This window comes from Hydractinia symbiolongicarpus, chromosome 3 (assembly GCF_029227915.1).
Source record: "Hydractinia symbiolongicarpus strain clone_291-10 chromosome 3, HSymV2.1, whole genome shotgun sequence".
Taxonomy (NCBI): domain Eukaryota; kingdom Metazoa; phylum Cnidaria; class Hydrozoa; order Anthoathecata; family Hydractiniidae; genus Hydractinia; species Hydractinia symbiolongicarpus.
Genome location: NC_079877.1, coordinates 6,051,806 through 6,123,894, shown reverse-complemented (window position 1 = coordinate 6,123,894; position 72,089 = coordinate 6,051,806). Strand labels below are relative to the sequence as shown.

The following is a 72,089-nucleotide window of genomic DNA, read 5'->3' as shown; positions in this document are numbered from 1 at the left end:
TGGTGAAAAGATAATTTAAAAAATCGTTTTGGAAATGAGTTTACTCACTGGGTACTTTCCTTGTATACTTTTGACTATACGGCCGAGTCCGGGATTTACGGGAAATCGCGGGTTTTCGTTTGCCGGCGATTAAACTTCGTTTATTCAGCGTCTCATCAAAAATGAAAACATTTTTGAAAACTATAAGCCTCATGCGTTTTAGTGGTGAAAAAATAATTTAAAAAATCGTTCGGGAAGTGAGTTTACACCCTGGGTACTCTCTTTGTATACTTTTGACTATACGGGCCGAGTCCGGAATTTACGGGAAATTGCAGGTTTTCGGTTGCCGGCGATTAAACTTCTTTATTTAGCGTCTCATCAAAAATGAAAACATTTTTTAAAATTACAAGTCTCAAGTGTTTTAGTGGTGAAAAGATAATTTAAAAAATCGTTTTGGAAATGAGTTTACTCACAGGGTACTTTCTTTGTATACATTCGACTATACGGGCCAAGCCCGGGATTTACGGGAAATCGCGGGTTTTCGTTTGCCGGCGATTAAACCACTTTCATTAAGCGTCTCATCAAAAATGAAAACATTTCTGAAAACTTCAAGTCTCATGCGTTTTAGTGGTGAAAAAATAATTTAAAAATTCGTTCGGGAAATGAGTTTACTCACTGGGTACTTTCCTTGTATACTTTTGACTATACGGCCGAGTCCGGGATTTACGGGAAATCGCGGGTTTTCGTTTGCCGGCGATTAAACTTCTTTTATTCAGCGTCTCATCAAAAATGAAAACATTTTTGAAAACTACAAGTCTCATGCGTTTTAGTGGTGAAAAAATAATTTAAAAAATCGTTCGGGAAGTGAGTTTACACCCTGGGTACTCTCTTTGTATACTTTTGACTATACGGGACGAGTCCGGGATTTACGGAAAATCGCAGGTTTTCGTTTGCCGGCGATTAAACTTCTTTTATTCAGCGTCTCATCAAAAATGAAAACATTCTTGAAAACTACAAGTCTCATGCGTTTTAGTGGTGAAAAAATAATTTAAAAAATCGTTCGGGAAGTGAGTTTACACCCTGGGTACTCTCTTTGTATACTTTTGACTATACGGGCCGAGTCCGGGATTTACGGAAAATCGCAGGTTTTCGTTTGCCGGCGATTAAACTTCTTTTATTCAGCGTCTCATCAAAAATGAAAACATTTTTAAAAACTACAAGTCTCATGCGTTTTAGTGGCGAAAAAATAATTTAAAAAATCGTTCGGGAAGTGAGTTTACACCCTGGGTACTCTCTTTGTATACTTTTGACTATACGGGCCGAGTCCGGGATTTACGGAAAATCGCAGGTTTTCGTTTGCCGGCGATTAAACTTCTTTTATTCAGCGTCTCATCAAAAATGAAAACATTCTTGAAAACTACAAGTCTCATGCGTTTTAGTGGTGAAAAAATAATTTAAAAAATCGTTCGGGAAGTGAGTTTACACCCTGGGTACTCTCTTTGTATACTTTTGACTATACGGGCCGCGTCCGGGATTTACGGAAAATCGCAGGTTTTCGTTTGCCGGCGATTAAACTTCTTTTATTCAGCGTCTCATCAAAAATGAAAACATTTTTGAAAACTACAAGTCTCATGCGTTTTAGTGGTGAAAAAATAATTTAAAAATTCGTTAGGGAAATGATTTACTCACTGGGTACTTTTACTTGTATACTTTTGACTATACGGGCCGAGACCGGGATTTACGGGAAATCGCGGGTTTTCGTTTGCTGGCGATTAAACTTCTTTTATTTAGCGTCTCATCAAAAATGAAAACATTTTTAAAAACTACAAGTCTCATGCGTTTTAGTGGCGAAAAAATAATTTAAAAAATCGTTCGGGAAGTGAGTTTACACCCTGGGTACTCTCTTTGTATACTTTTGACTATACGGGCCGAGTCCAGGATTTACGGGAAATGGCGGGTTTTCGTTTGCCGGCGATTAAACTTCTTTTATTTAGCGTCTCATCAAAAATGAAAACATTTTTGAAAACTACAAGTCTCATGCGTTTTAGTGGTGAAAAAATAATTTAAAAAATCGTTCGGGAAATGAGTTTACTCCCTGGGTACTTTCTTTGTATACTTTTGACTATACGGGTCGAGTCCAGGATTTACGGGAAATGGCGGGTTATCGTTTGCCGGCGATTAAACTTCTTTTGTTTAGCGTCTCATCAAAAATGAAAACATTTTTGAAAACTACAAGTCTCAAGCGTTTTAGTGGTGAAAAGATAATTTAAAAAATCGTTTTGGAAATGAGTTTACTCACAGGGTACTTTCTTTGTATACATTCGACTATACGGGCCAAGCCCGGGATTTACGGGAAATCGCTGGTTTTCGTTTGCCGGCGATTAAACCACTTTCATTAAGCGTCTCATCAAAAATGAAAACATTTCTGAAAACTACAAGTCTCATGCGTTTTAGTGGTGAAAAAATAATTTAAAAATTCGTTCGGGAAATGAGTTTACTCACTGGGTACTTTCCTTGTATACTTTTGACTATACGGGCCGAGTCCGGGATTTACGGGAAATCGCGGGTTTTCGTTTGCCGGCGATTAAACCACTTTCATTAAGCGTCTCATCAAAAATGAAAACATTTCTGAAAACTACAAGTCTCATGCGTTTTAGTGGTGAAAAAATAATTTAAAAATTCGTTCGGAAAATGAGTTTACTCACTGGGTACTTTTCTTGTATACTTTTGACTATACGGGCCGAGTCCAGGATTTACGGGAAATCGCGGGTTTTCGTTTGCCGGCGATTAAACTTCTTTTATTCAGCGTCTCATCAAAAATGAAAACATTTTTAAAAACTACAAGTCTCATGGGCTTTAGTGGTGAAATAATAATTTAAAAAATCGTTTGGGAAATGAGTTTACTCCCTGGGTACTTTCTTTGTATACATTCGACTATACGGGCCAAACCCGGGATTTACAATAAATCGCGGGTTTTCGTTTACCGGCGATTAAACCTCTTTCATTAAGCGTCTCATCAAAAATGAAAACATTTTTGAAAACTACAAGTCTCATGCGTTTTAGTGGTGAAAAAAAAATTTAAAAAATCGTTCGGGAAATGAGTTTACTTCCTGGGTACTTTCTTTGTATACATTCGACTATACGGGCCAAGCCCGGGATTTACGGGAAATCGCGGGATTTCGTTTGCCGGCGATTAAACCTCTTTTATTAAGCGTCTCATCAAAAATGAAAACATTTTTAAAAACTACAAGTCTCATGGGCTTTAGTGGTGAAATAATAATTTAAAAAATCGTTCGGGAAATGAGTTTACACCCCGGGTACTTTCTTTGTACACTTTTGACTATACGGGCCGAGTCCGGAATTTACGGGAAATTGCAGGTTTTCGGTTGCCGGCGATTAAACTTCTTTCATTTAGCGTCTCATCAAAAATGAAAACATTTTTGAAAATTACAAGTCTCAAGCGTTTTAGTGGTGAAAAGATAATTTAAAAAATCGTTTTTGAAATGAGTTTACTCACAGGGTACTTTCTTTGTATACATTCGACTATACGGGCCAAGCCCGGGATTTACGGGAAATCGCGGGTTTTCGTTTGCCGGCGATTAAACCACTTTCATTAAGCGTCTCATCAAAAATGAAAACATTTCTGAAAACTACAAGTCTCATGCGTTTTAGTGGTGAAAAAATAATTTAAAAATTCGTTCGGGAAATGAGTTTACTCACTGGGTACTTTCCTTGTATACTTTTGACTATACGGGCCGAGTCCGGGATTTACGGGAAATCGCGGGTTTTCGTTTGCCGGCGATTAAACCACTTTCATTAAGCGTCTCATCAAAAATGAAAACATTTCTGAAAACTGCAAGTCTCATGCGTTTTAGTGGCGAAAAAATAATTTAAAAATTCGTTGGGGAAATGAGTTTACTCACTGGGTACTTTCCTTGTATACTTTTGACTATACGGCCGAGTCCGGGATTTACGGGAAATCGCGGGTTTTCGTTTGCCGGCGATTAAACTTCTTTTATTCAGCGTCTCATCAAAAATGAAAACATTTTTGAAAACTACAAGTCTCATGCGTTTTAGTGGTGAAAAAATAATTTAAAAAATCGTTCGGGAAGTGAGTTTACACCCTGGGTACTCTCTTTGTATACTTTTGACTATACGGGCCGAGTCCGGGATTTACGGAAAATCGCAGGTTTTCGTTTGCCGGCGATTAAACTTCTTTTATTCAGCGTCTCATCAAAAATGAAAACATTCTTGAGAACTACAAGTCTCATGCGTTTTAGTGGTGAAAAAAAAATTTAAAAAATCGTTCGGGAAATGAGTTTACTTCCTGGGTACTTTCTTTGTATACATTCGACTATACGGGCCAAGCCCGGGATTTACGGGAAATCGCGGGATTTCGTTTGCCGGCGATTAAACCTCTTTTATTAAGCGTCTCATCAAAAATGAAAACATTTTTAAAAACTACAAGTCTCATGGGCTTTAGTGGTGAAATAATAATTTAAAAAATCGTTCGGGAAATGAGTTTACACCCCGGGTACTTTCTTTGTACACTTTTGACTATACGGGCCGAGTCCGGAATTTACGGGAAATTGCAGGTTTTCGGTTGCCGGCGATTAAACTTCTTTTATTTAGCGTCTCATCAAAAATGAAAACATTTTTGAAAATTACAAGTCTCAAGCGTTTTAGTGGTGAAAAGATAATTTAAAAAATCGTTTTGGAAATGAGTTTACTCACAGGGTACTTTCTTTGTATACATTCGACTATACGGGCCAAGCCCGGGATTTACGGGAAATCGCGGGTTTTCGTTTGCCGGCGATTAAACCACTTTCATTAAGCGTCTCATCAAAAATGAAAACATTTCTGAAAACTACAAGTCTCATGCGTTTTAGTGGTGAAAAAATAATTTAAAAATTCGTTCGGGAAATGAGTTTACTCACTGGGTACTTTCCTTGTATACTTTTGACTATACGGGCCGAGTCCGGGATTTACGGGAAATCGCGGGTTTTCGTTTGCCGGCGATTAAACCACTTTCATTAAGCGTCTCAGCAAAAATGAAAACATTTCTGAAAACTGCAAGTCTCATGCGTTTTAGTGGCGAAAAAATAATTTAAAAATTCGTTGGGGAAATGAGTTTACTCACTGGGTACTTTCCTTGTATACTTTTGACTATACGGCCGAGTCCGGGATTTACGGGAAATCGCGGGTTTTCGTTTGCCGGCGATTAAACTTCTTTTATTCAGCGTCTCATCAAAAATGAAAACATTTTTGAAAACTACAAGTCTCATGCGTTTTAGTGGTGAAAAAATAATTTAAAAAATCGTTCGGGAAGTGAGTTTACACCCTGGGTACTCTCTTTGTATACTTTTGACTATACGGGCCGAGTCCGGGATTTACGGAAAATCGCAGGTTTTCGTTTGCCGGCGATTAAACTTCTTTTATTCAGCGTCTCATCAAAAATGAAAACATTCTTGAGAACTACAAGTCTCATGCGTTTTAGTGGTGAAAAAATAATTTAAAAAATCGTTCGGGAAGTGAGTTTACACCCTGGGTACTCTCTTTGTATACTTTTGACTATACGGGCCGAGTCCGGGATTTACGGAAAATCGCAGGTTTTCGTTTGCCGGCAATTAAACTTCTTTTATTCAGCGTCTCATCAAAAAGGAAAACATTTTTAAAAACTACAAGTCTCATGCGTTTTAGTAGCGAAAAAATAATTTAAAAAATCGTTCGGGAAGTGAGTTTACACCCTGGGTACTCTCTTTGTATACTTTTGACTATACGGGCCGCGTCCGGGATTTACGGAAAATCGCAGGTTTTCGTTTGTCGGCGATTAAACTTCTTTTATTCAGCGTCTCATCAAAAATGAAAACTTTTTTGAAAACTACAAGTCTCATGCGTTTTAGTGGTGAAAAAATAATTTAAAAATTCGTTAGGGAAATGATTTACTCACTGGGTACTTTCCTTGTATAATTTTGACTATACGGGCCGAGACCGGGATTTACGGGAAATCGCGGGTTTTCGTTTGCTGGCGATTAAACTTCTTTTATTTAGCGTCTCATCAAAAATGAAAATATTTTTGAAAACTACAAGTCTCAAGCGTTTTAGTGGTGAAAAGATAATTTAAAAAATCGTTTTGGAAATGAGTTTACTAACAGGGTACTTTCTTTGTATACATTCGACTATACGGGCCAACCCCGGATTTACAGGAAATCGCGGGTTTTCGTTGGCCGGCGATTAAACAACTTTCATTAAGCGTCTCATCAAAAATGAAAACATTTCTGAAAACCACAAGTCTCATGCGTTTTAGTGGTGAAAAAATAATTTAAAAAATCGTTCGGGAAATGAGTTTACTTCCTGGGTACTTTCTTTGTATACATTCGACTATACGTGCCAAGCCCGGGATTTACGGGAAATGGCGGGTTTTAGTTTGCCGGCGATTAAACTGCTTTTATTCAGCGTCTCATCAAAAATGAAAACATTCTTGAAAACTACAAGTCTCATGCGTTTTAGTGGTGAAAAAATAATTTAAAAAATCGTTCGGGAAATGAGTTTACTCCCTGGGTACTTTCTTTGTATACTTTTGACTATACGGGCCGAGTCCGGGATTTACGGAAAATCGCAGGTTTTCGTTTGCCGGCGATTAAACTTCTCTTATTGAGCGTCTCATCAAAAATGAAAACATTCTTGAAAACTACAAGTCTCATGCGTTTTAGTGGTGAAAAATTAATTTAAAAAATCGTTCGGGAAGTGAGTTTACACCCTGGGTACTCTCTTTGTATACTTTTGACTATACGGGCCGAGTCCGGGATTTACGGAAAATCGCAGGTTTTCGTTTGCCGGCGATTAAACGTCTTTTATACAGCGTCTCATCAAAAATGAAAACATTTTTAAAAACTACAAGTCTCATGAGTTTTAGTGGCGAAAAAATAATTTAAAAAATCGTATGGGAAGTGAGTTTACACCCTGGGTACTCTCTTTGTATACTTTTGACTATACGGGCCGAGTCCGGGATTTACGGAAAATCGCAGGTTTTCGTTTGCCGGCGATTAAACTTCTTTTATTCAGCGTCTCATCAAAAATGAAAACATTCTTGAAAACTACAAGTCTCATGCGTTTTAGTGGTGAAAAAATAATTTAAAAAATCGTTCGGGAAGTGAGTTTACACCCTGGGTACTCTCTTTGTATACTTTTGACTATACGGGCCGAGTCCGGGATTTACGGAAAATCGCAGGTTTTCGTTTGCCGGCGATTAAACTTCTTTTATTCAGCGTCTCATCAAAAATGAAAACATTTTTGAAAACTACAAGTCTCATGCGTTTTAGTGGTGAAAAAATAATTTAAAAATTCGTTAGGGAAATGATTTACTCACTGGGTACTTTCCTTGTATACTTTTGACTATACGGGCCGAGACCGGGATTTACGGGAAATGGCGGGTTTTCGTTTGCCGGCGATTAAGCTTCTTTTATTTAGCGTCTCATCAAAAATCAAAACATTTTTGAAAACTACAAGTCTCAAGCGTTTTAGTGGTGAAAAGATAATTTAAAAAATCGTTTTGGAAATGAGTTTACTCACAGGGTACTTTCTTTGTATACATTCGACTATACGGGCCAAGCCCGGGATTTACGGGAAATCGCGGGTTTTCGTTTGCCGGCGATTAAACAACTTTCATTAAGCGTCTCATCAAAAATGAAAACATTTCTGAAAACTACAAGTCTCATGCGTTTTAGTGGTGAAAAAATAATTTAAAAAATCGTTCGAGAAATGAGTTTACTTCCTGGGTACTTTCTTTGTATACATTCGACTATACGGCCAAGCCAGGGATTTACGGGAAATCGCGGGACTTCGTTTGCAGCGATTAAACCTCTTTTATTAAGCGTCTCATCAAAAATGAAAACATTTTTAAAAACTACATGTCTCATGGGGTTTAGTGGTGAAATAATAATTTAAAAAATCGTTTGGGAAATGAGTTTACTCCCTGGGTACTTTCTTTGTATACTTTTGACTATACGGGCCGAGTCCGGGATTTACGGGAAATCGCAGGTTTTCGTTTGCAGGCGATTAAACTTCTTTTATTCAGCGTCTCATCAAAAATGAAAACATTTTTAAAAACTACAAGTCTCATGAGTTTTAGTGGTGAAAAAATAATTTAAAAAATCGTTCGGGAAGTGAGTTTACACCCTGGGTACTCTCTTTGTATACTTTTGACTATACGGGCCGAGTCCGGGATTTACGGAAAATCGCAGGTTTTCGTTTGCCGGCGATTAAACTTCTTTTATTCAGCGTCTCATCAAAAATGAAAACATTCTTGAAAACTACAAGTCTCATGCGTTTTAGTGGTGAAAAAATAATTTAAAAAATCGTTCGGGAAGTGAGTTTACACCCTGGGTACTCTCTTTGTATACTTTTGACTATACGGGCCGAGTCCGGGATTTACGGAAAATCGCAGGTTTTCGTTTGCCGGCGATTAAACTTCTTTTATTCAGCGTCTCATCAAAAATGAAAACATTTTTGAAAACTACAAGTCTCATGCGTTTTAGTGGTGAAAAAATAATTTAAAAATTCGTTAGGGAAATGATTTACTCACTGGGTACTTTCCTTGTATACTTTTGACTATACGGGCCGAGACCGGGATTTACGGGAAATGGCGGGTTTTCGTTTGCCGGCGATTAAGCTTCTTTTATTTAGCGTCTCATCAAAAATGAAAACATTTTTGAAAACTACAAGTCTCAAGCGTTTTAGTGGTGAAAAGATAATTTAAAAAATCGTTTTGGAAATGAGTTTACTCACAGGGTACTTTCTTTGTATACATTCGACTATACGGGCCAAGCCCGGGATTTACGGGAAATCGCGGGTTTTCGTTTGCCGGCGATTAAACAACTTTCATTAAGCGTCTCATCAAAAATGAAAACATTTCTGAAAACTACAAGTCTCATGCGTTTTAGTGGTGAAAAAATAATTTAAAAAATCGTTCGGGAAATGAGTTTACTTCCTGGGTACTTTCTTTGTATACATTCGACTATACGGCCAAGCCAGGGATTTACGGGAAATCGCGGGACTTCGTTTGCAGCGATTAAACCTCTTTTATTAAGCGTCTCATCAAAAATGAAAACATTTTTAAAAACTACATGTCTCATGGGGTTTAGTGGTGAAATAATAATTTAAAAAATCGTTTGGGAAATGAGTTTACTCCCTGGGTACTTTCTTTGTATACTTTTGACTATACGGGCCGAGTCCGGGATTTACGGGAAATCGCAGGTTTTCGTTTGCAGGCGATTAAACTTCTTTTATTCAGCGTCTCATCAAAAATGAAAACATTTTTAAAAACTACAAGTCTCATGGGCTTTAGTGGTAAAATATAAATTTGAAAAATCGTTCGGGAAGTGAGTTTACACCCTGGGTACTCTCTTTGTATACTTTTGACTATACGGGCCGAGTCCGGGATTTACGGAAAATCGCAGGTTTTCGTTTGCCGGCGATTAAACTTCTTTTATTCAGCGTCTCATCAAAAATGAAAAAAATTCTTGAAAACTACAAGTCTCATGCGTTTTAGTGGTGAAAAAATAATTTAAAAAATCGTTCGGGAAGTGAGTTTACACCCTGGGTACTCTCTTTGTATACTTTTGACTATACGGGCCGCGTCCGGGATTTACGGAAAATCGCAGGTTTTCGTTTGTCGGCGATTAAACTTCTTTTATTCAGCGTCTCATCAAAAATGAAAACATTTTTGAAAACTACAAGTCTCATGCGTTTTAGTGGTGAAAAAATAATTTAAAAATTCGTTAGGGAAATGATTTACTCACTGGGTACTTTCCTTGTATACTTTTGACTATACGGGCCGAGACCGGGATTTACGGGAAATCGCGGGTTTTCGTTTGCTGGCGATTAAACTTCTTTTATTTAGCGTCTCATCAAAAATGAAAACATTTTTGAAAACTACAAGTCTCAAGCGTTTTAGTGGTGAAAAGATAATTTAAAAAATCGTTTTGGAAATGAGTTTACTCACAGGGTACTTTCTTTGTATACATTCGACTATACGGGCCAACCCCGGGATTTACAGGAAATCGCGGGTTTTCGTTTGCCGGCGATTAAACAACTTTCATTAAGCGTCTCATCAAAAATGAAAACATTTCTGAAAACTACAAGTCTCATGCGTTTTAGTGGTGAAAAAATAATTTAAAAAATCGTTCGGGAAATGAGTTTACTTCCTGGGTACTTCCTTTGTATACATTCGACTATACGGCCAAGCCAGGGATTTACGGGAAATCGCGGGACTTCGTTTGCAGCGATTAAACCTCTTTTATTAAGCGTCTCATCAAAAATGAAAACATTTTTAAAAACTACAAGTCTCATGTGTTTTAGTGGCGAAAAAATAATTTAAAAAATCGTTCGGGAAGTGAGTTTACACCCTGGGTACTCTCTTTGTATACTTTTGACTATACGGGCCGAGTCCGGGATTTACGGAAAATCGCAGGTTTTCGTTTGCCGGCGATTAAACTTCTCTTATTGAGCGTCTCATCAAAAATGAAAACATTCTTGAAAACTACAAGTCTCATGCGTTTTAGTGGTGAAAAAATAATTTAAAAAATCGTTCGGGAAGTGAGTTTACACCCTGGGTACTCTCTTTGTATACTTTTGACTATACGGGCCGAGTCCGGGATTTACGGAAAATCGCAGGTTTTCGTTTGCCGGCGATTAAACGTCTTTTATACAGCGTCTCATCAAAAATGAAAACATTTTTAAAAACTACAAGTCTCATGCGTTTTAGTGGCGAAAAAATAATTTAAAAAATCGTTCGGGAAGTGAGTTTACACCCTGGGTACTCTCTTTGTATACTTTTGACTATACGGGCCGAGTCCGGGATTTACGGAAAATCGCAGGTTTTCGTTTGCCGGCGATTAAACTTCTTTTATTCAGCGTCTCATCAAAAATGAAAACATTCTTGAAAACTACAAGTCTCATGCGTTTTAGTGGTGAAAAAATAATTTAAAAAATCGTTCGGGAAGTGAGTTTACACCCTGGGTACTCTCTTTGTATACTTTTGACTATACGGGCCGAGTCCGGGATTTACGGAAAATCGCAGGTTTTCGTTTGCCGGCGATTAAACTTCTTTTATTCAGCGTCTCATCAAAAATGAAAACATTTTTGAAAACTACAAGTCTCATGCGTTTTAGTGGTGAAAAAATAATTTAAAAATTCGTTAGGGAAATGATTTACTCACTGGGTACTTTCCTTGTATACTTTTGACTATACGGGCCGAGACCGGGATTTACGGGAAATGGCGGGTTTTCGTTTGCCGGCGATTAAGCTTCTTTTATTTAGCGTCTCATCAAAAATGAAAACATTTTTGAAAACTACAAGTCTCAAGCGTTTTAGTGGTGAAAAGATAATTTAAAAAATCGTTTTGGAAATGAGTTTACTCACAGGGTACTTTCTTTGTATACATTCGACTATACGGGCCAAGCCCGGGATTTACGGGAAATCGCGGGTTTTCGTTTGCCGGCGATTAAACTTCTTTTATTCAGCGTCTCATCAAAAATGAAAACATTCTTGAAAACTACAAGTCTCATGCGTTTTAGTGGTGAAAAAATTATTTAAAAAATCGTTCGGGAAGTGAGTTTACACCCTGGGTACTCTCTTTGTATACTTTTGACTATACGGGCCGAGACCGGGATTTACGGGAAATGGCGGGTTTTCGTTTGCCGGCGATTAAGCTTCTTTTATTTAGCGTCTCATCAAAAATGAAAACATTTTTGAAAACTACAAGTCTCAAGCGTTTTAGTGGTGAAAAGATAATTTAAAAAATCGTTTTGGAAATGAGTTTACTCACAGGGTACTTTCTTTGTATACATTCGACTATACGGGCCAAGCCCGGGATTTACGGGAAATCGCGGGTTTTCGTTTGCCGGCGATTAAACAACTTTCATTAAGCGTCTCATCAAAAATGAAAACATTTCTGAAAACTACAAGTCTCATGCGTTTTAGTGGTGAAAAAATAATTTAAAAAATCGTTCGGGAAATGAGTTTACTTCCTGGGTACTTTCTTTGTATACATTCGACTATACGGCCAAGCCAGGGATTTACGGGAAATCGCGGGACTTCGTTTGCAGCGATTAAACCTCTTTTATTAAGCGTCTCATCAAAAATGAAAACATTTTTTAAAACTACATGTCTCATGGGGTTTAGTGGTGAAATAATAATTTAAAAAATCGTTCGGGAAATGAGTTTACACCCTGGGTACTTTCTTTGTATACTTTTGACTATACGGGCCGAGTCCGGAATTTACGGGAAATTGCAGGTTTTCGTTTGCCGGCGATTAAACTTCTTTTATTCAGCGTCTCATCAAAAATGAAAACATTTTTGAAAACTACAAGTCTCATGCGTTTTAATGGTGAAAAAATAATTTAAAAAATCGTTAGGGAAATGAGTTTACTCACAGGGTACTTTCTTTGTATACATTCGACTATACGGGCCAAGCCCGGGATTTACGGGAAATCGCGGGTTTTCGTTTGCAGCGATTAAACCTCTTTTATCAAGCGTCTCATCTAAAATGAAAACACTTTTAAAAACTACAAGTCTCATGGGCTTTAGTGGTGAAATAATAATTTAAAAAATCGTTCGGGAAATGAGTTTACACCCCGGGTACTTTCTTTGTATACTTTTGACTATACGGGCCGAGTCCGGAATTTACGGGAAATCGCAGGTTTTCGTTTGCCGGCGATTAAACTTCTTTTATTCAGCGTCTCATCCAAAATGAAAACATTTTTGAAAACTACAAGTCTCATGCGTTTTAGTGGTGAAAAAATAATTTAAAAAATCGTTCGGGAAATGAGTTTACTCCCTGGGTACTTTCTTTGTATACTTTTGACTATACGGGTCGAGTCCGGGATTTACGGGAAGTCGCGGGTTTTCGTTCGCCGGCGATTATTCTTCTTTTATTCAGCGTCTCATCAAAAATGAAAATATTTTTAAATACTACAAGTCTCATGGGCTTTAGTGGTGAAATAATAATTTAAAAAATCGTTCGGGAAATGAGTTTACACCCTGTGTAGTTTCTTTGTATACTTTTGACTATGCGGGCCGAGTCCGGGGTTTACGGGAAATGGCGGGTTTTCGTTTGCCGGCGATTAAACTTCTTTTATTTAGCGTCTCATCAAAAATGAAAACATTTTTGAAAACTACAAGTCTCAAGCGTTTTAGTGGTGAAAAGATAATTTAAAAAATCGTTTTGGAAATGAGTTTACTCACAGGGTACTTTCTTTGTATACATTCGACTATACGGGCCGAGCCCGGGATTTACAGGAAATCGCGGGTTTTCGTTTGCCGGCGATTAAACCACTTTCATTAAGCGTCTCATCAAAAATGAAAACATTTCTGAAAACTACAAGTCTCATGCGTTTTAGTGGTGAAAAAATAATTCAAAAATTCGTTCGGGAAATGAGTTTACTCACTGGGTACTTTCCTTGTATACTTTTGACTATACGGGCCGAGTCCGGGATTTACGGGAAATCGCGGGTTTTCGTTTGCCGGCGATTAAACCACTTTCATTAAGCGTCTCATCAAAAATGAAAACATTTCTGAAAACTACAAGTCTCATGCGTTTTAGTGGTGAAAAAATAATTTTAAAAATCGTTCGGGAAGTGAGTTTACACCCTGGGTACTCTCTTTGTATACTTTTGACTATACCGGCCGAGTCCGGGATTTACGGGAAATCGCAGGTTTTCGTTTGCAGGCGATTAAACTTCTTTTATTCAGCGTCTCATCAAAAATGAAAACATTTTTGAAAACTACAAGTCTCATGCGTTTTAGTGGTGAAAAAATAATTTAAAAAATCGTTCGGGAAGTGAGTTTACACCCTGGGTACTCTCTTTGTATACTTTTGACTATACGCGCCGAGTCCGGGATTTACGGAAAATCGCAGGTTTTCGTTTGCCGGCGATTAAACTTCTTTTATTCAGCGTCTCATCAAAAATGAAAACATTTCTGAAAACTACAAGTCTCATGCGTTTTAGTGGTGAAAAAATAATTTAAAAAATCGTTCGGGAAATGAGTTTACTTCCTGGGTACTTTCTTTGTATACATTCGACTATACGGCCAAGCCAGGGATTTACGGGAAATCGCGGGACTTCGTTTGCAGCGATTAAACCTCTTTTATTAAGCGTCTCATCAAAAATGAAAACATTTTTAAAAACTACAAGTCTCATGGGCTTTAGTGGTGAAATAATAATTTAAAAAAACGTTCGGGAAATGAGTTTACACCCCGGGTACTTTCTTTGTATACTTTTGACTATACGGGCCGAGTCCGGAATTTACGGGAAATCGCAGGTGTTCGTTTGCCGGCGATTAAACTTCTTTTATTCAGCGTCTCATCAAAAATGAAAACATTTTTGAAAACTACAAGTCTCATGCGCTTTAGTGGTGAAAAAATAATTTAAAAAATCGTTCGGGAAGTGAGTTTACACCCTGGGTACTCTCTTTGTATACTTTTGACTATACGGGCCGCGTCCGAGATTTACGGAAAATCGCAGGTTTTCGTTTGCCGGCGATTAAACTTCTTTTATTCAGCGTCTCATCAAAAATGAAAACATTTTTGAAAATTACAAGTCTCATGCGTTTTAGTGGTGAAAAAATAATTTAAAAATTCGTTAGGGAAATGATTTACTCACTGGGTACTTTCCTTGTATACTTTTAACTATACGGGCCGAAACCGGGATTTACGGGAAATCGCGGGTTTTCGTTTGCTGGCGATTAAACTTCTTTTATTTAGCGTCTCATCAAAAATGAAAACATTTTTGAAAACTACAAGTCTCAAGCGTTTTAGTCGTGAAAAGATAATTTAAAAAATCGTTTTGGAAATGAGTTTACTCACAGGGTACTTTCTTTGTATACATTCGACTATACGGGCCAACCCCGAGATTTACAGGAAATCGCGGGTTTTCGTTTGCCGGCGATTAAACGACTTTCATTAAGCGTCTCATCAAAAATGAAAACATTTCTGAAAACTACAAGTCTCATGCGTTTTAGTGGTGAAAAAATAATTTAAAAAATCGTTCGGGAAATGAGTTTACTTCCTGGGTACTTTCTTTGTATACATTCGACTATACGGCCAAGCCAGGGATTTACGGGAAATCGCGGGACTTCGTTTGCAGCAATTAAACCTCTTTTATTAAGCGTCTCATCAAAAATGAAAACATTTTTAAAAACTACAAGTCTCATGCGTTTTAGTGGCGAAAAAATAATTTAAAAAATCGTTCGGGAAGTGAGTTTACACCCTGGGTACTCTCTTTGTATACTTTTGACTATACGCGCCGAGTCCGGGATTTACGGAAAATCGCAGGTTTTCGTTTGCCGGCGATTAAACTTCTTTTATTCAGCGTCTCATCAAAAATGAAAACATTTCTGAAAACTACAAGTCTCATGCGTTTTAGTGGTGAAAAAATAATTTAAAAAATCGTTCGGGAAATGAGTTTACTTCCTGGGTACTTTCTTTGTATACATTCGACTATACGGCCAAGCCAGGGATTTACGGGAAATCGCGGGACTTCGTTTGCAGCGATTAAACCTCTTTTATTAAGCGTCTCATCAAAAATGAAAACATTTTTAAAAACTACAAGTCTCATGGGCTTTAGTGGTGAAATAATAATTTAAAAAAACGTTCGGGAAATGAGTTTACACCCCGGGTACTTTCTTTGTATACTTTTGACTATACGGGCCGAGTCCGGAATTTACGGGAAATCGCAGGTGTTCGTTTGCCGGCGATTAAACTTCTTTTATTCAGCGTCTCATCAAAAATGAAAACATTTTTGAAAACTACAAGTCTCATGCGCTTTAGTGGTGAAAAAATAATTTAAAAAATCGTTCGGGAAGTGAGTTTACACCCTGGGTACTCTCTTTGTATACTTTTGACTATACGGGCCGCGTCCGAGATTTACGGAAAATCGCAGGTTTTCGTTTGCCGGCGATTAAACTTCTTTTATTCAGCGTCTCATCAAAAATGAAAACATTTTTGAAAATTACAAGTCTCATGCGTTTTAGTGGTGAAAAAATAATTTAAAAATTCGTTAGGGAAATGATTTACTCACTGGGTACTTTCCTTGTATACTTTTAACTATACGGGCCGAGACCGGGATTTACGGGAAATCGCGGGTTTTCGTTTGCTGGCGATTAAACTTCTTTTATTTAGCGTCTCATCAAAAATGAAAACATTTTTGAAAACTACAAGTCTCAAGCGTTTTAGTCGTGAAAAGATAATTTAAAAAATCGTTTTGGAAATGAGTTTACTCACAGGGTACTTTCTTTGTATACATTCGACTATACGGGCCAACCCCGAGATTTACAGGAAATCGCGGGTTTTCGTTTGCCGGCGATTAAACGACTTTCATTAAGCGTCTCATCAAAAATGAAAACATTTCTGAAAACTACAAGTCTCATGCGTTTTAGTGGTGAAAAAATAATTTAAAAAATCGTTCGGGAAATGAGTTTACTTCCTGGGTACTTTCTTTGTATACATTCGACTATACAGCCAAGCCAGGGATTTACGGGAAATCGCGGGACTTCGTTTGCAGCAATTAAACCTCTTTTATTAAGCGTCTCATCAAAAATGAAAACATTTTTAAAAACTACAAGTCTCATGCGTTTTAGTGGCGAAAAAATAATTTAAAAAATCGTTCGGGAAGTGAGTTTACACCCTGGGTACTCTCTTTGTATACTTTTGACTATACGGGCCGAGTCCGGGATTTACGGAAAATCGCAGGTTTTCGTTTGCCGGCGATTAAACTTCTTTTATTCAGATTCTCATTAAAAATGAAAACATTTTTGAAAACTACAAGTCTCATGCGTTTTAGTGGTGAAAAAAGAATTTAAAAAATCGTTCGGGAAATGAGTTTACTTCCTGGGTACTTTCTTTGTATACATTCGACTATACGGCCAAGCCCGGGATTTACGGGAAATCGCGGGACTTCGTTTGCAGCGATTAAACCTCTTTTATTAAGCGTCTCATCAAAAATGAAAACATTTTTAAAAACTACAAGTCTCATGGGCTTTAGTGGTGAAATAATAATTTAAAAAATCGTTTGGGAAATGAGTTTACACCCCGGGTACTTTCTTTGTATACTTTTGACTATACGGGCCGAGTCCGGAATTTACGGGAAATCGCAGGTTTTCGTTTGCCGGCGATTAAACTTCTTTTATTCAGCGTCTCATCAAAAATGAAAACATTTTTGAAAACTACAAGTCTCATGCGTTTTAGTGGTGAAAAAATAATTTAAAAAATCGTCGGGAAATGAGTTTACTCCCTGGGTACTTTCTTTGTATACTTTTGACTATACGGGTCGAGTCCAGGATTTACGGGAAATGGCGGGTTTTCGTTTGCCGGCGATTAAACTTCTTTTATTTAGCGTCTCATCAAAAATGAAAACATTTTTGAAAACTACAAGTCTCAAGCGTTTTAGTGGTGAAAAGATAATTTAAAAAATCGTTTTGGAAATGAGTTTACTCACAGGGTACTTTCTTTGTATACATTCGACTATACGGGCCAAGCCCGGGATTTACGGGAAATCGCTGGTTTTCGTTTGCCGGCGATTAAACCACTTTCATTAGGCGTCTCATCAAAAATGAAAACATTTCTGAAAACTACAAGTCTCATGCGTTTTAGTGGTGAAAAAATAATTTAAAAATTCGTTCGGGAAATGAGTTTACTCACTGGGTACTTTCCTTGTATACTTTTGACTATACGGGCCGAGTCCGGGATTTACGGGAAATCGCGGGTTTTCGTTTGCCGGCGATTAAACCACTTTCATTAGGCGTCTCATCAAAAATGAAAACATTTCTGAAAACTACAAGTCTCATGCGTTTTAGTGGTGAAAAAATAATTTAAAAATTTGTTCGGGAAATGAGTTTACTCACTGGGTACTTTTCTTGTATACTTTTGACTATACGGGCCGAGTCCAGGATTTACGGGAAATCGCAAGTTTTCGTTTGCCGGCGATTAAACTTCTTTTATTCAGCGTCTCATCAAAAATGAAAACATTTTTAAAAACTACAAGTCTCATGGGCTTTAGTGGTGAAATAATAATTTAAAAAATCGTTTGGGAAATGAGTTTACTCCCTGGGTACTTTCTTTGTATACATTCGACTATACGGGCCAAGCCCGGGATTTACGGGAAATCGCGGGTTTTCGTTTGCCGGCGATTAAACCTCTTTCATTAAGCGTCTCATCAAAAATGAAAACATTTTTGAAAACTACAAGTCTCATGCGTTTTAGTGGTGAAAAAAAAATTTAAAAAATCGTTCGGGAAATGAGTTTACTTCCTGGGTAATTTCTTTGTATACATTTGACTATACGGGCCAAGCCCGGGATTTACGGGAAATCGCGGGATTTCGTTTGCCGCCGATTAAACCTCTTTTATTAAGCGTCTCATCAAAAATGAAAACATTTTTAAAAACTACAAGTCTCATGGGCTTTAGTGGTGAAATAATAATTTAAAAAATCGTTCGGGAAATGAGTTTACACCCCGGGTACTTTCTTTGTACACTTTTGACTATACGGGCCGAGTCCGGAATTTACGGGAAATCGCGGGTTTTCGTTTGCCGGCGATTAAACCTCTTTTATTTAGCGTCTCATCAAAAATGAAAACATTTCTGAAAACTACAAGTCTCATGCGTTTTAGTGGTGAAAAGATAATTTAAAAAATCGTTTTGGAAATGAGTTTACTCACTGGGTACTTTCCTTGTATACTTTTGACTATACGGGCCGAGTCCGGGATTTACGGGAAATCGCGGGTTTTCGTTTGCCGGCGATTAAACCACTTTCATTAAGCGTCTCATCAAAAATGAAAACATTTCTGAAAACTACAAGTCTCATGCGTTTTAGTGGTGAAAAAATAATTTAAAAATTCGTTGGGAAAATGAGTTTACTCACTGGGTACTTTCCTTGTATACTTTTGACTATACGGCCGAGTCCGGGATTTACGGGAAATCGCGGGTTTTCGTTTGCCGGCGATTAAACTTCTTTTATTCAGCGTCTCATCAAAAATGAAAACATTTTTGAAAACTACAAGTCTTATGCGTTTTGGTGGTGAAAAAATAATTTAAAAAATCGTTCGGGAAGTGAGTTTACACCCTGGGTACTCTCTTTGTATACTTTTGACTATACGGGCCGAGTCCGGGATTTACGGAAAATCGCAGGTTTTCGTTTGCCGGCGATTAAACTTCTTTTATTCAGCGTCTCATCAAAAAAGAAAACATTCTTGAAAACTACAAGTCTCATGCGTTTTAGTGGTGAAAAAATAATTTAAAAAATCGTTCGGGAAGTGAGTTTACACCCTGGGTACTCTCTTTGTATACTTTTGACTATACGGGCCGAGTCCGGGATTTACGGAAAATCGCAGGTTTTCGTTTGCCGGCGATTAAACTTCTTTTATTCAGCGTCTCCTCAAAAATGAAAACATTTTTAAAAACTACAAGTCTCATGCGTTTTAGTGGCGAAAAAATAATTTAAAAAATCGTTCGGGAAGTGAGTTTACACCCTGGGTACTCTCTTTGTATACTTTTGACTATACGGGCCGAGTCCGGGATTTACGGAAAATCGCAGGTTTTCGTTTGCCGGCGATTAAACTTCTTTTATTCAGCGTCTCATCAAAAATGAAAACATTTTTAAAAACTACAAGTCTCATGGGCTTTAGTGGTGAAATAATAATTTAAAAAATCGTTCGGGAAATGAGTTTACACCCCGGGTACTTTCTTTGTACACTTTTGACTATACGGGCCGAGTCCGGAATTTACGGGAAATCGCGGGTTTTCGTTTGCCGGCGATTAAACCTCTTTTATTTAGCGTCTCATCAAAAATGAAAACATTTCTGAAAACTACAAGTCTCATGCGTTTTAGTGGTGAAAAGATAATTTAAAAAATCGTTTTGGAAATGAGTTTACTCACTGGGTACTTTCCTTGTATACTTTTGACTATACGGGCCGAGTCCGGGATTTACGGGAAATCGCGGGTTTTCGTTTGCCGGCGATTAAATCACTTTCATTAAGCGTCTCATCAAAAATGAAAACATTTCTGAAAACTACAAGTCTCATGGGCTTTAGTGGTGAAATAATAATTTAAAAAATCGTTCGGGAAATGAGTTTACACCCCGGGTACTTTCTTTGTACACTTTTGACTATACGGGCCGAGTCCGGAATTTACGGGAAATCGCGGGTTTTCGTTTGCCGGCGATTAAACCTCTTTTATTTAGCGTCTCATCAAAAATGAAAACATTTCTGAAAACTACAAGTCTCATGCGTTTTAGTGGTGAAAAGATAATTTAAAAAATCGTTTTGGAAATGAGTTTACTCACTGGGTACTTTCCTTGTATACTTTTGACTATACGGGCCGAGTCCGGGATTTACGGGAAATCGCGGGTTTTCGTTTGCCGGCGATTAAACCACTTTCATTAAGCGTCTCATCAAAAATGAAAACATTTCTGAAAACTACAAGTCTCATGCGTTTTAGTGGTGAAAAAATAATTTAAAAATTCGTTGGGAAAATGAGTTTACTCACTGGGTACTTTCCTTGTATACTTTTGACTATACGGCCGAGTCCGGGATTTACGGGAAATCGCGGGTTTTCGTTTGCCGGCGATTAAACTTCTTTTATTCAGCGTCTCATCAAAAATGAAAACATTTTTGAAAACTACAAGTCTTATGCGTTTTGGTGGTGAAAAAATAATTTAAAAAATCGTTCGGGAAGTGAGTTTACACCCTGGGTACTCTCTTTGTATACTTTTGACTATACGGGCCGAGTCCGGGATTTACGGAAAATCGCAGGTTTTCGTTTGCCGGCGATTAAACTTCTTTTATTCAGCGTCTCATCAAAAAAGAAAACATTCTTGAAAACTACAAGTCTCATGCGTTTTAGTGGTGAAAAAATAATTTAAAAAATCGTTCGGGAAGTGAGTTTACACCCTGGGTACTCTCTTTGTATACTTTTGACTATACGGGCCGAGTCCGGGATTTACGGAAAATCGCAGGTTTTCGTTTGCCGGCGATTAAACTTCTTTTATTCAGCGTCTCCTCAAAAATGAAAACATTTTTAAAAACTACAAGTCTCATGCGTTTTAGTGGCGAAAAAATAATTTAAAAAATCGTTCGGGAAGTGAGTTTACACCCTGGGTACTCTCTTTGTATACTTTTGACTATACGGGCCGAGTCCGGGATTTACGGAAAATCGCAGGTTTTCGTTTGCCGGCGATTAAACTTCTTTTATTCAGCGTCTCATCAAAAATGAAAACATTTTTAAAAACTACAAGTCTCATGGGCTTTAGTGGTGAAATAATAATTTAAAAAATCGTTCGGGAAATGAGTTTACACCCCGGGTACTTTCTTTGTACACTTTTGACTATACGGGCCGAGTCCGGAATTTACGGGAAATCGCGGGTTTTCGTTTGCCGGCGATTAAACCTCTTTTATTTAGCGTCTCATCAAAAATGAAAAAATTTCTGAAAACTACAAGTCTCATGCGTTTTAGTGGTGAAAAGATAATTTAAAAAATCGTTTTGGAAATGAGTTTACTCACTGGGTACTTTCCTTGTATACTTTTGACTATACGGGCCGAGTCCGGGATTTACGGGAAATCGCGGGTTTTCGTTTGCCGGCGATTAAATCACTTTCATTAAGCGTCTCATCAAAAATGAAAACATTTCTGAAAACTACAAGTCTCATGCGTTTTAGTGGTGAAAAAATAATTTAAAAATTCGTTGGGAAAATGAGTTTACTCAATGGGTACTTTCCTTGTATACTTTTGACTATACGGCCGAGTCCGGGATTTACGGGAAATCGCGGGTTTTCGTTTGCCGGCGATTAAACTTCTTTTATTCAGCGTCTCATCAAAAATGAAAACATTTTTGAAAACTACAAGTCTCATGCGTTTTGGTGGTGAAAAAATAATTTAAAAAATCGTTCGGGAAGTGAGTTTACACCCTGGGTACTCTCTTTGTATACTTTTGACTATACGGGCCGAGTCCGGGATTTACGGAAAATCGCAGGTTTTCGTTTGCCGGCGATTAAACTTCTTTTATTCAGCGTCTCATCAAAAAAGAAAACATTCTTGAAAACTACAAGTCTCATGCGTTTTAGTGGTGAAAAAATAATTTAAAAAATCGTTCGGGAAGTGAGTTTACACCCTGGGTACTCTCTTTGTATACTTTTGACTATACGGGCCGAGTCCGGGATTTACGGAAAATCGCAGGTTTTCGTTTGCCGGCGATTAAACTTCTTTTATTCAGCGTCTCCTCAAAAATGAAAACATTTTTAAAAACTACAAGTCTCATGCGTTTTAGTGGCGAAAAAATAATTTAAAAAATCGTTCGGGAAGTGAGTTTACACCCTGGGTACTCTCTTTGTATACTTTTGACTATACGGGCCGAGTCCGGGATTTACGGAAAACCGCAGGTTTTCGTTTGCCGGCGATTAAACTTCTTTTATTCAGCGTCTCATCAAAAATGAAAACATTCTTGAAAACTACAAGTCTCATGCGTTTTAGTGGTGAAAAAATAATTTAAAAAATCGTTCGGGAAGTTAGTTTACACCCTGGGTACTCTCTTTGTATACTTTTGACTATACGGGCAGCGTCCGGGATTTACGGAAAATCGCAGGTTTTCGTTTGTCGGCGATTAAACTTCTTTTATTCAGCGTCTCATCAAAAATGAAAACATTTTTGAAAACTACAAGTCTCATGCGTTTTAGTGGTGAAAAAATAATTTAAAAATTCGTTAGGGAAATGATTTACTCACTGGGTACTTTCCTTGTATACTTTTGACTATACGGGCCGAGACCGGGATTTACGGGAAATCGCGGGTTTTTGTTTGCTGGCGATTAAACTTCTTTTATTTAGCGTCTCATCAAAAATGAAAACATTTTTGAAAACTACAAGTCTCAAGCGTTTTAGTGGTGAAAAGATAATTTAAAAAATCGTTTTGGAAATGAGCTTACTTCCTGGGTAATTTCTTTGTATACATTCGACTATACGGGCCAAGCCCGGGATTTACGGGAAATCGCGGGATTTCGTTTGCCGGCGATTAAACTTCTTTTATTCAGCGTCTCATCAAAAATGAAAACATTTTTGAAAACTACAAGTCTCATGCGTTTTAGTGGTGAAAAAATAATTTAAAAAATCGTTCGGGAAGTGAGTTTACACCCTGGGTACTCTCTTTGTATACTTTTGACTATACGGGCCGGGTCCGGGATTTACGGAAAATCGCAGGTTTTCGTTTGCCGGCGATTAAACTTCTTTTATTCAGCGTCTCATCAAAAATGAAAACATTCTTGAAAACTACAAGTCTCATGCGTTTTAGTGGTGAAAAAGTAATTTAAAAAATCGTTCGGGAAGTGAGTTTACACCCTGGGTACTCTCTTTGTATACTTTTCACTATACGGGCCGAGTCCGGGATTTACGGAAAATCGCAGGTTATCGTTTGCCGGCGATTAAACTTCTTTTATTCAGCGTCTCATCAAAAATGAAAACATTTTTAAAAACTACAAGTCTCATGCGTTTTAGTGGCGAAAAAATAATTTAAAAAATCGTTCGGGAAGTGTGTTTACACCCTGGGTACTCTCTTTGTATACTTTTGACTATACGGGCCGAGTCCGGGATTTACGGAAAATCGCAGGTTTTCGTTTGCCGGCGATTAAACTTCTTTTATTCAGCGTCTCATCAAAAATGAAAACATTCTTGAAAACTACAAGTCTCATGCGTTTTAGTGGTGAAAAAATAATTTAAAAAATCGTTCGGGAAGTGAGTTTACACCCTGGGTACTCTCTTTGTATACTTTTGACTATACGGGCAGCGTCCGGGATTTACGGAAAATCGCAGGTTTTCGTTTGTCGGCGATTAAACTTCTTTTATTCAGCGTCTCATCAAAAATGAAAACATTTTTGAAAACTACAAGTCACATGCGTTTTAGTGGTGAAAAATAATTTAAAAATTCGTTAGGGAAATGATTTACTCACTGGGTACTTTCCTTGTATACTTTTGACTATACGGGCCGAGACCGGGATTTACGGGAAATCGCGGGTTTTCGTTTGCTGGCGATTAAACTTCTTTTATTTAGCGTCTCATCAAAAATGAAAACATTTTTGAAAACTACAAGTCTCAAGCGTTTTAGTGGTGAAAAGATAATTTAAAAAATCGTTTTGGAAATGAGTTTACTTCCTGGGTACTTTCTTTGTATACATTCGACTATACGGGCCAAGCCCGGGATTTACGGGAAATCGCGGGATTTCGTTTGCCGGCGATGAAACCCCCTTTTATTAAGCGTCTCATCAAAAATGAAAACATTTTTAAAAACTACAAGTCTCATGGGCTTTAGTGGTGAAATAATAATTTAAAAAATCGGTCGGGAAATGAGTTTACACCCCGGGTACTTTCTTTGTACACTTTTGACTATACGGGCCGAGTCCGGAATTTACGGGAAATTGCAGGTTTTCGGTTGACGGCGATTAAACTTCTTTTATTTAGCGTCTCATCAAAAATGAAAACATTTTTGAAAATTACAAGTCTCAAGCGTTTTAGTGGTGAAAAGATAATTTAAAAAATCGTTTTGGAAATGAGTTTACTCACAGGGTACTTTCTTTGTATACATTCGACTATACGGGCCAAGCCCGGGATTTACGGGAAATCGCAGGTTTTCGTTTGCCGGCGATTAAACCACTTTCATTAAGCGTCTCATCAAAAATGAAAACATTTCTGAAAACTACAAGTCTCATGCGTTTTAGTGGTGAAAAAATAATTTAAAAATTCGTTCGGGAAATGAGTTTACTCACTGGGTACTTTCCTTGTATACTTTTGACTATACGGGCCGAGTCCGGGATTTACGGGAAATCGCAGGTTTTCGTTTGCCGGCGATTAAACCACTTTCATTAAGCGTCTCATCAAAAATGAAAACATTTCTGAAAACTACAAGTCTCATGCGTTTTAGTGGTGAAAAAATAATTTAAAAATTCGTTGGGGAAATGAGTTTACTCACTGGGTACTTTCCTTTTATACTTTTGACTATACGGCCGAGTCCGGGATTTACGGGAAATCGCGGGTTTTCGTTTGCCGGCGATTAAACTTCTTTTATTCAGCGTCTCATCAAAAATGAAAACATTTTTGAAAACTACAAGTCTCATGCGTTTTAGTGGTGAAAAAATAATTTAAAAAATCGTTCGGAAAGTGAGTTTACACCCTGGGTACTCTCTTTGTATACTTTTGACTATACGGGCCGAGTCCGGGATTTACGGAAAATCGCAGGTTTTCGTTTTCCGGCGATTAAACTTCTTTTATTCAGCGTTTCATCAAAAATGAAAACATTCTTGAAAACTACAAGTCTCATGCGTTTTAGTGGTGAAAAAATAATTTAAAAAATCGTTCGGGAAGTGAGTTTACACCCTGGGTACTCTCTTTGTATACTTTTGACTATACGGGCCGAGTCCGGGATTTACGGAAAATCGCAGGTTTTCGTTTGCCGGCGATTAAACTTCTTTTATTCAGCGTCTCATCAAAAATGAAAACATTTTTAAAAACTACAAGTCTCATGCGTTTTAGTGGCGAAAAAATAATTTAAAAAATCGTTCGGGAAGTGAGTTTACACCCTGGGTACTCTCTTTGTATACTTTTGACTATACGGGCCGAGTCCGGGATTTACGGAAAATCGCAGGTTTTCGTTTGCCGGCGATTAAACTTCTTTTATTCAACGTCTCATCAAAAATGAAAACATTCTTGAAAACTACAAGTCTCATGCGTTTTAGTGGTGAAAAAATAATTTAAAAAATCGTTCGGGAAGTGAGTTTACACCCTGGGTACTCTCTTTGTATACTTTTGACTATACGGGCCGCGTCCGGGATTTACGGAAAATCGCAGGTTTTCGTTTGTCGGCGATTAAACTTCTTTTATTCAGCGTCTCATCAAAAATGAAAACATTTTTGAAAACTGCAAGTCTCATGCGTTTTAGTGGTGAAAAAATAATTTAAAAATTTGTTAGGGAAATGATTTACTCACTGGGTACTTTCCTTGTATACTTTTTACTATACGGGCCGAGACCGGGATTTACGGGAAATCGCGGGTTTTCGTTTGCTGGCGATTAAACTTCTTTTATTTAGCGTCTCATCAAAAATGAAAACATTTCTGAAAACTACAAGTCTCATGCGTTTTAGTGGTGAAAAAATAATTTAAAAATTCGTTGGGGAAATGAGTTTACTCACTGGGTACTTTCCTTTTATACTTTTGACTATACGGCCGAGTCCGGGATTTACGGGAAATCGCGGGTTTTCGTTTGCCGGCGATTAAACTTCTTTTATTCAGCGTCTCATCAAAAATGAAAACATTTTTGAAAACTACAAGTCTCATGCGTTTTAGTGGTGAAAAAATAATTTAAAAAATCGTTCGGAAAGTGAGTTTACACCCTGGGTACTCTCTTTGTATACTTTTGACTATACGGGCCGAGTCCGGGATTTACGGAAAATCGCAGGTTTTCGTTTTCCGGCGATTAAACTTCTTTTATTCAGCGTTTCATCAAAAATGAAAACATTCTTGAAAACTACAAGTCTCATGCGTTTTAGTGGTGAAAAAATAATTTAAAAAATCGTTCGGGAAGTGAGTTTACACCCTGGGTACTCTCTTTGTATACTTTTGACTATACGGGCCGAGTCCGGGATTTACGGAAAATCGCAGGTTTTCGTTTGCCGGCGATTAAACTTCTTTTATTCAGCGTCTCATCAAAAATGAAAACATTTTTAAAAACTACAAGTCTCATGCGTTTTAGTGGCGAAAAAATAATTTAAAAAATCGTTCGGGAAGTGAGTTTACACCCTGGGTACTCTCTTTGTATACTTTTGACTATACGGGCCGAGTCCGGGATTTACGGAAAATCGCAGGTTTTCGTTTGCCGGCGATTAAACTTCTTTTATTCAGCGTCTCATCAAAAATGAAAACATTCTTGAAAACTACAAGTCTCATGCGTTTTAGTGGTGAAAAAATAATTTAAAAAATCGTTCGGGAAGTGAGTTTACACCCTGGGTACTTTCCTTGTATACTTTTTACTATACGGGCCGAGACCGGGATTTACGGGAAATCGCGGGTTTTCGTTTGCTGGCGATTAAACTTCTTTTATTTAGCGTCTCATCAAAAATGAAAACATTTTTGAAAACTACAAGTCTCAAGCGTTTTAGTGGTGAAAAGATAATTTAAAAAGTCGTTTTGGAAATGAGTTTACTCACAGGGTACTTTCTTTGTATACATTCGACTATACGGGCCAACCCCGGGATTTACAGGAAATCGCGGGTTTTCGTTTGCCGGCGATTAAACAACTTTCATTAAGCGTCTCATCAAAAATGAAAACATTTCTGAAAACTACAAGTCTCATGCGTTTTAGTGGTGAAAAAATAATTTAAAAAATCGTTCGGGAAATGAGTTTACTTCCTGGGTACTTTCTTTGTATACATTCGACTATACGGCCAAGCCAGGGATTTACGGGAAATCGCGGGACTTCGTTTGCAGCGATTAAACCTCTTTTATTAAGCTTCTCATCAAAAATGAAAACATTTTTAAAAACTACAAGTCTCATGCGTTTTAGTGGCGAAAAAATAATTTAAAAAATCGTTCGGGAAGTGAGTTTACACCCTGGGTACTCTCTTTGTATACTTTTGACTATACGGACCGAGTCCGGGATTTACGGAAAATCGCAGGTTTTCGTTTGCCGGCGATTAAACTTCTCTTATTCAGCGTCTCATCAAAAATGAAAACATTCTTGAAAACTACAAGTCTCATGCGTTTAAGTGGTGAAAAAATAATTTAAAAAATCGTTCGGGAAGTGAGTTTACACCCTGGGTACTCTCTTTGTATACTTTTGACTATACGGGCCGAGTCCGGGATTTACGGAAAATCGCAGGTTTTCGTTTGCCGGCGATTAAACTTCTTTTATACAGCGTCTCATCAAAAATGAAAACATTTTTAAAAACTACAAGTCTCATGCGTTTTAGTGGCGAAAAAATAATTTAAAAAATCGTTCGGGAAGTGAGTTTACACCCTGGGTACTCTCTTTGTATACTTTTGACTATACCGGCCAAATCCGGGATTTACGGAAAATCGCAGGTTTTCGTTTGCCGGCGATTAAACTTCTTTTATTCAGCGTCTCATCAAAAATGAAAACATTCTTGAAAACTACAAGTCTCATGCGTTTTAGTGGTGAAAAAATAATTTAAAAAATCGTTCGGGAAGTGAGTTTACACCCTGGGTACTCTCTTTGTATACTTTTGACTATACGGGCCGAGTCCGGGATTTACGGAAAATCGCAGGTTTTCGTTTGCCGGCGATTAAACTTCTTTTATTCAGCGTCTCATCAAAAATGAAAACATTTTTGAAAACTACAAGTCTCATGCGTTTTAGTGGTGAAAAAATAATTTAAAAATTCGTTAGGGAAATGATTTACTCACTGGGTACTTTCCTTGTATACTTTTGACTATACGGGCCGAGACCGGGATTTACGGGAAATGGCGGGTTTTCGTTTGCCGGCGATTAAGCTTCTTTTATTTAGCGTCTCATCAAAAATGAAAACATTTTTAAAAACTACAAGTCTCATGCGTTTTAGTGGTGAAAAGATAATTTAAAAAATCGTTTTGGAAATGAGTTTACTCACAGGGTACTTTCTTTGTATACATTCGACTATACGGGCCAAGCCCGGGATTTACGGGAAATCGCGGGTTTTCGTTTGCCGGCGATTAAACAACTTTCATTAAGCGTCTCATCAAAAATGAAAACATTTCTGAAAACTACAAGTCTCATGCGTTTTAGTGGCGAAAAAATAATTTAAAAAATCGTTCGGGAAGTGAGTTTACACCCTGGGTACTCTCTTTGTATACTTTTGACTATACGGACCGAGTCCGGGATTTACGGAAAATCGCAGGTTTTCGTTTGCCGGCGATTAAACTTCTCTTATTCAGCGTCTCATCAAAAATGAAAACATTCTTGAAAACTACAAGTCTCATGCGTTTAAGTGGTGAAAAAATAATTTAAAAAATCGTTCGGGAAGTGAGTTTACACCCTGGGTACTCTCTTTGTATACTTTTGACTATACGGGCCGAGTCCGGGATTTACGGAAAATCGCAGGTTTTCGTTTGCCGGCGATTAAACTTCTTTTATACAGCGTCTCATCAAAAATGAAAACATTTTTAAAAACTACAAGTCTCATGCGTTTTAGTGGCGAAAAAATAATTTAAAAAATCGTTCGGGAAGTGAGTTTACACCCTGGGTACTCTCTTTGTATACTTTTGACTATACCGGCCGAGTCCGGGATTTACGGAAAATCGCAGGTTTTCGTTTGCCGGCGATTAAACTTCTTTTATTCAGCGTCTCATCAAAAATGAAAACATTCTTGAAAACTACAAGTCTCATGCGTTTTAGTGGTGAAAAAATAATTTAAAAAATCGTTCGGGAAGTGAGTTTACACCCTGGGTACTCTCTTTGTATACTTTTGACTATACGGGCCGAGTCCGGGATTTACGGAAAATCGCAGGTTTTCGTTTGCCGGCGATTAAACTTCTTTTATTCAGCGTCTCATCAAAAATGAAAACATTTTTGAAAACTACAAGTCTCATGCGTTTTAGTGGCGAAAAAATAATTTAAAAAATCGTTCGGGAAGTGAGTTTACACCCTGGGTACTCTCTTTGTATACTTTTGACTATACCGGCCGAGTCCGGGATTTACGGAAAATCGCAGGTTTTCGTTTGCCGGCGATTAAACTTCTTTTATTCAGCGTCTCATCAAAAATGAAAACATTCTTGAAAACTACAAGTCTCATGCGTTTTAGTGGTGAAAAAATAATTTAAAAAATCGTTCGGGAAGTGAGTTTACACCCTGGGTACTCTCTTTGTATACTTTTGACTATACGGGCCGAGTCCGGGATTTACGGAAAATCGCAGGTTTTCGTTTGCCGGCGATTAAACTTCTTTTATTCAGCGTCTCATCAAAAATGAAAACATTTTTGAAAACTACAAGTCTCATGCGTTTTAGTGGTGAAAAAATAATTTAAAAATTCGTTAGGGAAATGATTTACTCACTGGGTACTTTCCTTGTATACTTTTGACTATACGGGCCGAGACCGCGATTTACGGGAAATGGCGGGTTTTCGTTTGCCGGCGATTAAGCTTCTTTTATTTAGCGTCTCATCAAAAATGAAAACATTTTTGAAAACTACAAGTCTCAAGCGTTTTAGTGGTGAAAAGATAATTTAAAAAATCGTTTTGGAAATGAGTTTACTCACAGGGTACTTTCTTTGTATACATTCGACTATACGGGCCAAGCCCGGGATTTACGGGAAATCGCGGGTTTTCGTTTGCCGGCGATTAAACAACTTTCATTAAGCGTCTCATCAAAAATGAAAACATTTCTGAAAACTACAAGTCTCATGCGTTTTAGTGGCGAAAAAATAATTTAAAAAATCGTTCGGGAAGTGAGTTTACACCCTGGGTACTCTCTTTGTATACTTTTGACTATACGGACCGAGTCCGGGATTTACGGAAAATCGCAGGTTTTCGTTTGCCGGCGATTAAACTTCTCTTATTCAGCGTCTCATCAAAAATGAAAACATTCTTGAAAACTACAAGTCTCATGCGTTTAAGTGGTGAAAAAATAATTTAAAAAATCGTTCGGGAAGTGAGTTTACACCCTGGGTACTCTCTTTGTATACTTTTGACTATACGGGCCGAGTCCGGGATTTACGGAAAATCGCAGGTTTTCGTTTGCCGGCGATTAAACTTCTTTTATTCAGCGTCTCATCAAAAATGAAAACATTTTTAAAAACTACAAGTCTCATGCGTTTTAGTGGCGAAAAAATAATTTAAAAAATCGTTCGGGTAGTGAGTTTACACCCTGGGTACTCTCTTTGTATACTTTTGACTATACGGGCCGAGTCCGGGATTTACGGAAAATCGCAGGTTTTCGTTTGCCGGCGATTAAATTTCTTATATTCAGCGTCTCATCAAAAATGAAAACATTCTTAAAAACTACAAGTCTCATGCGTTTTAGTGGTGAAAAAATAATTTAAAAAATCGTTCGGGAAGTGAGTTTACACCCTGGGTACTCTCTTTGTATACTTTTGACTATACGGGCCGAGTCCGGGATTTACGGAAAATCGCAGGTTTTCGTTTGCCGGCGATTAAACTTCTTTTATTCAGCGTCTCATCAAAAATGAAAACATTTTTGAAAACTACAAGTCTCATGCGTTTTAGTGGTGAAAAAATAATTTAAAAATTCGTTAGGGAAATGATTTACTCACTGGGTACTTTCCTTGTATACTTTTGACTATACGGGCCGAGACCGGGATTTACGGGAAATGGCGGGTTTTCGTTTGCCGGCGATTAAGCTTCTTTTACTTAGCGTCTCATCAAAAATGAAAACATTTTTGAAAACTACAAGTCTCAAGCGTTTTAGTGGTGAAAAGATAATTTAAAAAATCGTTTTGGAAATGAGTTTACTCACAGGGTACTTTCTTTGTATACATTCGACTATACGGGCCAAGCCCGGGATTTACGGGAAATCGCGGGTTTTCGTTTGCCGGCGATTAAACAACTTTCATTAAGCGTCTCATCAAAAATGAAAACATTTCTGAAAACTACAAGTCTGATGCGTTTTAGTGGTGAAAAAATAATTTAAAAAATCGTTCGGGAAATGAGTTTACTCCCTGGGTACTTTCTTTGTATACTTTTGATTGTACGGGTCGAGTCCGGGATTTACGGGAAGTCGCGGGTTTTCGTTTGCCGGCGATTAAACTTCCTTTATTCAGCGTCTCATCAAAAATGAAAATATTTTTAAATACTACAAGTCTCATGGGCTTTAGTGGTGAAATAATAATTTAAAAAATCGTTCGGGAAATGAGTTTACACCCTGGGTACTTTCTTTGTATACTTTTGACTATGTGGGCCGAGTCCGGGGTTTAAGGGAAATGGCGGGTTTTCGTTTGCAGGCGATTAAAGTTCTTTTATTTAGCGTCTCATCAAAAATGAAAACATTTTTGAAAACTACAAGTCTCAAGCGTTTTAGTGGTGAAAAGATAATTTAAAAAATCGTTTTGGAAATGAGTTTACTCACAGGGTACTTTCTTTGTATACATTTGACTATACGGGCCAAGCCCGGGATTTACGGAAAATCGCGGGTTTTCGTTTGCCAGCGATTAAACCACTTTCATTAAGCGTCTCATCAAAAATGAAAACATTTCTGAAAACTACAAGTCTCATGCGTTTTAGTGGTGAAAAAATAATTTAAAAATTCGTTCGGGAAATGAGTTTACTCACTGGGTACTTTCCTTGTATACTTTTGACTATACGGGCCGAGTCCGGGATTTACGGGAAATCGCGGGTTTTGGTTTGCCGGCGATTAAACCACTTTCATTAAGCGTCTCATCAAAAATGAAAACATTTTTGAAAACTACAAGTCTCATGCGTTTTAGTGGTGAAAAAATAAATTAAAAAATGGTTTGGGAAATGAGTTTACACCCTGGGTACTCTCTTTGTATATTTTTGACTATACGGGCCGAGTCCGGGATTTACGGGAAATTGCAGGTTTTCGTTTACAGGCGATTAAACTTCTTTTATTCAGCGTCTCATCAAAAATAAAAACATTCTTGAAAACTACAAGTCTCGTGCGTTTTAGTGGTGAAAAAATAATTTAAAAAATCGTTCGGGAAGTGCATTTACACCCTGGGTACTCTCTTTGTATACTTTTGATAGGCTGTTCAGTCACGTGACTTTTTGCCGTGTTCGGAAATTCAGCTTAAAACAAGCTCGCACACGGCAACGCGTATTTTGTTATTGCGCGTGATGGCACTTATTTTAAATCGTCGAATTCGGCACCTATTTCGCTTAAGACAGATGGTGTATGGGCAGATAGTGATTGTTAAGTACCTTAAATTTGTTTTTTTGAATGAGACTTGTTTAAACGACCAACAGTGTATTCAGATTTCGACGAGGGAAATGTAAACTTGGCGCAAACAGAGGAAAGTGCATGACGTATCAGGTAGTCTCACTTGAAATTAGTTTATATTAAAAATATACTTTCAATTTCTATTCTTATTCCTAACTTTCCTGCATGACAAATCTGGAGAAAAAGCATTTTTTGTTTATATCGAACCCCCGTCTTAAAGTTCTATGTGACTTGCTGCAGTGCAACAACGAATTTCGACTTTTTATTTATTTTATTTTATTATATGATTTATAGTCTTGGAATGATGGCTATTAATCATGGCTATGTGCTAGATATTCCAGTTAACATTAGACACAGCTACTAAACTAAAGCACCAAAGCTAGCTAGCTACCTAGCTATATATATATTAGCCGAAGTAGTGGACCAGAAGATGGAGTGTGTGATGTTGTGTTTAATTATTCCATACCACTGTGTGGTTAATAGATAAAGGTATATTTTGCTTACTACTAGTGTGATTTGGTTTTTAAACACTTAAAGTATTAGGCTTGGAAATTTGTTGATTCCAGATACCAATTTGTTACCCACTCAGTTCTTGCAAACTGTTTACTGTTTACCATTATTCTTTTTTACAAAAACGCCTCTCTTCCAACTTTCCAGGCCTAAAGTTAGCTAAGAGTCAGAGTAGGTTACTTTATAGCTAGCTTATACTGTTTTAAAAAGCAAGATTTAGATAATAATTGAAGAGATAATGATTATATAATGTTATTTTTGTAAATATTCCATTGTTTAGTATGTATAGCTATATCATAATTGCTGACGTAAACTAGAAAGGCAGATAATACACAGTCTAGGTAGGAATGGTATTTTAAAAATAATATGCATTGGTTAAAAGTTTTGCAGCTTATGTTAGACAATAAAATTATTAGTGCAGTTTCGCTTGATATATTTTCAGCTTTAAAAATGAGTATTAAAAATAAACAAGTTTATGATCTTTTTTCTTCATTGAATGAAAAAAGCATTAAAGAAGTAAGTGATGGATTTGTTTTACTTGGTGTTGAAATAACATGTCCAGAAAAAGCGTTATATACAAAAGTTAAAAGACTAGTAGAGAAAGTAAATGGTCTGAAAAAAAGGAAAGCTAATTCTGCTATAGAAACTTTGTTGGAAGCTGAGTTTAGTGTTCCAGTGCAAATTACCCCACATCAGCGATCTATTGATGCGGCTAGTTCTAGAAATGAAGTTTTGTTTAAAGAGAAAATGAAACAATTAAAGGAGGAAAACAAAAGTTTAAAAAGAAAGTGCGAAAATTTTCAAGAATTAGAAATTCAATACAACACACAAGTCAAAGAGGTTAAGAAACTTAGTAACGAGTTATTTGTAGCAATGAAGGATGAAAATAAGTTGACAGCAGAATATCGTCGTATAAAGAACAATTATCTTGAAGTAGAGGAAAAACTTAGAAATGTGGAATTGAAATTTAAAGATAATAGCAAAGCGAGGGCAGATAAATTGAGAAATTTATCAAAGAAAATTAAAAACAGAGATGATAAAATTAATAAAATGGAATCAGAAATAGCTGAATTGATATCTGGTACTGAGAATAAAAGTGATGAGTTGGATGACATGAAAGTAAACTTGAACAGACTCAATGATAAATTAGAAAACAGTGAAACTATAGTTGATGATCTGCGGAATGAGAAAGCAAAACTGAAAAGAAAGACGCACAGTTTGTTGTTAAAAATTGAAAACCAGAAAAAATTGATTGACCACAAAGAAGTGAATGATATGAAGTGTTTAAAAAGTGATTATGACAAACTCTGTACAAACATGAAGCAACTTACTGAAGAAAATCGTGATTTGCAAATGCTCGTTTCGTTATTAAACGACAATGAAATTGTAACATTTGAAGGTGGTCGTTATTCAGACGAAATAAGAGAAGTTGTTATGGAATTACTTTCCTTGAATGTCAGCATGGGAAAGGTAAATGATGTGATCAAGGTTGTACTTGAAAAACTTGCAAAAAAAAGGGTTGACAGGTTGCCTTCACAAGGTTTAAAAAGTCATTTAATGCAAGAAGCATTAATTTTAGCACAATTACAGGTTGCAGAAGCAATGATTGATAATGACAAGGAGGCGTTTGGTAATTGTTTACATGGAGATGGTACATCAAAATACCATAAACATTATCAAAATTTTCAGATTACAACATCGAAAGGAAAAACTTTAACATTTGGATTATCAGAAGTTGCAGGTGGCGATGCGGCAATAGTAATGAAAAATTTTACTGACACAATTGATGACATGTGTGACATTCTGAAAGAATGTGACAAGGATGCAAATTTTTCCCGGCTTGTCACATCAATCAAATCTACAATGTCGGATCTTGGCCCTATTAATCCTTTATTTAACTCACAACTGAAATCTTTAAGGGAAAAATTATTACCAAATGTTGTAGAAAACTGGAATTATTTAAGCGAAACACAAAAAACGGACATGACCGATATGGGAAATTTCTTTTGCAAATTACATCTTCTGGCAAATTTTGCCTCAGAGGCAGATAAAGTTCTGCATTCATTTGAGAGAATGGTCCTCTGTGATGACTATGAAACAGTATTTGCCTTCAATAGTGCAAAAGAATCTTCTGCTTCTAGATTAGTGCGTACAGCTTGTAAAGCTTTTCATGTGCGTGGAAGTGACGAATGTGGAGTAGCATCGTATTTTAACTCGTTTTTAGCTGGTCGCAATCAGAAATCTTACTTTGTACCATTTATTGGAAATCGTTTTAACATATTGTTTTATAACGCTGCTGCATTATATTACCATCGTGATGCAGTCGTATCTTTTCTTTCATCATGGCCTGATCCTAATAATTTACTGAAAGCTGTAAATGAAGACGTATCAAATAAGTTGTTTCTTAGTGAAGTCAGAGCACTTGGCATTATTGATAAATTATTGACTGGTCCATTGTGGCGATTAATAGAGTCTTGTGAAAGTATCCTCGAAATAAATCCATACCTGTTACAACTTAAAGTCAAACTATCTGCACTCTGCAACAATTGTTCATCACTTCTATCTGGCAGTCATATTTTCCAAGAGGATGGTATTATTGTACACAACAAAGATGAATTATTTATCAAGCTATTTGAGGATACAGGTGATGATGAATTGGATATTCTAACACAGCAAGCCCTTGAAATTATTTGCCATGCAATTCTCATCATCTTAGAGCGTCAATGTAAGGATCAACTGCCTGGAGGAAAGTACTGGAGCCCCAGTCAGATAATAAAGGAGACGTCATCAATTGTACCAGTAACCAATAAGGCTTCTGAAAGTGACTTTGCAATTTTGGATTTGTTAGTGAAAACGAAGCCAAGTGCCAATGTTGAAACATTGCAGGCTTTAACCATGTGGTCGCGTAACAAAACACTTGATTGGTTTGAACAGAAGTCTTATGATGAGAAAAAAAGTATGATGGAATCAGCCAGACATAATGTGGAAAAAATGAAGGCGAAGTATAAATCAAGGAGAAAAGAACTGTTGGAGGAGAGGAAAAGGAAATTGCTTGCTAAACAAGATATGAAAAAGAAAGCTGAAGAGAAAATAGCATTGAAGAAAGTGGAAGCTTTTAACAAATTGCTTGAGCTAAATGTCCAGGCTTGGATATCTGTTGATGAACTGAAAAAAAACATCATGGATATATCATCACAAAAACGTGCAGAAGTTTTGCTAGCGCAAATGAATTTTTACAGGCATGTTATGCCTTTCAAATGCAATTCCAAATTGTTTAACAAAACAAAACAGAGTGGAAACAAAAGAGTTGATTTGTCTTGGGAAGAGCTTCTTGAAAACTTTGTTAAAATCATGCATGTAACATTTTCATCATCTGCAGAAAAGGTAACAAAGGATAACCTGAAGTCGAAGGAAGATAGAGATGAAGTAGTTGCAACCCAAAAAAAGGAACTGATGGAAAAGATCAAGAAAGAAAGGATGAAAAAACTGTCTGAACAACAAAAAAGCAACAAACTCCCTTCCTTCATCAAAGACCCTGATTGTTTAGTTGGTTTACACATACGGCATCATTTAAAGGAAGAAGATGAAGAGGATGCATATTGGTGTAAAGGGGAAATTCTAAGTGTAGCAAAACGACATTCCAATCCTAAACGCACGTTGTTTAATGTAGTATATGAGTCAGAACCTGAGACAGTTTGGAGTTTTCCAATAATTTTAGATTTTGAGAAGGGAGACGTTATTATGTTATCTTAGAATATAGTTAGTTATAGTATAGTTATATATTTGAGGGAAGAAATTTTTGTGGTAATGTATTTCGTTCAAACCGTGGAACTTTTTTATGGCAAAAACTTCTTCCTTTGAGGATCATTGTTTTGTCAACTTGTGACATGTGGTATATATTGTTCTATTAAAACATTTAGCACTTATGGTAGCTTAATATTTTGCGTTCTTTTTTTTATTTAGGTGCTAAAAGGTGCAGTTGTTCCATTTTCATCTGGTCTGCATATTTATACTCTGTCAAATATTTTGCAAGCTTTAAGAGTGTTTGTCAAAGTTTTATAGTTACCAACTTAGTGTTTTACAGTGGTTCCTGTGGACTTTCTTTTTACATTTCCTTAAATTTGAAATATCTTTTCAGCTATTACGTTATTTTCTCTGGCTGGTCTGCAAAAATATAAATTTCGTACATTTCTATGAAGTCTCTCAATGTTAAGATTACAGTTTATAAACATTTTTGCCGGTTATTGTATAATTGTTTTGCTTTTATACATTGATTTTATGTTATTTTTGAGCTACAGCATCATTTTTACTATCTGGTCTGCAAATTACACTCTTGTCAAATATTTTGTACTCTTCAAGAGTGTTTGTAAAATTTTTGAATAGTTACTAATTTGTGGTGTTTTATTATGTTCCTGTGAATTTTTTTCGCATTTTCATCAATTTGGAAAGATTTTTTCAACTATGACGTCATTTTTTCTATCTGGTCTGCAAATTACACTCTTGTCAGATATTTGTACTCCTTAAGAGTGTTTGTATAATTTTTGAATAGTTACTAATTTGTGGTGTTTTATTATGTTCCTGTGAACTTTTTTGCATTTTCATCAATTTGGAAAGATTTTTTCAACTATGACGTCATTTTTTCTATCTGGTCTGCAAATTTACACCCTTGTCCGAAATTTCGTACACTCTAATGAACTTTGTTTAACGTTAAGATTACAGTTTATAAAATTGTTTACTGGTTGTTGTATACTTTCTTGCGCTTTTAGAGCAATTTGTAGTAATATTTGAGCTATGACGTCATCATTACGTCATTTCTAAAAATAAACCATCAAAAATTAATATATTTTTTCTTTTACAAATATACTATCTACTGTAAAAATTTTAAGTTCTTACCATGTCTCAATCTGGAGTTATTGATTTTTAAAGATAGAAATTGTGAAAAAAAACCTATACATGACCCCCGTCTTTGTGCCGTGTTTTGTTGCGAAATTGGCCGAAAAACGCAACAAAAAAGGGCTATACTATCTATCATAAAAATAACAATAACTAGAGAATGGCTTGGAGTTAGGAGTTGCGCGACCCCTCGTTGAAACCGTATAGAAATGTAGAAAACGTTGCATACGGCTAGAAGGTCGAGCGGCGCATAGAAAAATTTGACCTGAACAGCCTACTTTTGACTATACGGGCCGAGTCCAGGATTTACGGAAAATTGCAGGTTTTCGTTTGCCGGCGATTAAACTTCTTTTATTCAGCGTCTCATCAAAAATGAAAACATTTTTGAAAACTACAAGTCTCATGCGTTTTAGTGGTGAAAAAATAATTTAAAAAATCGTTCGGGAAGTGAGTTTACACCCTGGGTACTCTCTTTGTACACTTTTGACTATACGCGCCGAGTCCGGGATTTACGGAAAATCGCAGGTTTTCGTTTGCCGGCGATTAAACTTCTTTTATTCAGCGTCTCATCAAAAATGAAAACATTTCTGAAACCTACAAGTCTCATGCGTTTTGGTGGTGAAAAAATAATTTAAAAAATCGTTCGGGAAATGAGTTTACTTCCTGGGTACTTTCTTTGTATACATTCGACTATACGGGCCAACCCCGGGATTTACAGGAAATCGCGGGTTTTCGTTTGCCAGCGATTAAACAACTTTTATTAAGCGTCTCATCAAAAATGAAAACATTTCTGAAAACTACAAGTCTCATGCGTTTTAGTGGTGAAAAAATAATATAAAAAATCGTTCGGGAAATGAGTTTACTTCCTGGGTACTTTCTTTGTATACATTCGACTATACGGCCAAGCCAGGGATTTACGGGAAATCGCGGGACTTCGTTTGCAGCAATTAAACATCTTTTATTAAGCGTCTCATCAAAAATGAAAACATTTTTAAAAACTACAAGTCTCATGCGTTTTAGTGGCGAAAAAATAATATAAAAAATCGTTCGGGAAGTGAGTTTACACCCTGGGTACTCTCTTTGTATACTTTTGACTATACGGGCCGAGTCCGGGATTTACGGAAAATCGCAGGTTTTCGTTTGCCGGCGATTAAACTTCTTTTATTCAGATTCTCATTAAAAATGAAAACATTTTTGAAAACTACAAGTCTCATGCGTTTTAGTGGTGAAAAAAGAATTTAAAGAATCGTTCGGGAAATGAGCTTACTTCCTGGGTACTTTCTTTGTATACATTCGACTATACGGCCAAGCCCGGGATTTACGGGAAATCGCGGGACTTCTTTTGCAGCGATTAAACCTCTTTTATTAAGCGTCTCATCAAAAATGAAAACATTTTTAAAAACTACAAGTCTCATGGGCTTTAGTGGTGAAATAATAATTTAAAAAATCGTTCGGGAAATGAGTTTACACCCCGGGTACTTTCTTTGTATATTTTTGACTATACGGGCCGAGCCGGAATTTACGGGAAATCGCAGGTTTTCGTTTGCCGGCGATTAAACTTCTTTTATTCAGCGTCTCATCAAAAATGAAAACATTTTTGAAAACTACAAGTCTCATGCGTTTTAGTGGTGAAAAAATAATTTAAAAAATCGTTCGGGAAATGAGTTTACTCCCTGGGTACTTTCTTTGTATACTTTTGACTATACGGGTCGAGTCCAGGATTTACGGGAAATGGCGGGTTTTCGTTTGCCGGCGATTAAACTTCTTTTATTTAGCGTCTCATCAAAAATGAAAACATTTTTGAAAACTACAAGTCTCAAGCGTTTTAGTGGTGAAAAGATAATTTAAAAAATCGTTTTGGAAATGAGTTTACTCACAGGGTACTTTCTTTGTATACATTCGACTATACGGGCCAAGCCAGGGATTTACGGGAAATCGCGGGACTTTGTTTGCAGCGATTAAACCTCTTTTATTAAGCGTCTCATCAAAAATGAAAACATTTTTAAAAACTACATGTCTCATGGGCTTTAGTGGTGAAATAATAATTTAAAAAATCGTTCGGGAAATGAGTTTACACCCTGGGTACTTTCTTTGTATACTATTGACTATACGGGCCGAGTCCGGAATTTACGGGAAATTGCAGGTTTTCGTTTGCCGGCGATTAAACTTCTTTTATTCAGCGTCTCATCAAAAATGAAAACATTTTTGAAAACTACAAGTCTCATGCGTTTTAGTGGTGAAAAAATAATTTAAAAAATCGTTAGGGAAATGAGTTTACTCACAGGGTACTTTCTTTGTATACATTCGACTATACGGGCCAAGCCCGGGATTTACGGGAAATCGCGGGTTTTCGTTTGCAGCGATTAAACCTCTTTTATCAAGCGTCTCATCAAAAATGAAAACACTTTTAAAAACTACAAGTCTCATGGGCTTTAGTGGTGAAATAATAATTTAAAAAATCGTTCGGGAAATGAGTTTACACCCCGGGTACTTTCTTTGTATACTTTTGACTATACGGGCCGAGTCTGGAATTTACGGGAAATCGCAGGTTTTCGTTTGCCGGCGATTAAACTTCTTTTATTCAGCGTCTCATCAAAAATGAAAACATTTTTGAAAACTACAAGTCTCATGCGTTTTAGTGGTGAAAAAATAATTTAAAAAATCGTTCGGGAAATGATTTTACTCCCTGGGTACTTTCTTTGTATACTTTTGACTATACGGGTCGAGTCCGGGATTTACGGGAAGTCGCAGGTTTTCGTTTGCCGGCGATTATTCTTCTTTTATTCAGCGTCTCATCAAAAATGAAAATATTTTTAAATACTACAAGTCTCATGGGCTTTAGTGGTGAAATAATAATTTAAAAAATCGTTCGGGAAATGAGTTTACTCACAGGGTACTTTCTTTGTATACATTCGACTATACGGGCCAAGCCCGGGATTTACAGGAAATCGCGGGTTTTCGTTTGCCGGCGATTAAACCACTTTCATTAAGCGTCTCATCAAAAATGAAAACATTTCTGAAAACTACAAGTCTCATGCGTTTTAGTGGTGAAAAAATAATTTAAAAAATCGTTCGGGAAATGAGTTTACTCCCTGGGTACTTTCTTTGTATACTTTTGACTATACGGGCCGAGTCCGGAATTTACGGGAAATCGCAGGTTTTCGTTTGCCAGCGATTAAACTTCTTTTATTCAGCGTCTCATCAAAAATGAAAACATTTTTGAAAACTACAAGTCTCATGCGTTTTAGTGGTGAAAAAATAATTTAAAAAATCGTTCGGGAAATGAGTTTACTCCCTGGGTACTTTCTTTGTATACATTCGACTATACGGGCCAAGCCCGGGATTTACAGGAAATCGCGGGTTTTCGTTTGCCGGCGATTAAACCACTTTCATTAAGCGTCTCATCAAAAATGAAAACATTTCTGAAAACTACAAGTCTCATGCGTTTTAGTGGTGAAAAAATAATTTAAAAAATCGTTCGGGAAATGAGTTTACTCCCTGGGTACTTTCTTTGTATACTTTTGACTATACGGGCCGAGTCCGGAATTTACGGGAAATCGCAGGTTTTCGTTTGCCGGCGATTAAACTTCTTTTATTCAGCGTCTCATCAAAAATGAAAACATTTTTGAAAACTACAAGTCTCATGCGTTTTAGTGGTGAAAAAATAATTTAAAAAATCGTTCGGCAAATGAGTTTACTCCCTGGGTACTTTCTTTGTATACTTTTGACTATACGGGTCGAGTCCGGGATTTACGGGAAGTCGCGGGTTTTCGTTTGCCGGCGATTATTCTTCTTTTATTCAGCGTCTCATCAAAAATGAAAATATTTTTAAATACTACAAGTCTCATGGGCTTTAGTGGTGAAATAATAATTTAAAAAATCGTTCGGAAAATGAGTTTACACCCTGTGTACTTTCTTTGTATACTTTTGACTATGCGGGCTGAGTCCGGGGTTTACGGGAAGTCGCGGGTTTTCGTTTGCCGGCGATTAAACTTCTTTTATTCAGCGTCTCATCAAAAATGAAAATATTTTTAAATACTACAAGTCTCATGGGCTTTAGTGGTGAAATAATAATTTAAAAAATAGTTCGGGAAATGAGTTTACACCCTGGGTACTTTCTTTGTATACTTTTGACTATGCGGGCCGAGTCCGGGGTTTACGGGAAATGGCGGGTTTTCGTTTGCCGGCGATTAAACTTCTTTTATTTAGCGTCTCATCAAAAATGAAAACATTTTTGAAAACTACAAGTCTCAAGCGTTTTAGTGGTGAAAAGATAATTTAAAAAATCGTTTTGGAAATGAGTTTACTCACAGGGTACTTTCTTTGTATACATTCGACTATACGGGCCAAGCCCGGGATTTACGGGAAATCGCGGGTTTTCGTTTGCCGGTGATTAAACCACTTTCATTAAGCGTCTCATCAAAAATGAAAACATTTCTGAAAACTACAAGTCTCATGCGTTTTAGTGGTGAAAAAATAATTTAAAAAATCGTTCGGGAAATGAGTTTACTCCCTGGGTACTTTCTTTGTATACTTTTGACTATACGGGTCGAGTCCGGGATTTACGGGAAGTCGCGGGTTTTCGTTTGCCGGCGATTATTCTTCTTTTATTCAGCGTCTCATCAAAAATGAAAATATTTTTAAATACTACAAGTCTCATGGGCTTTAGTGGTGAAATAATAATTTAAAAAATCGTTCGGGAAATGAGTTTACACCCTGTGTACTTTCTTTGTATACTTTTGACTATGCGGGCCGAGTCCGGGGTTTACGGGAAATGGCGGGTTTTCGTTTGCCGGCGATTAAACTTCTTTTATTTAGCGTCTCATCAAAAACGAAAACATTTCTGAAAACTACAAGTCTCATGCGTTTTAGTGGTGAAAAAATAATTTAAAAATTCGTTCGGGAAATGAGTTTACTCACTGGGTACTTTCTTTGTATACTTTTGACTATACGGGCCGAGTCCGGGATTTACGGGAAATCGCGGGTTTTCGTTTGCCGGCGATTAAACCACTTTCATTAAGCGTCTCATCAAAAATGAAAACATTTCTGAAAACTACAAGTCTCATGCGTTTTAGTGGTGAAAAAATAATTTAAAAAATCGTTCGGGAAAAGAGTTTACTCCCTGGGTACTTTCATTGTATACTTTTGACTATACGGGTCGAGTCCGGGATTTACGGGAAGTCGCGGGTTTTCGTTTGCCGGCGATTAAACTTCTTTTATTCAGCGTCTCATCAAAAATGAAAATATTTTTAAATACTACAAGTCTCATGGGCTTTAGTGGTGAAATAATAATTTAAAAAATCGTTCGGGAAATGAGTTTACACCCTGGGTACTTTCTTTGTATACTTTTGACTATGCGGGCCGAGTCCGGGGTTTACGGGAAATGGCGGGTTTTCGTTTGCCGGCGATTAAACTTCTTTTATTTAGCGTCTCATCAAAAATGAAAACATTTTTGAAAACTACAAGTCTCAAGCGTTTTAGTGGTAAAAAGATAATTTAAAAAATCGTTTTAAAAAAAATGAGTTTATTCGCAGGGTACTTTCTTTGTATACATTCGACTATACGGGCCAAGCCCGGGATTTACGGGAACTCGCGGGTTTTCGTTTGCCGGCGATTAAACCACTTTCATTAAGCGTCTCATCAAAAATGAAAACATTTCTGAAAACTACAAGTCTCATGGGCTTTAGTGGTGAAATAATAATTTAAAAAATCGTTCGGGAAATGAGTTTACACCCTGGGTACTTTCTTTGTATACTTTTGACTATGCGGGCCGAGTCCGGGGTTTACGGGAAATGGCGGGTTTTCGTTTGCCGGCGATTAAACTTCTTTTATTTAGCGTCTCATCAAAAATGAAAACATTTTTGAAAACTACAAGTCTCAAGCGTTTTAGTGGTGAAAAGACAATTTAAAAAATCGTTTTGGAAATGAGTTTACTCACAGGGTACTTTCTTTGTATACATTCGACTATACGGGCCAAGCCCGGGATTTACGGGAAATCGCGGGTTTTCGTTTGCCGGCGATTAAACTACTTTCATTAAGCGTCTCATCAAAAATGAAAACATTTCTGAAAACTACAAGTCTCATGCGTTTTAGTGGTGAAAAAATAATTTAAAAAATCGTTCGGGAAATGAGTTTACTCCCTGGGTACTTTCTTTGTATACTTTTGACTATACGGGTCGAGTCCGGGATTTACGGGAAGTCGCGGGTTTTCGTTTGCCGGCGATTATTCTTCTTTTATTCAGCGTCCCATCAAAAATGAAAATATTTTTAAATACTACAAGTCTCATGGGCTTTAGTGGTGAAATAATAATTTAAAAAATCGTTCGGGAAATGAGTTTACACCCTGTGTACTTTTTTTGTATACTTTTGACTATGCGGGCCGAGTCCGGGGTTTACGGGAAATGGCGGGTTTTCGTTTGCCGGCGATTAAACTTCTTTTATTTAGCGTCTCATCAAAAATGAAAACATTTCTGAAAACTACAAGTCTCATGCGTTTTAGTGGTGAAAAAATAATTTAAAAAATCGTTCGGGAAATGAGTTTACTCCCTGGGTACTTTCTTTGTATACTTTTGACTATACGGGTCGAGTCCGGGATTTACGGGAAGTCGCGGGTTTTCGTTTGCCGGCGATTAAACTTCTTTTATTCAGCGTCTCATCAAAAATGAAAATATTTTTAAATACTACAAGTCTCTTTGGCTTTAGTGGTGAAATAATAATTTAAAAAATCGTTCGGGAAATGAGTTTACACCCTGGGTACTTTCTTTGTATACTTTTGACTATGCGGGCCGAGTCCGGGGTTTACGGGAAATGGCGGGTTTTCGTTTGCCGGCGATTAAACTTCTTTTATTTAGCGTCTCATCAAAAATGAAAACATTTTTGAAAACTACAAGTCTCAAGCGTTTTAGTGGTAAAAAGATAATTTAAAAAATCGTTTTGGAAATGAGTTTACTCACAGGGTACTTTCTTTGTATACATTCGACTATACGAGCCAAGCCCGGGATTTACGGGAAATCGCGGGTTTTCGTTTGCCGGCGATTAAACCACTTTCATTAAGCGTCTCATCAAAAATGAAAACATTTCTGAAAACTACAAGTCTCATGCGTTTTAGTGGTGAAAAAATAATTTAAAAATTCGTTCGGGAAATGAGTTTACTCACTGGGTACTTTCCTTGTATACTTTTGACTATACGGGCCGAGTCCGGGATTTACGGGAAATCGCGGGTTTTCGTTTGCCGGCGATTAAACCACTTTCATTAAGCGTCTCATCAAAAATGAAAACATTTTTGAAAACGACAAGTCTCATGCGTTTTAGTGGTGAAAAAATAATTTAAAAATTCGTTCGGGAAATGAGTTTACTCACTGGGTACTTTCCTTGTATACTTTTGACTATACGGGCCGAGTCCGGGATTTACGGGAAATCGCGGGTTTTCGTTTGCCGGCGATTAAACCACTTTCATTAAGCGTCTCATCAAAAATGAAAACATTTTTGAAAACGACAAGTCTCATGCGTTTTAGTGGTGAAAAAATAATTTAAAAATTCGTTCGGGAAATGAGTTTACTCACTGGGTACTTTCCTTGTATACTTTTGACTATACGGGCCGAGTCCGGGATTTACGGGAAATCGCGGTTTTTCGTTTGCCGGCGATTAAACTGCTCTTATTCAGCGTCTTATCAAAAATGAAAACATTTTTAAAAACTAAAAGTCTCATAGGCTTTAGTGGTAAAATAATAATTTAAAAAATCGTTTGGGAAATGAGTTTACTCCCTGGGTACTTTCTTTGTATACTTTTAACTATACGGGCCGAGTCCGGGATTTACGGGAAATCGCAGGTTTTCGTTTGCAGGCGATTAAACCACTTTCATTAAGCGTCTCATCAAAAATGAAAACATTTTTGAAAACGACAAGTCTCATGCGTTTTAGTGGTGAAAAAATAATTTAAAAATTCGTTCGGGAAATGAGTTTACTCACTGGGTACTTTCCTTGTATACTTTTGACTATACGGGCCGAGTCCGGGATTTACGGGAAATCGCGGTTTTTCGTTTGCCGGCGATTAAACTTCTCTTATTCAGCGTCTTATCAAAAATGAAAACATTTTTAAAAACTAAAAGTCTCATAGGCTTTAGTGGTAAAATAATAATTTAAAAAATCGTTTGGGAAATGAGTTTACTCCCTGGGTACTTTCTTTGTATACTTTTAACTATACGGGCCGAGTCCGGGATTTACGGGAAATCGCAGGTTTTCGTTTGCAGGCGATTAAACTTCTTTTATTCAGCGTCTCATCAAAAATGAAAACATTTTTGAAAACTGCAAGTCTCAAGCGTTTTAGTGGTGAAAAGATAATTTAAAAAATCGTTTTGGAAATGAGTTTACTCACAGGGTACTTTCTTTGTATACATTCGACTATACGGGCCAAGCCCGGGATTTACGGGAAATCGCGGGTTTTCGTTTGCCGGCGATTAAACTTCTTTTATTCAGCGTCTCATCAAAAATGAAAACATTTTTGAAAACTACAAGTCTCATGCGTTTTAGTGGTGAAAAAATAATTTAAAAAATCGTTAGGGAAATGAGTTTACTCACAGGGTACTTTCTTTGTATACATTCGACTATACGGGCCAAGCCCGGGATTTACGGGAAATCGCGGGTTTTCGTTTGCAGCGATTAAACCTCTTTTATCAAGCGTCTCATAAAAAATGAAAACACTTTTAAAAACTACAAGTCTCATGCGTTTTAGTGGTGAAAAAATAATTTAAAAATTCGTTCGGGAAATGAGTTTACTCACTGGGTACTTTCCTTGTATACTTTTGACTATACGGGCCGAGTCCGGGATTTACGGGAAATCGCGGTTTTTCGTTTGCCGGCGATTAAACTTCTCTTATTCAGCGTCTTATCAAAAATGAAAACATTTTTAAAAACTAAAAGTCTCATAGGCTTTAGTGGTAAAATAATAATTTAAAAAATCGTTTGGGAAATGAGTTTACTCCCTGGGTACTTTCTTTGTATACTTTTAACTATACGGGCCGAGTCCGGGATTTACGGGAAATCGCAGGTTTTCGTTTGCAGGCGATAAAACTTCTTTTATTCAGCGTCTCATCAAAAATGAAAACATTTTTGAAAACTGCAAGTCTCAAGCGTTTTAGTGGTGAAAAGATAATTTAAAAAATCGTTTTGGAAATGAGTTTACTCACAGGGTACTTTCTTTGTATACATTCGACTATACGGGCCAAGCCCGGGATTTACGGGAAATCGCGGGTTTTCGTTTGCCGGCGATTAAACTTCTTTTATTCAGCGTCTCATCAAAAATGAAAACATTTTTGAAAACTACAAGTCTCATGCGTTTTAGTGGTGAAAAAATAATTTAAAAAATCGTTTGGGAAATGAGTTTACTCCCTGGGTACTTTCTTTGTATACTTTTGACTATGCGGGTCGAGTCCGGGATTTACGGGAAGTCGCGGGTTTTCGTTTGCCGGCGATTATTCTTCTTTTAATCAGCGTCTCATCAAAAATGAAAAAAATTTTAAATACTACAAGTCTCATGGGCTTTAGTGGTGAAATAATAATTTAAAAAATCGTTCGGGAAATGAGTTTACACCCTGTGTACTTTCTTTGTATACTTTTGACTATGCGGGCCGAGTCTGGGATTTACGGGAAATGGCGGGTTTTCGTTTGCCGGCGATTAAACTTCTTTTATTTAGCGTCTCATCAAAAATGAAAACATTTTTGAAAACTACAAGTCTCAAGCGTTTTAGTGGTGAAAAGATAATTTAAAAAATCGTTTTGGAAATGAGTTTACTCACAGGGTACTTTCTTTGTATACATTCGACTATACGGGCCAAGCCCGGGATTTACAGGAAATCGCGGGTTTTCGTTTGCCGGCGATTAAACCACTTTCATTAAGCGTCTCATCAAAAATGAAAACATTTCTGAAAACTACAAGTCTCATGCGTTTTAGTGGTGAAAAAATAATTTAAAAAATCGTTCGGGAAATGAGTTTACTCCCTGGGTACTTTCTTTGTATACTTTTGACTATACGGGTCGAGTCCGGGATTTACGGGAAGTCGCGGGTTTTCGTTTGCCGGCGATTAAACTTCTTTTATTCAGCGTCTCATCAAAAATAAAAATATTTTTAAATACTACAAGTCTCATGGGCTTTAGTGGTGAAATAATAATTTAAAAAATCGTTCGGGAAATGAGTTTACACCCTGGGTACTTTCTTTGTATACTTTTGACTATGCGGGCCGAGTCCGGGGTTTACGGGAAATGGCGGGTTTTCGTTTGCCAGCGATTAAACTTCTTTTATTTAGCGTCTCATCAAAAATGAAAACATTTTTGAAAACTACAAGTCTCAAGCGTTTTAGTGGTGAAAAGACAATTTAAAAAATCGTTTTGGAAATGAGTTTACTCACAGGGTACTTTCTTTGTATACATTCGACTATACGGGCCAAGCCCGGGATTTACGGGAAATCGCGGGTTTTCGTTTGCCGGCGATTAAACCACTTTCATTAAGCGTCTCATCAAAAATGAAAACATTTCTGAAAACTACAAGTCTCATGCGTTTTAGTGGTGAAAAAATAATTTAAAAATTCGTTCGGGAAATGAGTTTACTCACTGGGTACTTTCCTTGTATACTTTTGACTATACGGGCCGAGTCCGCGATTTACGGGAAATCGCGGGTTTTCGTTTGCCGGCGATTAAACCACTTTCATTAAGCGTCTCATCAAAAATGAAAACATTTTTGAAAACTACAAGTCTCATGCGTTTTAGTGGTGAAAAAATAATTTAAAAATTCGTTCGGGAAATGAGTTTACTCACTGGGTACTTTCCTTGTATACTTTTGACTATACGGGCCGAGTCCGGGATTTACGGGAAATCGCGGGTTTTCGTTTGCCGGCGATTAAACTTCTTTTATTCAGCGTCTTATCAAAAATGAAAACATTTTTAAAAACTAAAAGTCTCATGGGTTTAGTGGTAAAATAATAATTTAAAAAATCGTTTGGGAAATGAGTTTACTCCCTGGGTACTTTCTTTGTATACTTTTGACTATACGGGCCGAGTCCGGGATTTACGGGAAATCGCAGGTTTTCGTTTGCAGGCGATTAAACTTCTTTTATTCAGCGTCTCATCAAAAATGAAAACATTTTTGAAAACTACAAGTCTCATGCGTTTTAGTGGTGAAAAAATAATTTTAAAAATCGTTCGGGAAGTGAGTTTACACCCTGGGTACTCTCTTTGTATATTTTTGACTATACGGGCCGAGTCCGGGATTTACGGGAAATCGCAGGTTTTCGTTTGCAGGCGAATAAACTTCTTTTATTCAGCGTCTCATCAAAAATGAAAACATTCTTGAAAACTACAAGTCTCGTGCGTTTTAGTGGTGAAAAAATAATTTAAAAAATCGTTCGGGAAGTGCGTTTACACCCTGGGTACTTTCTTTGTATACTTTTGACTATACGGGCCGAGTCCGGGATTTACGGAAAATCGCAGGTTTTCGTTTGCCGGCGATTAAACCACTTTCATTAAGCGTCTCATCAAAAATGAAAACATTTCTGAAAACTACAAGTCTCATGCGTTTTAGTGGTGAAAAAATAATTTAAAAATTCGTTCGGGAAATGAGTTTACTCACTGGGTACTTTCCTTGTATACTTTTGAGTATACGGGCCGAGTCCGGGATTTACGGGAAATCGCGGGTTTTCGTTTGCCGGCGATTAAACCACTTTCATTAAGCGTCTCATCAAAAATGAAAACATTTTTGAAAACTACAAGTCTCATGCGTTTTAGTGGTGAAAAAATAATTTAAAAATTCGTTCGGGAAATGAGTTTACTCACTGGGTACTTTCCTTGTATACTTTTGACTATACGGGCCGAGTCCGGGATTTACGGGAAATCGCGGGTTTTCGTTTGCCGGCGATTAAACTTCTTTTATTCAGCGTCTTATCAAAAATGAAAACATTTTTAAAAACTAAAAGTCTCATGGGCTTTAGTGGTAATAATAATTTAAAAAATCGTTTGGGAAATAAGTTTACTCCCTGGGTACTTTCTTTGTATACTTTTGACTATACGGGCCGAGTCCGGGATTTACGGGAAATCGCAGGTTTTCGTTTGCAGGCGATTAAACTTCTTTTATTCAGCGTCTCATCAAAAATGAAAACATTTTTGAAAACTACAAGTCTCATGCGTTTTAGTGGTGAAAAAATAATTTTAAAAATCGTTCGGGAAGTGAGTTTACACACTGGGTACTCTCTTTGTATATTTTTGACTATACGGGCCGAGTCTGGGATTTACGGGAAATCGCAGGGTTTCGTTTGCAGGCGATTAAACTTCTTTTATTCAGCGTCTCATCAAAAATGAAAATATTCTTGAAAACTACAAGTCTCGTGCGTTTTAGTGGTGAAAAAATAATTTAAAAAATCGTTCGGGAAGTGCGTTTACACCCTGGGTACTCTCTTTGTATACTTTTGACTATACGGGCCGAGTCCGGGATTTACAGAAAATCGCAGGTTTTCGTTTGCCGGCGATTAAACTTCTTTTATTCAGCGTCTCATCAAAAATGAAAACATTTTTGAAAACTACAAGTCTCATGCGTTTTAGTGGTGAAAAAATAATTTAAAAAATCGTTCGGGAAATGAGTTTACACCCTGGGTACTCTCTTTGTATACTTTTGACTATACCGGCCGAGTCCGGGATTTACGGAAAATCGCAGGTTTTCGTTTGTCGGCGATTAAACTTCTTTTATTCAGCGTCTCATCAAAAATGAAAACATTTCTGAAAACTACAAGTCTCATGCGTTTTAGTGGTGAAAAAATAATTTAAAAAATCGTTCGGGAAATGAGTTTACTTTCTGGGTACTTTCTTTGTATACATTCGACTATACGGCCAAGCCAGGGATTTACGGGAAATCGCGGGACTTCGTTTGCAGCGATTAAACCTCTTTTATTAAGCGTCTCATCAAAAATGAAAACATTTTTAAAAACTACAAGTCTCATGGGCTTTAGTGGTGAAATAATAATTTAAAAAATCGTTCGGGAAATGAGTTTACACCCCGGGTACTTTCTTTGTATACTTTTGACTATACGGGCCGAGTCCGGAATTTACGGGAAATCGCAGGTGTTCGTTTGCCGGCGATTAAACTTCTTTTATTCAGCGTCTCATCAAAAATGAAAACATTTTTGAAAACTACAAGTCTCATGCGTTTTAGTGGTGAAAAAATAATTTAAAAAATCGTTAGGGAAATGAGTTTACTCACAGGGTACTTTCTTTGTATACATTCGACTATACGGGCCAAGCCCGGGATTTACGGGAAGTCGCGGGTTTTCGTTTGCAGCGATTAAACCTCTTTTATTAAGCGACTCATCAAAAATGAAAACATTTTTAAAAACTACAATTCTCATGGGCTTTAGTGGTGAAATAATAATTTAAAAAATCGTTCGGGAAATGAGTTTACACCCCGGGTACTTTCTTTGTATACTTTTGACTATACGGGCCGAGTCCGGAATTTACGGTAAATCGCAGGTGTTCGTTTGACGGCGATTAAACTTCTTTTATTCAGCGTCTCATCAAAAATGAAAACATTTTTGAAAACTACAAGTCTCATGCGTTTTAGTGGTGAAAAAATAATTTAAAAAATCGTTAGGGAAATGAGTTTACTCACAGGGTACTTTCTTTGTATACATTCGACTATACGGGCCAAGCCCGGGATTTACGGGAAATCGCGGGTTTTCGTTTGCAGCGATTAAACCTCTTTTATTAAGCGACTCATCAAAAATGAAAACATTTTTTAAAACTACAAGTCTCATGGGCTTTAGTGGTGAAATAATAATTTAAAAAATCGTTCGGGAAATGAGTTTACACCCCGGGTACTTTCTTTGTATACTTTTGACTATACGGGCCGAGTCCGGAATTTACGGGAAATCGCAGGTTTTCGTTTGCCGGCGATTAAACTTCTTTTATTCAGCGTCTCATCAAAAATGAAAACATTTTTGAAAACTACAAGTCTCATGCGTTTTAGTGGTGAAAAAATAATTTTAAAAATCGTTCGGGAAGTGAGTTTACACCCTGGGTACTCTCTTTGTATATTTTTGACTATACGGGCCGAGTCCGGGATTTACGGGAAAGCGCAGGTTTTCGTTTGCAGGCGATTAAACTTCTTTTATTCAGCGTCTCATCAAAAATGAAAACATTCTTGAAAACTACAAGTCTCATGCGTTTTAGTGGTGAAAAAATAATTTTAAAAATCGTTCGGGAAGTGAGTTTACACCCTGGGTACTCTCTTTGTATATTTTTGACTATACGGGCCGAGTCCGGGATTTACGGGAAATACGGCGATTAAACTTCTTTTATTCAGCGTCTCATCAAAAATGAAAACATTTTTGAAAACTACAAGTCTCATGCGTTTTAGTGGTGAAAAAATAATTTTAAAAATCGTTCGGGAAGTGAGTTTACACCCTGGGTACTCTCTTTGTATATTTTTGACTATACGGGCCGAGTCCGGGATTTACGGGAAATCGCAGGTTTTCGTTTGCAGGCGATTAAACTTCTTTTATTCAGCGTCTCATCAAAAATGAAAACATTCTTGAAAACTACAAGTCTCATGCGTTTTAGTGGTGAAAAAATAATTTTAAAAATCGTTCGGGAAGTGAGTTTACACCCTGGGTACTCTCTTTGTATATTTTTGACTATACGGGCCGAGTCCGGGATTTACGGGAAATCGCAGGTTTTCGTTTGCAGGCGATTAAACTTCTTTTATTCAGCGTCTCATCAAAAATGAAAACATTTTTGAAAACTACAAGTCTCATGCGTTTTAGTGGTGAAAAAATAATTTTAAAAATCGTTCGGGAAGTGAGTTTACACCCTGGGTACTCTCTTTGTATATTTTTGACTATACGGGCCGAGTCCGGGATTTACGGGAAATCGCAGGTTTTCGTTTGCAGGCGATTAAACTTCTTTTATTCAGCGTCTCATCAAAAATGAAAACATTCTTGAAAACTACAAGTCTCATGCGTTTTAGTGGTGAAAAAATAATTTTAAAAATCGTTCGGGAAGTGAGTTTACACCCTGGGTACTCTCTTTGTATATTTTTGACTATACGGGCCGAGTCCGGGATTTACGGGAAATCGCAGGTTTTCGTTTGCAGGCGATTAAACTTCTTTTATTCAGCGTCTCATCAAAAATGAAAACATTTTTGAAAACTACAAGTCTCATGCGTTTTAGTGGTGAAAAAATAATTTTAAAAATCGTTCGGGAAGTGAGTTTACACCCTGGGTACTCTCTTTGTATATTTTTGACTATACGGGCCGAGTCCGGGATTTACGGGAAATCGCAGGTTTTCGTTTGCAGGCGATTAAACTTCTTTTATTCAGCGTCTCATCAAAAATGAAAACATTCTTGAAAACTACAAGTCTCATGCGTTTTAGTGGTGAAAAAATAATTTTAAAAATCGTTCGGGAAGTGAGTTTACACCCTGGGTACTCTCTTTGTATATTTTTGACTATACGGGCCGAGTCCGGGATTTACGGGAAATCGCAGGTTTTCGTTTGCAGGCGATTAAACTTCTTTTATTCAGCGTCTCATCAAAAATGAAAACATTCTTGAAAACTACAAGTCTCGTGCGTTTTAGTGGTGAAAAAATAATTTTAAAAATCGTTCGGGAAGTGAGTTTACACCCTGGGTACTCTCTTTGTATATTTTTGACTATACGGGCCGAGTCCGGGATTTACGGGAAATCGCAGGTTTTCGTTTGCAGGCGATTAAACTTCTTTTATTCAGCGTCTCATCAAAAATGAAAACATTTTTGAAAACTACAAGTCTCATGCGTTTTAGTGGTGAAAAAATAATTTTAAAAATCGTTCGGGAAGTGAGTTTACACCCTGGGTACTCTCTTTGTATATTTTTGACTATACGGGCCGAGTCCGGGATTTACGGGAAATCGCAGGTTTTCGTTTGCAGGCGATTAAACTTCTTTTATTCAGCGTCTCATCAAAAATGAAAACATTCTTGAAAACTACAAGTCTCATGCGTTTTAGTGGTGAAAAAATAATTTTAAAAATCGTTCGGGAAGTGAGTTTACACCCTGGGTACTCTCTTTGTATATTTTTGACTATACGGGCCGAGTCCGGGATTTACGGGAAATCGCAGGTTTTCGTTTGCAGGCGATTAAACTTCTTTTATTCAGCGTCTCATCAAAAATGAAAACATTCTTGAAAACTACAAGTCTCGTGCGTTTTAGTGGTGAAAAAATAATTTAAAAAATCGTTCGGGAAGTGCGTTTACACCCTGGGTACTCTCTTTGTATACTTTTGACTATACGGGCCGAGTCCGGAATTTACAGAAAATCGCAGGTTTTCGTTTGCCGGCGATTAAACTTCTTTTATTCAGCGTCTCATCAAAAATGAAAACATTTTTAAAAACTACAAGTCTCATGCGTTTTAGTGGTGAAAAAATAATTTAAAAAATCGTTCGGGAAATGAGTTTACACCCTGGGTACTCTCTTTGTATACTTTTGACTATACCGGCCGAGTCCGGGATTTACGGAAAATCGCAGGTTTTCGTTTGTCGGCGATTAAACTTCTTTTATTCAGCGTCTCATCAAAAATGAAAACATTTCTGAAAACTACAAGTCTCATGCGTTTTAGTGGTGAAAAAATAATTTAAAAAATCGTTCGGGAAATGAGTTTACTTCCTGGGTACTTTCTTTGTATACATTCGACTATACGGCCAAGCCAGGGATTTACGGGAAATCGCGGGACTTCGTTTGCAGCCATTAAACCTCTTTTATTAAGCGTCTCATCAAAAATGAAAACATTTTTAAAAACTACAAGTCTCATGGGCTTTAGTGGTGAAATAATAATTTAAAAAATCGTTCGGGAAATGAGTTTACACCCCGGGTACTTTCTTTGTATACTTTTGACTATACGGGCCGAGTCCGGAATTTACGGGAAATCGCAGGTGTTCGTTTGCCGGCGATTAAACTTCTTTTATTCAGCGTCTCATCAAAAATGAAAACATTTTTGAAAACTACAAGTCTCATGCGTTTTAGTGGTGAAAAAATAATTTAAAAAATCGTTAGGGAAATGAGTTTACTCACAGGGTACTTTCTTTGTATACATTCGACTATACGGGCCAAGCCCGGGATTTACGGGAAATCGCGGGTTTTCGTTTGCAGCGATTAAACCTCTTTTATTAAGCGACTCATCAAAAATGAAAACATTTTTAAAAACTACAATTCTCATGGGCTTTAGTGGTGAAATAATAATTTAAAAAATCGTTCGGGAAATGAGTTTACACCCCGGGTACTTTCTTTGTATACTTTTGACTATACGGGCCGAGTCCGGAATTTACTGGAAATCGCAGGTTTTCGTTTGCCGGCGATTAAACTTCTTTTATTCAGGGTCTCATCAAAAATGAAAACATTTTTGAAAACTACAAGTCTCATGCGTTTTAGTGGTGAAAAAATAATTTTAAAAATCGTTCGGGAAGTGAGTTTACACCCTGGGTACTCTCTTTGTATATTTTTGACTATACGGGCCGAGTCCGGGATTTACGGGAAATCGCAGGTTTTCGTTTGCAGGCGATTAAACTTCTTTTATTCAGCGTCTCATCAAAAATGAAAACATTCTTGAAAACTACAAGTCTCGTGCGTTTTAGTGGTGAAAAAATAATTTAAAAAATCGTTCGGGAAGTGCGTTTACACCCTGGGTACTCTCTTTGTATACTTTTGACTATACGGGCCGAGTCCGGGATTTACGGAAAATCGCAGGTTTTCGTTTGCCGGCGATTAAACTTCTTTTATTCAGCGTCTCATCAAAAATAAAAACATTTTTGAAAACTACAAGTCTCATGCGTTTTAGTGGTGAAAAAATAATTTAAAAAATCGTTCGGGAAATGAGTTTACACCCTGGGTACTCTCTTTGTATACTTTTGATTATACCGGCCGAGTCCGGGATTTACGGAAAATCGCAGGTTTTCGTTTGTCGGCGATTAAACTTCTTTTATTCAGCGTCTCATCAAAAATGAAAACATTTCTGAAAACTACAAGTCTCATGCGTTTTAGTGGTGAAAAAATAATTTAAAAAATCGTTCGGGAAATGAGTTTACTTCCTGGGTACTTTCTTTGTATACATTCGACTATACGGCCAAGCCAGGGATTTACGGAAATCGCGGGACTTCGTTTGCAGCGATTAAACCTCTTTTATTAAGCGTCTCATCAAAAATGAAAACATTTTTAAAAACTACAAGTCTCATGGGCTTTAGTGGTGAAATAATAATTTAAAAAATCGTTCGGGAAATGAGTTTACACCCCGGGTACTTTCTTTGTATACTTTTGACTATACGGGCCGAGTCCGGAATTTACGGGAAATCGCAGGTGTTCGTTTGCCGGCGATTAAACTTCTTTTATTCAGCGTCTCATCAAAAATGAAAACATTTTTGAAAACTACAAGTCTCATGCGTTTTAGTGGTGAAAAAATAATTTAAAAAATCGTTAGGGAAATGAGTTTACTCACAGGGTACTTTCTTTGTATACATTCGACTATACGGGCCAAGCCCGGGATTTACGGGAAATCGCGGGTTTTCGTTTGCAGCGATTAAACCTCTTTTATTAAGCGACTCATCAAAAATGAAAACATTTTTAAAAACTACAAGTCTCATGGGCTTTAGTGGTGAAATAATAATTTAAAAAATCGTTCGGGAAATGAGTTTACATCCCGGGTACTTTCTTTGTATACTTTTGACTATACGGGCCGAGTCCGGAATTTACGGGAAATCGCAGGTTTTCGTTTGCCGGCGATTAAACTTCTTTTATTCAGCGTCTCATCAAAAATGAAAACATTTTTGAAAACTACAAGTCTCATGCGTTTTAGTGGTGAAAAAATAATTTAAAAAAGCGTTCGGGAAATGAGTTTACTCCCTGGGTACTTTCTTTGTATACTTTTGACTATACGGGTCGAGTCCGGGATTTACGGGAAGTCGCGGGTTTTCGTTTGCCGGCGATTATTCTTCTTTTATTCAGCGTCTCATCAAAAATGAAAATATTTTTAAATACTACAAGTCTCATGGGCTTTAGTGGTGAAATAATAATTTAAAAAATCGTTCGGGAAATAAGTTTACACCCTGTGTACTTTCTTTGTATACTTTTGACTATGCGGGCCGAGTCCGGTGTTTACGGGAAATGGCGGGTTTTCGTTTGCGGGCGATTAAACTTCTTTTATTTAGCGTCTCATCAAAAATGAAAACATTTTTGAAAACTACAAGTCTCAAGCGTTTTAGTGGTGAAAAGATAATTTAAAAAATCGTTTTGGAAATGAGTTTACTCACAGGGTACTTTCTTTGTATACATTCGACTATACGGGCCAAGCCCGGGATTTACGGGAAATCGCGGGTTTTCGTTTGCCGGCGATTAAACCACTTTCATTAAGCGTCTCATCAAAAATGAAAACATTTCTGAAAACTACAAGTCTCATGCGTTTTAGTGGTGAAAAAATAATTTAAAAATTCGTTCGGGAAATGAGTTTACTCACTGGGTACTTTCCTTGTATACTTTTGACTATACGGGCCGAGTCCGGGATTTACGGGAAATCGCGGGTTTTCGTTTGCCGGCGATTAAACCACTTTCATTAAGCGTCTCATCAAAAATGAAAACATTTCTAAAAACTACAAGTCTCATGCGTTTTAGTGGTGAAAAAATAATTTAAAAAATCGTTCGGGAAATGAGTTTACTCCCTGGGTACTTTCTTTGTATACTTTTGACTATACGGGTCGAGTCCGGGATTTACGGGAAGTCGCGGGTTTTCGTTTGCCGGCGATTAAACTTCTTTTATTCAGCGTCTCATCAAAAATGAAAATATTTTTAAATACTACAAGTCTCATGGGCTTTAGTGGTGAAATAATAATTTAAAAAATCGTTCGGGAAATGAGTATACACCCTGGGTACTTTCTTTGTATACTTTTGAGTATGCGGGCCGAGTCCGGGGTTTACGGGAAATGGCGGGTTTTCGTTTGCCGGCGATTAAACTTCTTTTATTTAGCGTCTCAACAAAAATGAAAACATTTTTAAAAACTACAAGTCTCAAGCGTTTTAGTGGTGAAAAGATAATTTAAAAAATCGTTTTGGAAATGAGTTTACTCACAGGGTACTTTCTTTGTATACATTCGACTATACGGGCCAAGCCCGGGATTTACGGGAAATCGCGGGTTTTCGTTTGCCGGCGATTAAACCACTTTCATTAAGCGTCTCATCAAAAATGAAAACATTTCTGAAAACTACAAGTCTCATGCGTTTCAGTGGTTAAAAAATAATTTAAAAATTCGTTCGGGAAATGAGTTTACTCACTGGGTACTTTCCTTGTATACTTTTGACTATACGGGCCGAGTCCGGGATTTACGGGAAATCGCGGGTTTTCGTTTGCCGGCGATTAAACCACTTTCATTAAGCGTCTCATCAAAAATGAAAACATTTCTGAAAACTACAAGTCTCATGCGTTTTAGTGGTGAAAAAATAATTTAAAAAATCGTTCGGGAAATGAGTTTACTCCCTGGGTACTTTCTTTGTATACTTTTGACTATACGGGTCGAGTCCGGGATTTACGGGAAGTCGCGGGTTTTCGTTTGCCGGCGATTAAACTTCTTTTATTCAGCGTCTCATCAAAAATGAAAATATTTTTAAATACTACAAGTCTCATGGGCTTTAGTGGTGAAATAATAATTTAAAAAATCGTTTTGGAAATGAGTTTACTCACAGGGTACTTTCTTTGTATACATTCGACTATACGGGCCAAGCCCGGGATTTACGGGAAATCGCGGGTTTTAGTTTGCCGGCGATTAAACCACTTTCATTAAGCGTCTCATCAAAAAGGAAAACATTTCTGAAAACTACAAGTCTCATGCGTTTTAGTGGTGAAAAAATAATTTAAAAATTCGTTCGGGAAATGAGTTTACTCACTGGGTACTTTCCTTGTATACTTTTGACTATACGGGCCAAGCCCGGGATTTACGGGAAATCGCGGGTTTTAGTTTGCCGGCGATTAAACCACTTTCATTAAGCGTCTCATCAAAAAGGAAAACATTTCTGAAAACTACAAGTCTCATGCGTTTTAGTGGTGAAAAAATAATTTAAAAATTCGTTCGGGAAATGAGTTTACTCACTGGGTACTTTCCTTGTATACTTTTGACTATACGGGCCGAGTCCGGGATTTACGGAAATCGCGGGTTTTCGTTTGCCGGCGATTAAACCACTTTCATTAAGCGTCTCATCAAAAATGAAAACATTTCTGAAAACTACAAGTCTCATGCGTTTTAGTGGTGAAAAAATAATTTAAAAAATCGTTCGGGAAATGAGTTTACTCCCTGGGTACTTTCTTTGTATACTTTTGACTATACGGGTCGAGTCCGGGATTTACGGGAAGTCGCGGGTTTTCGTTTGCCGGCGATTAAACTTCTTTTATTCAGCGTCTCATCAAAAATGAAAATATTTTTAAATACTACAAGTCTCATGGGCTTTAGTGGTGAAATAATAATTTAAAAAATCGTTCGGGAAATGAGTATACACCCTGGGTACTTTCTTTGTATACTTTTGAGTATGCGGGCCGAGTCCGGGGTTTACGGGAAATGGCGGGTTTTCGTTTGCCGGCGATTAAACTTCTTTTATTTAGCGTCTCAACAAAAATGAAAACATTTTTAAAAACTACAAGTCTCAAGCGTTTTAGTGGTGAAAAGATAATTTAAAAAATCGTTTTGGAAATGAGTTTACTCACAGGGTACTTTCTTTGTATACATTCGACTATACGGGCCAAGCCCGGGATTTACGGGAAATCGCGGGTTTTAGTTTGCCGGCGATTAAACCACTTTCATTAAGCGTCTCATCAAAAATGAAAACATTTCTGAAAACTACAAGTCTCATGCGTTTTAGTGGTGAAAAAATAATTTAAAAATTCGTTCGGGAAATGAGTTTACTCACTGGGTACTTTCCTTGTATACTTTTGACTATACGGGCCGAGTCCGGGATTTACGGGAAATCGCGGGTTTTCGTTTGCCGGCGATTAAGCTTCTTTTATTCAGCGTCTTATCAAAAATGAAAACATTTTTAAAAATTAAAAGTCTCATGGGCTTTAGTGGTGAAATAATAATTTAAAAAATCGTTTGGGAAATGAGTTTACTCCCTGGGTACTTTCTTTGTATACTTTTGACTATACGGGCCGAGTCCGGGATTTACGGGATATCGCAGGTTTTCGTTTGCAGGCGATTAAACTTCTTTTATTCAGCGTCTCATCAAAAATGAAAACATTTTTGAAAACTACAAGTCTCATGCGTTTTAGTGGTGAAAAAATAATTTTAAAAATCGTTCGGGAAGTGAGTTTACACCCTGGGTACTCTCTTTGTATACTTTTGACTATACGGGCCGAGTCCGGGGTTACGGGAAATCGCAGGTTTTCGTTTGCAGGCGATTAAACTTCTTTTATTCAGCGTCTCATCAAAAATGAAAACATTCTTGAAAACTACAAGTCTCGTGCGTTTTAGTGGTGAAAAAATAATTTAAAAAATTGTTCGAGAAGTGCGTTTACACCCTGGGTACTCTCTTTGTATACTTTTGACTATACGGGCCGAGTCCGGGATTTACGGAAAATCGCAGGTTTTCGTTTGCCGGCGATTAAACTTCTTTTATTCAGCGTCTCATCAAAAATGAAAACATTTTTGAAAACTACAAGTCTCATGCGTTTTAGTGGTGAAAAAATAATTTAAAAAATCGTTCGGGAAGTGAGTTTACACCCTGGGTACTCTCTTTGTATACTTTTGACTATACCGGCCGAGTCCGGGATTTACGGAAAATCGCAGGTTTTCGTTTGTCGGCGATTAAACTTCTTTTATTCAGCGTCTCATCAAAAATGAAAACATTCTTGAAAACTACAAGTCTCATGCGTTTTAGTGGTGAAAAAATAATTTAAAAAATCGTTCGGGAAGTGAGTTTACACCCTGGGTACTCTCTTTGTATACTTTTGACTATACGGGCCGAGTCCGGGATTTACGGAAAATCGCAGGTTTTCGTTTGCCGGCGATTAAACTTCTTTTATTCAGCGTCTCATCAAAAATGAAAAATTTTTTGAAAACTACAAGTCTCATGCCTTTTAGTGGTGAAAAAATAATTTAAAAATTCGTTAGGGAAATGAGTTTACTCCCTAGGTACTTTCTTTGTATGCTTTTGACTATACGGGCCGAGTCCGGGATTTACGGGAAATCGCAGGTTTTCGTTTGTCGGCGATTAAACTTCTTTTATTCAGCGTCTCATCAAAAATGAAAACATTCTTGAAAACTACAAGTCTCATGCGTTTTAGTGGTGAAAAAATAATTTAAAAAATCGTTCAGGAAGTGAGTTTACACCCTGGGTACTCTCTTTGTATACTTTTGACTATACGGGCCGAGTCCGGGATTTACGGAAAATCGCAGGTTTTTGTTTGCCGGCGATTAAACTTCTTTTATTCAGCGTCTCATCAAAAATGAAAACATTTTTGAAAACTACAAGTCTCATGCCTTTTAGTGGTGAAAAAATAATTTAAAAATTCGTTAGGGAAATGAGTTTACTCACTGGGTACTTTCCTTGTATACTTTTGACTATACGGGCGGAGACCGGGATTTACCGGAAATCGCGGGTTTTCGCTTGCCGGCGATTAAACAACTTTCATTAAACGTCTCATCAAAAATGAAAACATTTCTGAAAACTACAAGTCTCATGCGTTTTAGTGGTGAAAAAATAATTTAAAAATTCGTTCGGGAAATGACTTTACTCACTGGGTACTTTCCTTGTATACTTTTGACTATACGGGCCGAGTCCGGGATTTATGGGAAATCGCGGGTTTTCGTTTGCCGGCGATTAAACTTCTTTTATTCAGCGTCTCATCAAAAATGAAAACATTTTTAAAAACTACAAGTCTCATGGGCTTTAGTGGTGAAATAATAATTTAAAAAATCGTTTGGGAAATGAGTTTACTCCCTGGGTACTTTCTTTGTATACTTTTGACTATACGGGCCGAGTCCGGGATTTACGGGAAATCGCGGGTTTACGTTTGCCGGCGATTAAACAACTTTCATTAAGCGTGTCATCAAAAATGAAAACATTTCTGAAAACTACAAGTCTCATGCGTTTTAGTGGGGAAAAAATAGTTTAAAAATTCGTTCGGGAAATGAGTTTACTCACTGGGTACTTTCCTTGTATACTTTTGACTATACGGGCCGAGTCCGGGATTTACGGGAAATCGCAGGTTTTCGTTTGCAGGCGATTAAACTTCTTTTATTCAGCGTCTCATCAAAAATGAAAACATTCTTGAAAACTACAAGTCTCATGCGTTTTAGTGGTGAAAAAATAATTTAAAAAATCGTTCGGGAAGTGAGTTTACTCCCTGGGTACTTTCTTTGTATACTTTTGACTATACGGGCCGAGTCCGGGATTTACGGAAAATCGCAGGTTTTCGTTTGCCGGCGATTAAACTTCTTTTATTCAGCGTCTCATCAAAAATGAAAACATTTTTGAAAACTACAAGTCTCATGCGTTTTAGTGGTGTAAAAATAATTTAAAAAATCGTTCGGGAAGTGAGTTTACACCCTGGGTACTCTCTTTGTATACTTTTGACTATACGGGCCGACCCCGGGATTTACGGAAAATCGCAGGTTTTCGTTTGCCGGCGATTAAACTTCTTTTATTCAGCGTCTCATCAAAAATGAAAACATTCTTGAAAACTACAAGTCTCATGCGTTTTAGTGGTGAAAAAATAATTTAAAAAATCGTTCGGGAAGTGAGTTTACACCCTGGGTACTCTCTTTGTATACTTTTGACTATACGGGCCGAGTCCGGGATTTACGGAAAATCGCAGGTTTTCGTTTGCCGGCGATTAAACTTCTTTTATTCAGCGTCTCATCAAAAATGAAAAAATTTTTGAAAACTACAAGTCTCATGCCTTTTAGTGGTGAAAAAATAATTTAAAAATTCGTTAGGGAAATGAGTTTACTCCCTGGGTACTTTCTTTGTATGCTTTTGACTATACGGGCCGAGTCCGAGATTTACGGGAAATCGCAGGTTTTCGTTTGCAGGCGGTTAAACTTCTTCTATTCAGCGTCTCATCAAAAATGAAAACATTTTTGAAAACTACAAGTCTCATGCGTTTTAGTGGTGAAAAAATAATTTTAAAAATCGTTCGGGAAGTGAGTTTACACCCTGGGTACTCTCTTTGTATACTTTTGACTATACGGGCTGAGTCCGGGATTTACGGGAAATCGCAGGTTTTCGTTTGCAGGCAATTAAACTTCTTTTATTCAGCGTCTCATCAAAAATGAAAACATTATTGAAAACTACAAGTCTCGTGCGTTTTAGTGGTGAAAAAATAATTTAAAAAATCGTTCGGGAAGTGCGTTTACACCCTGGGTACTCTCTTTGTATACTTTTGACTATACGGGCCGAGTCCGGGATTTACGGAAAATCGCAGGTTTTCGTTTGCCGGCGATTAAACTTCTTTTATTCAGCGTCTCATCAAAAATGAAAACATTTTTGAAAACTACAAGTCTCATGCGTTTTAGTGGTGAAAAAATAATTTAAAAAATCGTTCGGGAAGTGAGTTTACACCCTGGGTACTCTCTTTGTATACTTTTGACTATACCGACCGAGTCCGGGATTTACGGAAAATCGCAGGTTTTCGTTTGTCGGCGATTAAACTTGTTTTATTCAGCGTCTCATCAAAAATGAAAACATTCTTGAAAACTACAAGTCTCATGCGTTTTAGTGGTGAAAAAATAATTTAAAAAATCGTTCGGGAAGTGAGTTTACACCCTGGGTACTCTCTTTGTATACTTTTGACTATACGGGCCGAGTCCGGGATTTACGGGAAATCGCAGGTTTTCGTTTGCAGTCGATTAAACTTCTTTTATTCAGCGTCTCATCAAAAATGAAAACATTCTTGAAAACTACAAGTCTCGTGCGTTTTAGTGGTGAAAAAATAATTTAAAAAATCGTTCGAGAAGTGCGTTTACACCCTGGGTACTCTCTTTGTATACTTTTGACTATACGGGCCGAGTCCGGGATTTACGGAAAATCGCAGGTTTTCGTTTGCCGGCGATTAAACTTCTTTTATTCAGCGTCTGATCAAAAATGAAAACATTTTTGAAAACTACAAGTCTCATGCGTTTTAGTGGTGAAAAAATAATTTAAAAAATCGTTCGGGAAGTGAGTTTACACCCTGGGTACTCTCTTTGTATACTTTTGACTATACCGGCCGAGTCCGGGATTTACGGAAAATCGCAGGTTTTCGTTTGTCGGCGATTAAACTTCTTTTATTCAGCGTCTCATCAAAAATGAAAACATTCTTGAAAACTACAAGTCTCATGCGTTTTAGTGGTGAAAAAATAATTTAAAAAATCGTTCGGGAAGTGAGTTTACACCCTGGGTACTCTCTTTGTATACTTTTGACTATACGGGCCGAGTCCGGGATTTACGGAAAATTGCAGGTTTTCGTTTGTCGGCGATTAAACTTCTTTTTTCAGCGTCTCATCAAAAATGAAAACATTCTTGAAAACTACAAGTCTCATGCGTTTTAGTGGTGAAAAAATAATTTAAAAAATCGTTCAGGAAGTGAATTTACACCCTGGGTACTCTCTTTGTATACTTTTGACTATACGGGCCGATTCCGGGATTTACGGAAAATCGCAGGTTTTTGTTTGCCGGCGATTAAACTTCTTTTATTCAGCGTCTCATCAAAAATGAAAACATTTTTGAAAACTACAAGTCTCATGCCTTTTAGTGGTGAAAAAATAATTTAAAAATTCGTTAGGGAAATGAGTTTACTCACTGGGTACTTTCCTTGTATACTTTTGACTATACGGGCGGAGACCGGGATTTACGTGAAATCGCGGGTTTTCGTTTGCCGGCGATTAAACAACTTTCATTAAACGTCTCATCAAAAATGAAAACATTTCTGAAAACTACAAGTCTCATGCGTTTTAGTGGTGAAAAAATAATTTAAAAATTCGTTCAAGAAATGACTTTACTCACTGGGTACTTTCCTTGTATACTTTTGACTATACGGGCCGAGTCCGGGATTTACGGGAAATCGCGGGTTTTCGTTTGCCGGCGATTAAACTTCTTTTATTCAGCGTCTCATCAAAAATGAAAACATTTTTAAAAACTACAAGTCTCATGGGCTTTAGTGGTGAAATAATAATTTAAAAAATCGTTTGGGAAATGAGTTTACTCCCTGGGTACTTTCTTTGTATACTTTTGACTATACGGTCCGAGTCCGGGATTTACGGGAAATCGCAGGTTTTCGTTTGCCGGCGATTAAACTTCCTTTATTCAGCGTCTCATCAAAAATGAAAACATTTTTGAAAACTACAAGTCTCATGCGTTTTAGTGGTGTAAAAATAATTTAAAAAATCGTTCGGGAAGTGAGTTTACACCCTGGGTACTCTCTTTGTATACTTTTGACTATACGGGCCGAGTCCGGGATTTACGGAAAATCGCAGGTTTTCGTTTGCCGGCGATTAAACTTCTTTTATTCAGCGTCTCATCAAAAATGAAAACATTCTTGAAAACTACAAGTCTCATGCGTTTTAGTGGTGAAAAAATAATTTAAAAAATCGTTCGGGAAGTGAGTTTACACCCTGGGTACTCTCTTTGTATACTTTTGACTATGACTATACGGGCCGAGTCCGGGATTTACGGAAAATCGCAGGTTTTCGTTTGCCGGCGATTAAACTTCTTTTATTCAGCGTCTCATCAAAAATGAAAAAATTTTTGAAAACTACAAGTCTCATGCCTTTTAGTGGTGAAAAAATAATTTAAAAATTCGTTAGGGAAATGAGTTTACTCCCTGGGTACTTTCTTTGTATACTTTTGACTATACGGGCCGAGTCCGGGATTTACGGAAAATCGCAGGTTTTCGTTTGCCGGCGATTAAACTTCTTTTATTCAGCGTCTCATCAAAAATGAAAACATTTTTGAAAATTACAAGTCTCATGCGTTTTAGTGGTGAAAAAAATAATTTAAAAAATCGTTCGGGAAGTGAGTTTACACCCTGGGTACTCTCTTTGTATACTTTTGACTATACCGACCGAGTCCGGGATTTACGGAAAATCGCAGGTTTTCGTTTGTCGGCGATTAAACTTCTTTTATTCAGCGTCTCATCAAAAATGAAAACATTCTTGAAAACTACAAGTCTCATGCGTTTTAGTGGTGAAAAAATAATTTAAAAAATCGTTCGGGAAGTGAGTTTACACCCTGGGTACTCTCTTTGTATACTTTTGACTATACGGGCCGAGTCCGGGATTTACGGAAAATCGCAGGTTTTTGTTTGCCGGGGATTAAACTTCTTTTATTCAGCGTCTCATCAAAAATGAAAACATTTTTGAAAACTACAAGTCTCATGCCTTTTAGTGGTGAAAAAATAATTTTAAAAATTCGTTAGGGAAATGAGTTTACTCACTGGGTACTTTCCTTGTATACTTTTGACTATACGGGCGGAGACCAGGATTTACGGGAAGTCGCGGGTTTTCGTTTGCCGGCGATTAAACAACTTTCATTAAACGTCTCATCAAAAATGAAAACATTTCTGAAAACTACAAGTCTCATGCGTTTTAGTGGTGAAAAAATAATTTAAAAATTCGTTCGGTAAATGACTTTACTCACTGGGTACTTTCTTTGTATACTTTTTACTATACGGGCCGAGTCCGGGATTTATGGGAAATCGCGGGTTTTCGTTTGCCGGCGATTAAACTTCTTTTATTCAGCGTCTCATCAAAAATGAAAACATTTTTAAAAACTACAAGTCTCATGGGCTTTAGTGGTGAAATAATAATTAAAAAAATCGTTTGGGAAATGAGTTTACTCCCTGGGTACTTTCTTTGTATACTTTTGACTATACGGGCCGAGTCCGGGATTTACGGGAAATCGCGGGTTTTCGTTTGCCGGCGATTAAACAACTTTCATTAAGCGTGTCATCAAAAATGAAAACATTTCTGAAAACTACAAGTCTCATGCGTTTTAGTGGTGAAAAAATAATTTAAAAATTCGTTCGGGAAATGAGTTTACTCACTGGGTACTTTCCTTGTATACTTTTGACTATACGGGCCGAGTCCGGGATTTACGGGAAATCGCAGGTTTTCGTTTGCAGGCGATTAAACTTCTTTTATTCAGCGTCTCATCAAAAATGAAAACATTTTTAAAAACTACAAGTCTCATGGGCTTTAGTGGTGAAATAATAATTAAAAAAATCGTTTGGGAAATGAGTTTACTCCCTGGGTACTTTCTTTGTATACTTTTGACTATACGGGCCGAGTCCGGGATTTACGGGAAATCGCGGGTTTTCGTTTGCCGGCGATTAAACAACTTTCATTAAGCGTGTCATCAAAAATGAAAACATTTCTGAAAACTACAAGTCTCATGCGTTTTAGTGGTGAAAAAATAATTTAAAAATTCGTTCGGGAAATGAGTTTACTCACTGGGTACTTTCCTTGTATACTTTTGACTATACGGGCCGAGTCCGGGATTTACGGGAAATCGCAGGTTTTCGTTTGCAGGCGATTAAACTTCTTTTATTCAGCGTCTCATCAAAAATGAAAACATTTTTGAAAACTGCAAGTCTCATGCGTTTTAGTGGTGAAAAAATAATTTAAAAAATCGTTCGGGAAGTGAGTTTACACCCTGGGTACTCTCTTTGTATACTTTTGACTATACGGGCCGAGTCCGGGATTTACGGAAAATCGCAGGTTTTCGTTTGCCGGCGATTAAACTTCTTTTATTCAGCGTCTCATCAAAAATGAAAACATTCTTGAAAACTACAAGTCTCATGCGTTTTAGTGGTGAAAAAATAATTTAAAAAATCGTTCGGGAAGTGAGTTTACACCCTGGGTACTCTCTTTGTATACTTTTGACTATACGGGCCGAGTCCGGGATTTACGGAAAATCGCAGGTTTTCGTTTGCCGGCGATTAAACTTCTTTTATTCAGCGTCTCATCAAAAATGAAAACATTCTTGAAAACTACAAGTCTCATGCGTTTTAGTGGTGAAAAAATAATTTAAAAAATCGTTCGGGAAGTGAGTTTACACCCTGGGTACTCTCTTTGTATACTTTTGACTATACGGGCCGAGTCCGGGATTTACGGAAAATCGCAGGTTTTCGTTTGCCGGCGATTAAACTTCTTTTATTCAGCGTCTCATCAAAAATGAAAACATTTTTGAAAACTACATGTGTCATGCGTTTTAGTGGTGAAAAAATAATTTAAAAATTCGTTAGGGAAATGAGTTTACTCACTGGGTACTTTCCTTGTATACTTTTGACTATACGGGCCGAGTCCGGGATTTACAGGAAATCGCGGGTTTTCCTTTGCCGGCGATTAAACTTCTTTTATTTAGCGTCTCATCAAAAATGAAAACATTTTTGAAAACTACAAGTCTCAAGCGTTTTAGTGGTGAAAAAATAAATTAAAAATTCGTTCGGGAAGTGAGTTTACTCACTGGGTACTTTCCTTGTATACTTTTGACTATACGGGCCGAGTCCGGGATTTACGGGAAATCGCGGGTTTTCGTTTGCCGGCGATTAAACTTCTTTTATTCAGCGTCTCATCAAAAATGAAAACATTTTAAAAAACTACAAGTCTCATGGGCTTTAGTGGTGAAATAACAATTTAAAAAATAGTTTGGGAAATGAGTTTACTCCCTGGGTACTTTCTTTGTATACTTTTGACTATACGGGCCGAGTCCGGGATTTACGGGAAATCGCAGGTTTTCGTTTGCAGCCGATTAAACTTCTTTTATTCAGCGTCTCATCAAAAATGAAAACATTTTTGAAAACTACAAGTCTCATGCGTTTTAGTGGTGAAAAAATAATTTAAAAAATCGTTAGGGAAATGAGTTTACTCACTGGGTACTTTCCTTGTATACTTTTGACTATACGGGCCGAGTCCGGGATTTACGGGAAATCGCAGGTTTTCGTTTGCAGGCGATTAAACTTCTTTTATTCAGCGTCTCATCAAAAATGAAAACATTTTTAAAAACTACAAGTCTCATGGGCTTTAGTGGTGAAATAATAATTAAAAAAATCGTTTGGGAAATGAGTTTACTCCCTGGGTACTTTCTTTGTATACTTTTGACTATACGGGCCGAGTCCGGGATTTACGGGAAATCGCGGGTTTTCGTTTGCCGGCGATTAAACAACTTTCATTAAGCGTGTCATCAAAAATGAAAACATTTCTGAAAACTACAAGTCTCATGCGTTTTAGTGGTGAAAAAATAATTTAAAAATTCGTTCGGGAAATGAGTTTACTCACTGGGTACTTTCCTTGTATACTTTTGACTATACGGGCCGAGTCCGGGATTTACGGGAAATCGCAGGTTTTCGTTTGCAGGCGATTAAACTTCTTTTATTCAGCGTCTCATCAAAAATGAAAACATTTTTAAAAACTACAAGTCTCATGGGCTTTAGTGGTGAAATAATAATTAAAAAAATCGTTTGGGAAATGAGTTTACTCCCTGGGTACTTTCTTTGTATACTTTTGACTATACGGGCCGAGTCCGGGATTTACGGGAAATCGCGGGTTTTCGTTTGCCGGCGATTAAACAACTTTCATTAAGCGTGTCATCAAAAATGAAAACATTTCTGAAAACTACAAGTCTCATGCGTTTTAGTGGTGAAAAAATAATTTAAAAATTCGTTCGGGAAATGAGTTTACTCACTGGGTACTTTCCTTGTATACTTTTGACTATACGGGCCGAGTCCGGGATTTACGGGAAATCGCAGGTTTTCGTTTGCAGGCGATTAAACTTCTTTTATTCAGCGTCTCATCAAAAATGAAAACATTTTTGAAAACTGCAAGTCTCATGCGTTTTAGTGGTGAAAAAATAATTTAAAAAATCGTTCGGGAAGTGAGTTTACACCCTGGGTACTCTCTTTGTGTACTTTTGACTATACGGGCTGAGTCCGTATTTTACGGAAAATCGCAGGTTTTCGTTTGCCGGCGATTAAACTTCTTTTATTCAGCGTCTCATCAAAAATGAAAACATTCTTGAAAACTACAAGTCTCATGCGTTTTAGTGGTGAAAAAATAATTTAAAAAATCGTTCGGGAAGTGAGTTTACACCCTGGGTACTCTCTTTGTATACTTTTGACTATACGGGCCGAGTCCGGGATTTACGGAAAATCGCAGGTTTTCGTTTGCCGGCGATTAAACTTCTTTTATTCAGCGTCTCATCAAAAATGAAAACATTTTTGAAAACTACATGTGTCATGCGTTTTAGTGGTGAAAAAATAATTTAAAAATTCGTTAGGGAAATGAGTTTACTCACTGGGTACTTTCCTTGTATACTTTTGACTATACGGGCCGAGTCCGGGATTTACAGGAAATCGCGGGTTTTCCTTTGCCGGCGATTAAACTTCTTTTATTTAGCGTCTCATCAAAAATGAAAACATTTTTGAAAACTGCAAGTCTCATGCGTTTTAGTGGTGAAAAAATAATTTAAAAAATCGTTCGGGAAGTGAGTTTACACCCTGGGTACTCTCTTTGTATACTTTTGACTATACGGGCCGAGTCCGGGATTTACGGAAAATCGCAGGTTTTCGTTTGCCGGCGATTAAACTTCTTTTATTCAGCGTCTCATCAAAAATGAAAACATTCTTGAAAACTACAAGTCTCATGCGTTTTAGTGGTGAAAAAATAATTTAAAAAATCGTTCGGGAAGTGAGTTTACACCCTGGGTACTCTCTTTGTGTACTTTTGACTATACGGGCTGAGTCCGGGATTTACGGAAAATCGCAGGTTTTCATTTGCTGGCGATTAAACTTCCTTTATTCAGCGTCTCATCAAAAATGAAAACATTTTTGAAAACTACAAGTCTCATGCGTTTTAGTGGTGTAAAAATAATTTAAAAAATCGTTCGGGAAGTGAGTTTACACCCTGGGTACTCTCTTTGTATACTTTTGACTATACGGGCCGAGTCCGGGATTTACGGAAAATCGCAGGTTTTCGTTTGCCGGCGATTAAACTTCTTTTATTCAGCGTCTCATCAAAAATGAAAACATTCTTGAAAACTACAAGTCTCATGCGTTTTAGTGGTGAAAAAATAATTTAAAAAATCGTTCGGGAAGTGAGTTTACACCCTGGGTACTCTCTTTGTATACTTTTGACTATACGGGCCGAGTCCGGGATTTACGGAAAATCGCAGGTTTTCGTTTGCCGGCGATTAAACTTCTTTTATTCAGCGTCTCATCAAAAATGAAAACATTTTTGAAAACTACATGTGTCATGCGTTTTAGTGGTGAAAAAATAATTTAAAAATTCGTTAGGGAAATGAGTTTACTCACTGGGTACTTTCCTTGTATACTTTTGACTATACGGGCCGAGTCCGGGATTTACAGGAAATCGCGGGTTTTCCTTTGCCGGCGATTAAACTTCTTTTATTTAGCGTCTCATCAAAAATGAAAACATTTTTGAAAACTACAAGTCTCAAGCGTTTTAGTGGTGAAAAGATAATTTAAAAAATCGTTTTGGAAATGAGTTTACTCACAGGGTACTTTCTTTGTATACATTCGACTATACGGGCCAAGCCCGGGATTTACGGGAAATCGCGGGTTTTCGTTTGCCGGCGATTAAACAACTTTCATTAAGCGTCTCATCAAAAATGAAAACATTTCTGAAAACTACAAGTCTCATGCGTTTTAGTGGTGAAAAAATAAATTAAAAATTCGTTCGGGAAGTGAGTTTACTCACTGGGTACTTTCCTTGTATACTTTTGACTATACGGGCCGAGTCCGGGATTTACGGG

At 37.2% G+C, this 72,089-nt stretch overlaps 1 long non-coding RNA gene across 1 annotated transcript; it reads left to right on the top strand.

The window, feature by feature from the left end:
* The first annotated feature begins 32,771 nt into the window (after positions 1-32,771).
* LOC130635551 (uncharacterized) lies at positions 32,772-38,257 on the top strand. The gene is made up of 3 exons (XR_008982171.1): positions 32,772-33,001; positions 33,203-33,397; positions 37,382-38,257. It is a non-coding gene; the product is annotated as an uncharacterized LOC130635551 (long non-coding RNA).
* Positions 38,258-72,089: the final 33,832 nt, after the last annotated feature.